The sequence below is a fragment of the Dendropsophus ebraccatus genome, chromosome 15 (genome assembly GCF_027789765.1).
Source record: "Dendropsophus ebraccatus isolate aDenEbr1 chromosome 15, aDenEbr1.pat, whole genome shotgun sequence".
NCBI classification, from domain to species: Eukaryota; Metazoa; Chordata; class Amphibia; order Anura; family Hylidae; genus Dendropsophus; species Dendropsophus ebraccatus.
The window spans coordinates 1,114,352-1,186,440 of NC_091468.1; the positions used below are offsets into that span (position 1 = coordinate 1,114,352).

Genomic DNA, 72,089 nt, shown 5'->3' on the forward strand with positions numbered 1-72,089 from the left:
TTACCTGTATGTATGGATGGCTCAGACTGATGTATAGTTGTATTACCTGTATGTATAGTTGTATTACCTGTATGTATGGATGGCTCAGACTGATGTATAGTTCTATGAGCTGTATATATAGTTGTATTACCTGTATGTATGGATGGCTCAGACTGATGTATAGTTGTATTACCTGTATGTATAGTTGTATTACCTGTATGTATGGATGGCTCAGACTGATGTATAGTTCTATGAGCTGTATGTATAGTTGTATTACCTGTATGTATAGATGGCTCAGACTGATGTAGAGTTCTATGAGCTGTATGTATAGTTGTATTACCTGTATGTATAGATGGCTCAGACTGATGTAGAGTTCTATGAGCTGTATGTATAGTTGTATTACCTGTATGTATGGATGGCTCAGACTGATGTATAGTTCTATGAGCTGTATGTATAGTTGTATTACCTGTATGTATAGATGGCTCAGACTGATGTAGAGTTCTATGAGTTGTATGTATAGTTGTATTACCTGTATGTATGGATGGCTCAGACTGATGTATAGTTCTATGAGCTGTATGTATAGTTGTATTACCTGTATGGATGGATGGCTCAGACTTATGTATAGTTCTATGAGCTGTATGTATAGTTGTATTACCTGTATGTATGGATGGCTCAGACTGATGTATAGTTCTGTTAGCTGTATGTATAGTTGTATTACCTGTATGTATGGATGGCTCAGACTGATGTATAGTTCTATGAGCTGTATGTATAGTTGTATTACCTGTATGTATGGATGGCTCAGACTGATGTAGAGTTCTATGAGCTGTATGTATAGTTGTATTACCTGTATGTATGGATGGCTCAGACTGATGTATAGTTCTATGAGCTGTATGTATAGTTGTATTACCTGTATGTATGGATGGCTCAGACTGATGTATAGTTCTATGAGCTGTATATATAGTTGTATTACCTGTATGTATGGATGGCTCAGACTGATGTAGAGTTCTATGAGCTGTATGTATAGTTGTATTACCTGTATGTATGGATGGCTCAGACTGATGTATAGTTCTATGAGCTGTATGTATAGTTGTATTACCTGTATGTATGGATGGCTCAGACTGATGTATAGTTCTATGAGCTGTATATATAGTTGTATTACCTGTATGTATGGATGGCTCAGACTGATGTAGAGTTCTATGAGCTGTATGTATAGTTGTATTACCTGTATGTATGGATGGCTCAGACTGATGTAGAGTTCTATGAGCTGTATGTATAGTTGTATTACCTGTATGTATAGATGGCTCAGACTGACGTAGAGTTCTATGAGCTGTATGTATAGTTGTATTACCTGTATGTATGGATGGCTCAGACTGATGTATAGTTCTATGAGCTGTATGTATAGTTGTATTACCTGTATGTATAGATGGCTCAGACTGATGTATAGTTCTATGAGCTGTATGTATAGTTGTATTACCTGTATGTATAGATGGCTCAGACTGATGTATAGTTCTATGAGCTGTATGTATAGTTGTATTACCTGTATGGATGGATGGCTCAGACTGATGTATAGTTCTATGAGCTGTATATATAGTTGTATTACCTGTATGTATGGATGGCTCAGACTGATGAATAGTTCTATGAGCTGTATATATAGTTGTATTACCTGTATGTATAGTTGTATTACCTGTATGTATGGATGGCTCAGACTGATGTATAGTTCTATGAGCTGTATGTATAGTTGTATTACCTGTATGTATAGATGGCTCAGACTGATGTAGAGTTCTATGAGCTGTATATATAGTTGTATTACCTGTATGTATGGATGGCTCAGACTGATGTATAGTTCTGTGAGCTGTATGTATAGTTGTATTACCTGTATGTATGGATGGCTCAGACTGATGTATAGTTCTATGAGCTGTATATATAGTTGTATTACCTGTATGTATGGATGGCTCAGACTGATGTATAGTTCTATGAGCTGTATATATAGTTGTATTACCTGTATGTATGGATGGCTCAGACTGATGTATAGTTCTATGAGCTGTATATATAGTTGTATTACCTGTATGTATGGATGGCTCAGACTGATGTATAGTTCTATGAGCTGTATGTATAGTTGTATTACCTGTATGTATGGATGGCTCAGACTGATGTATAGTTCTATGAGCTGTATGTATAGTTGTATTACCTGTATGTATGGATGGCTCAGACTGATGTATAGTTCTATGAGTTGTATGTATAGTTGTATTACCTGTATGTATGGATGGCTCAGACTGATGTATAGTTCTATGAGCTGTATGTATAGTTGTATTACCTGTATGTATGGATGGCTCAGACTGATGTATAGTTCTATGAGTTGTATGTATAGTTGTATTACCTGTATGGATGGATGGCTCAGACTGATGTAGAGTTCTATGAGCTGTATGTTGGGGTTATATGACAGATAAAAAATGTAAAAGTAACCTGCCTGTATTGTGAAAATTTATACATGATATGATCTAAAATGTGATGTACTAAATTGAATCAAATTTTTCAGATTGTAAAGGAAAGTTGACATGTTTTATACTCTCTCTTGCTATAACAGAAATATGTACATGATATTGATGAGATACCTGAGAGCCTTAGACTATTTAGCAATAAGAGTAGAATGACTAGAGACATATAGGAGGACAATAGGTGTTTGTCTTGTTTGTTCTAGAACAGAAATCCTCAGGTGCTGACTGGGCAATGTTACTACAAGAAGGTGTTGGATTGATAAAATTAGAGTGTGACATTTGTTACTGTTGTTTCATTCATGTAATGAAGGGGTGGTGAAGAACAAACACTATAAAGAGATACAAGAGCCACCAAGGACGCTGCAAGTCATGATATTCTGCTCTTGTGTGACTGAGACGGAGTTGCTGAGCCCACCCCATACAGCTTGGATGTTTGTTATCTGCTGTGGTCTGTCTCTAACTCCATCTTCAGAGGAGGTGCAGAGGAGCCTGAAGAGGCGACAACCTGAGACGACTGTCTGCCGAGGTGCCAAGATGATGGAGAAAGATGACCCTCACCCGGCACAGCACTGCCACAGAGAGGGGCTCTAGCGTCTGCACCTCCAGCCATATCTGCACCCCCCTGACCTGAGAGAGAGGAGGGGGAAGGACTGAGACAGACCAATCACCTTGCAAAGACATCTGTAAAGAGAGACATTTACGAACTAAAGAGACATTTTTTCATTGCTGACTGATAATCCAGCACACCAGTCCTTTCATTGCTGACTGATAATCCAGCACACCAGTCCTTTCCAGTTTGGGTTTTTAGTTCAGTCAGTGACGAGGTAATTTCTGTGATAGACAAATAAGAAACAGTGAAATATTGTCCTACAGCAACCTCATGTCCATTATGGCCCAAGGGGTGGGAAGTGTCCTGACTGATATATACTTGTCATGGTCTCAAGTTTAGTTTATTACACAAAGGTTTAGAAACAGGAGGTGAGGTATAAAATGAAGAGAATAGTAAGTGAATAATTACATGTTCAAATGAGGATGATACCAAATCTATGACATCACAAATAATGTTCTGTAACTTCCTTAGATCACATCAATAAGACAAGGGGTGGAGTGCAACCGGATGGGTTTATTTCAGATTGTTAAAGTGTCTTATTCATGTGATAGGAAGGAATGTAGTGTTTTCATGTCTTATTTGTATCCATCCATCCATCCATCTATCTATCTCCTATCTATCTATCTATCTATCTATCTCCTATCTATCTCCTATCTATCTATCCATCTATCTCCTATCTATCCATCTATCTCCTATCTATCTATCTCCTATCTATCTATCTCCTATCTATCTATCTATCTATCTATCTATCTCCTATCTATCTATCTATCTATCTATCTATCTATCTATCTATCTATCTATCTCCTATCTATCTATCTATCTATCCATCTATCTCCTATCTATCTATCTCCTATCTATCTATCTATCTATCTATCTATCTATCTATCTATCTCCTATCTATCTATCTATCTATCTCCTATCTATCTCCTATCTATCTATCTATCTATCTATCTATCTCCTATCTATCTATCTATCTATCTATCTATCTATCTATCTATCTATCTATCTATCTCCTATCTATCTATCTCCTATCTATCTCCTATCTATCTATCTATCTATCTCCTATCTATCTATCTCCTATCTATCCATCTATCTCCTATCTATCTATCTATCTATCTATCTATCTATCTATGTATCTATCTATCTATCTCCTATCTATCTATCTCCTATCTATCTATCTCCTATCTATCTATCTATCTCCTATCTATCTCCTATCTATCCATCTATCTCCTATCTATCTATCTATCTATCTATCTATCTCCTATCTATCTATCTATCTATCTCCTATCTATCTATCTATCTATCTATCTATCTCCTATCTATCTATCTATCTATCTATCTATCTCCTATCTATCTATCTATCTATCTATCTATCTATCTGTCTATCTCCTATCTATCTATCTCCTATCTATCTCCTATCTATCTATCTATCTATCTATCTATCTATCTCCTATCTATCTATCTATCTGTCTATCTATCTCCTATCTATCTATCTCCTATCTATCTCCTATCTATCTCCTATCTATCTATCTATCTATCTATCTATCTATCTATCTATCTATCTATCTATCTATCTATCTATCTATCTATCCATCTATCTATCCATCTATCTTAGCTGGCTGTGTAAGTGGGATTGGTTTGTATTTAGCTATGTGCATGGGAACAGGTAGATGTATTGTTATGTCAGCTGTTCGGCCATAAACCCCCCCAGTAGTGTCACCATTGGAGGACACAGTTGTTATTGCCCAAATGCATGTAGCTGTAATTGAACAACCACATTTTGCTTGATAAACATGTACAAAGCCGGGGAAACTTCCATTCATGGTCATCAGTGGCCTACATAGACATTTCTGGAAGCACATCACCCCCCACCCAAACTTACTATACAGGTCGGGGGTATGTAGCTTCTAGTCAGCCTCAGCTGGGACCATGGATGGAAGGTGCCCAGCACCCTGTCATCGGGCGAGATGGGTGTATATTAGTCCATAATATACAATGGGGCTCCCCATCTCATTGTGGAAGGAACAACCATGCATCTGTACCATCTGTAACTGCAGCTAAGTATAATTCTATGTAATAAATCTCTTATTTTTCTATAAATCTGTGTGGTTATGGCCTTCTCCGACTATTATCAAAAGCAACCGGTTACATATACATATACACTTATATTATTTTGCTCTAAGTTCTTGTCTCTCCTGTTCTGAAGCCTTTACTGTTGAACTTGTCACCTCCGGAAATTGAACCTTTTTTCTCCAGGCGGAGGCAGCGCCTCCTTGTCTCTCCGGGCGGAGGCAGCGCCCCCTTGTCTCTCCGGGCGGAGGCAGCGCCCCCTTGTCTCTCCGGGCGGAGGCAGCGCCCCCTTGTCTCTCCGGGCGGAGGCAGCGCCCCCTTTTCTCTTCGGGCGGAGGCAGCGCCCCCTTGCCTCTCCGGGCGGAGACAGCGCCCCCTTGTCTCTCCGGGCGGAGGCAGCGCCCTCTTGTCTCTCCGGGCGGAGGCAGCGCCCCCTTGTCTCTCCGGGCGGAGGCAGCGCCCCCTTGTCTCTCCGGGCGGAGGCAGCGCCCCCTTTTCTCTTCGGGCGGAGGCAGCGCCCCCTTGCCTCTCCGGGCGGAGACAGCGCCCCCTTGTCTCTCCGGGCGGAGGCAGCGCCCCCTTGTCTCTCCGGGCGAAGGCAGCGCCCCCTTGTCTCTCCGGGCAGAGGCAGCGCCCCCTTGTCTCTCTGGATGGAGGCAGCGCCCCCTTGTCTCTCCGGGCAGAGGCAGTGCCCCCTTGTCTCTCCGGGCGGAGGCAGTGCCCCCTTGTCTCTCCGGGCGGAGGCAGCGCCCCCTTGTCTCTCTGGATGGAGGCAGCGCCCCCTTGTCTCTCCGGGCAGAGGCAGTTCCCCCTTGTCTCTCCGGGCGGAGGCAGCGCCCCCTTGTCTCTCCGGGCGGAGGCAGCGCCCCCTTGTCTCTCCGGGCGGAGGCAGTGCCCCCTTGTCTCTCCGGGTGGAGGCAGCGCCCCCTTGTCTCTCCGGGTGGAGGCAGTGCCCCCTTGTCTCTCCGGGTGGTGGCAGCGCCCCCTTGTCTCTCCAGGCGGAGGCAGCGCCCCCTTGTCTCTCCGGGCAGAGGCAGTTCCCCCTTGTCTCTCCGGGCGGAGGCAGCGCCCCCTTGTCTCTCCGGGCGGAGGCAGCGCCCCCTTGTCTCTCCGGGCGGAGGCAGTGCCCCCTTGTCTCTCCGGGTGGAGGCAGCGCCCCCTTGTCTCTCCGGGTGGAGGCAGTGCCCCCTTGTCTCTCCGGGTGGTGGCAGCGCCCCCTTGTCTCTCCAGGCGGAGGCAGTGCCCTCTTGTCCTTTGAAGGGGTTTTACCTGGAACATCTTTTCCCCATATTTCTTGTAGGGGCCATTTATATATTTAAATAAATTAATCATATCTCCCCTTATCCGTCTCTTCTCCAGACTAAACACATGTAATTCTTTTAATCTCTCCTCATAACTAAGATGCTCCATTCCCCTTATTAGTTTAGTGGCCGTCTTTGTTCCATTGTAACGCCTGGAGTAGTGGATCCACTGGACCGTCACTAGCGATAGCACTAACCTCACCAGGGAGCGGAGTCTAAGGGGCCGCTGGTTTTCACCAGAGCCCGCCGCAAGGCGGGATGGACTTGCTGCGGCAGGCGACCCCCAGGTCGCTACCCCTGGCTTGGTTGCTAGTGACAGCAGGCGAGGCATGGCAGGAGCAGTAGGCAGGAGATAGTGCAGGCAGAGGACTGTAGACGAGATCGCAGGTGGCGGACAGGACTCTGGAACAATGGGAAGGCAGCGGGCAAGGACTAGGGACAAGGACTGAAGACAGGAAACAGGGACAAGGACTAAGGTCAGGAACAACAGGGAGCTGGGCCAAACGCTATGGGAAGCATGTAGAGGCTCCAACACCTGTAGTGGGGCAGGGCTGGAATTTATAGGGAGTGATTGTGTGCATACACCAATAAGGGGCGGACTGGCCCTTTAAATCTGAGACAGCCGGCGCGCGCGCGCCCTAGGAGGCGGGGACGCGCGCGCCGGCCGGCACAGACGGAGACAGGAGCGGGGCGAGGTAAGGCGCCCCCCGGGGCCGAACAGGTAGCAGCGCCGGGTCCCTGCACAAGGACCCCGGCAGCTGCATTGGGCAGAGGGAGGTCGCGGCGGCGGCCCGGAGCACGGGCCGCCGCCGCAGCCGTGACATCCATCTCCAGCTCTAGAACGTCCTTTTTATGAATCAGATTCCAAAACTGGACGGCGACTCCAGATGAGGCCGCACCAAAGCTTTATAGGGGGGTAATATTATATCCCTGTCCCCAGAGTCCAGGCCCGGTATATACATGACAATATCCTGCTGGCCTTAGAAGCAGCTGACTGACATTGTGCTGTTCTGTAGTCTATTATCTACAAGTACAACCAGATCCTTCTCCATCAGCGACTGCACCAGTGTAACCACCCCAGGACATAGGATACTGCAGGTTATTACTCCCCCCAGGACATAGGATGCTGCAGGTTATTACTCCCCCCAGGACATAGGATGCTGCAGGTTATTACTCCCCCCAGGACATAGGATACTGCAGGTTATTACTTCCCCCAGGACATAGGATGCTGCAGGTTATTACTCCCCCCAGGACATAGGATGCTGCAGGTTATTACTCCCCCCAGGACATAGGATGCTGCAGGTTATTACTCCCCCCAGGACATAGGATGCTGCAGGTTATTACTTCCCCCAGGACATAGGATGCTGCAGGTTATTACTCCCCCCAGGACATAGGATGCTGCAGGTTATTACTCCCCCCAGGACATAGGATGCTGCAGGTTATTACTCCCCCCAGGACATAGGATGCTGCAGGTTATTACTCCCCCCAGGACATATGATGCATGCGGGTTATTAGTACCCAGGTGCATAACTTTACATTTATCTACATTGAACCTCATTTTCCAAGTGGCCGCCCAAACACTCAGAGTGTCTAAGTCATCCTGTAACATCTGCACATCCTCCATAGACTGTACTGTACTACAAAGCCTGTAACATCTGCACATCCTCCATAGACTGTACTGTACTACAAAGCCTGTAACATCTGCACATCCTCCATAGACTGTACTGTACTACAAAGCCTGTAACATCTGCACATCCTCCATAGACTGTACTACAAAGCCTGTAACATCTGCACATCCTCCATAGACTGTACTGTACTACACATCCTGTAACATCTGCACATCCTCCATAGACTGTACTACAAAGCCTGTAACATCTGCACATTCTCCATAGACTGTACTGTACTACAAAGCCTGTAACATCTGCACATCCTCCATAGACTGTACTGTACTACAAAGCCTGTAACATCTGCACATCCTCCATAGACTGTACTGTACTACAAAGCCTGTAACATCTGCACATTCTCCATAGACTGTACTGTACTACAAAGCCTGTAACATCTGCACATCCTCCATAGACTGTACTGTACTACAAAGCTTGGTGTCATCTGCAAAGATAGAAACATTGCTGTTAATTCCATTCTCAATATCATTAATAAACAAGTTAAACAGAAGAGGGCCCAGTACTGACCCTTGGGGTACACCACTTATTACCGGGGACCATTCGGAGTAGGAATCATTGACCACCACTCTCTGGGGACCATTATTAAGCCAGTTTTCAATCCAGTTACACATTAAATTTTCCAAACCCATAGACTTTAACTTACCCATCAGACGTCCATGAGGAACTGTGTCACACGCTTCTGCAAAATCCAGGTACACGATATCCACAGCCGCCCCCCCCATCCAGGTACACGATATCCACAGCCGCCCCCCCATCCAGGTACACGATATCCACAGCCGCCCCCCCCCTATCCAGGTACACTATATCCACAGCCGCCCCCCATCCAGGTACACGATATCCACAGCCGCCCCCCCCATCCAGGTACACGATATCCACAGCCGCCCCCCCCATCCAGGTACACGATATCCACAGCCCCCCCCATCCAGGTACACGATATCTACAGCCGCCCCCCCCATCCAGGTACACGATATCCACAGCCGCCCCCCATCCAGGTACACGATATCCACAGCCGCCCCTATCCAGGTACACGATATCCACAGCCGCCCCCCCATCCAGGTACACGATATCCACAGCCGCCCCCCCCATCCAGGTACACGATATCCACAGCCGCCCCCCCCCCTATCCAGGTACACGATATCCACAGCCCCCCCCTATCCAGGTACACGATATCCACAGCCGCCCCCCTATCCAGGTACACGATATCCACAGCCGCCCCCCCCATCCAGGTACACGATATCTACAGCCGCCCCCCTATCCAGGTACACGATATCCACAGCCTCCCCCCCATCCAGGTACACGATATCCACAGCCGCGCCCCCCCATCCAGGTACACGATATCCACAGCCGCCCCCTTATCCAGGTACACTATATCCACAGCCGCCCCCCCATCCAGGTACACGATATCCACAGCCGCGCCCCCCCATCCAGGTACACGATATCCACAGCCGCCCCCCTATCCAGGTACACGATATCCACAGCCGCCCCCCATCCGGGTACACAATATCCACAGCCACCCCCCCCCCCATCCAGATACACTATATCCACAGCCGCCCCCCCATCCAGGTACACAATATCCACAGCCGCTCCCCCCCCCATCCAGGTACACGATATCCACAGCCACCCCCCCCATCCAGGTACATGATATCCACAGCCGCCCCCCTCCCCCCATCCAGGTACACGATATCCACAGCCGCCCCCCCCCATCCAGGTACACGATATCCACAGCCGCCCCCCCATCCAGGTACACGATATCCACAGCCGCGCCCCCATCCAGGTACACGAGATCCACAGCCGCCCCCCCATCCAGGTACACGATATCCACAGCCGCCCCCCCATCCAGGTACACGATATCCACAGCCGCCCCCCTATCCAGGAACACGATATCCACAGCCGCCCCCTATCCAGGTACACGATATCCACAGCCGCCCCCCCCATCCAGGTACACGATATCCACAGCCGCCCCCCCATCCAGGTACACGATATCCACAGCCGCCCCCCCATCCAGGTACACGATATCCACAGCCGCCCCCCCATCCAGGTACACGATATCCACAGCCGCCCCCCTCCCCCCATCCAGGTACACAATATCCACAGCCGCCCCCCTATCCAGGTACACGATATCCACAGCCGCCCCCCATCCAGGTACACGATATCCACAGCCGCCCCCATCCAGGTACACGATATCCACAGCCGCCCCCCATCCAGGTACACGATATCCACAGCCGCCCCCCCATCCAGGTACACGATATCCACAGCCGCCCCCCCATCCAGGTACACGATATCCACAGCCGCCCCCCCATCCAGGTACACGATATCCACAGCCGCCCCCCCCATCCAGGTACACGATATCCACAGCCGCCCCCCCATCCAGGTACACGATATCCACAGCCGCCCCCCTCCCCCCATCCAGGTACACGATATCCACAGCCGCCCCCCATCCAGGTACACGATATCCACAGCCGCCCCCCTCCCCCCATCCAGGTACACGATATCCACAGCCGCCCCCCATCCAGGTACACGATATCCACAGCCGCCCCCCATCCAGGTACACGATATCCACAGCCGCCCCCCCCCCATCCAGGCTTCTACTTACCTCTTCATAGAAACATATTAGGTTGGTTTGACAGCTTCTGTCCTTAGTAAAACCCTGCTGGTTATCACTTATATACCTGGATGTAATCCCTTATATACTATTACCCCTATATATATTCCTGGATGTAGTCCCTTATATACTATTACCCCCTGTATATTCCTGGATGTAGTCCCTTATATACTATTACCCCTATATATTCCTGGATGTAGTCCCCTATATACTATTACCCCCTATATATTCCTGGATGTAGTCTCTTATATACTATTACCCCTATATATTCCTGGATGTAGTCTCTTATATACTATTACCTCCTATATATATTCCTGGATGTAGTCCCTTATATACTATTACCCCTATATATTCCTGGATGTAGTCCCTTATATACTATTAGCCACTACATATTCCTGGATGTAATCCCTTATATACTATTACCCCCTGTATATTCCTGGATGTAGTCACCTATATACTATTACCCCCTATATATTCCTGGATGTAGTCCCTTATATACTGTTACCCCCTATATATTCCTGGATGTAGTCCCTTATATACTATTACCCCTATATATTCCTGGATGTAGTCCCTTATATACTATTACCCCTATATATTCCTGGATGTAGTCCCTTATATACTATTAGCCACTACATATTCCTGGATGTAGTCCCTTATATACTATTACCTCCTATATATATTCCTTGATGTAGTCCCCTATATACTATTACCTCCTATATATATTCCTGGATGTAGTCCCTTATATACACTACTAGAAAATGTACCCGGCGCTGCCCGGGTATAAAGTGTCAGTGTGTTAATTAGATTTGTTCTAAGGTGCCAAGCTAAAGGTATTGTTTCATCTGAGTTAATCAGTGGAATTAGTGTATACCTGTACTGCATAGTTGGAGGGGTTCTGTACACCCACAATGTATAGTTTTTAGGGGTCTTGCATATCTGTAGTGCATAGTTGGGGGGGCTGTATACCTATAGTGTATAGTTGGGGGGTCCTGTATACCTGTAGTGTGTAGTTGGGGGGCTGTATACCTGTAGTGTATAGTTGAGGGAGGTCCTGTATACCTGCAGTGTACAGTTGGTGAAGGTCCTGTATATCTGTACTGTATAGTTCGGGGGTCCTTTATACCTTTAGTATATAGTTGGTGCTGTATACCTGTAATGTATAGTTGGTGGAGGTCTTGTATACCTGTAGTTTATAGTTTGAGGGTCTTGGATACCTGTAGTGTATAATTAATGGAGGTCTTGTATACCTGTAGTATATAGTTCGGGGGTCCTGTATACCTTTAGTGCATAGCTTGAGGGTCTTGTATAACTGTAGTATAGAGTTGGTGGAGGTCCTGTATACCTGTAGTGTATAGTTTGGGGTCCTATATACCTATAGTATATAGTTGGTGGAGTTCCTGTATACCTGTAGTATATAGCTTTGGGGTCCTGTATACCTGTAGTATAGAGTTGCTGAAGGTGCTGTATACCTGTAGTATAGAGTTGGTGTAGGTCCCGTATACCTGTAGTGTATAGTTTTGAGGTCCTGTATACCTGTATTGTATAGTTTGGGGTCCTATATACCTGTAGTATATAGTTGGTGGAGTTCCTGTATACCTGCAGGGTATAGTTTTGGGGTCCTGTATACCTGTAGTGTATAGTTTGGGGTCCTGTATACCTGTAGTATATAGTTGGTGGAGGTCCTGTATACCTGAAGTATATAGTTGGTGGAGGTCCTGTATACCTGTAGTGTATAATTTTGGGGTCCTGTATACCTGTAGTGTAAAGTTTGGGGTCCTGTATACTTGTAGTATATAGTTGGTGGAGGTCCCGTGCACCTGTAGTGTATAGTTTTGGGGCCCTGTATACCTGTAGTGTCCTGTATACCTGCAGGGTCGTATTTACCATTAGGCACCCATGGTCTGGTGCGTAGGGTAACACCTTGCAGAGGGGCAGTACCCTCCCATTCAGACTTGCCAGAAAATCTGGTGTCTTTTCGAGGGGGGTATGGGGGTATTGGTCAGGTCTGGTATAGCAGTGTTATCCAGTCACAGTATGGCGGTATTGGTCAGGTCTGGTATGGCAGTGTTATCCAGTCACAGTATGGCGGTATTGGTCAGGTCTGGTGTGGCGGTGTTATCCATTCACAGTATGGCGGTATTGGTCAGGTCTTATATGACAGTGTTATCCAGTCACAGTATGGCGGTATTGGTCAGGTCTGGGGAGTTCCTGTATACCTGTAGGGTATAGTTTTGGGGTCCTGTATACCTGTAGTGTATAGTTTGGGGTCCTGTATACCTGTAGTATATAGTTGGTGGAGGTCCTGTATACCTGTAGTATATAGTTGGTGGAGGTCCTGTATACCTGAAGTATATAGTTGGTGGAGGTCCTGTATAACTGTAGTGTATAGCTTTGGGGTCCTGTATACCTGTAGTGTAAAGTTTGGGGTCCTGTATACCTGTAGTATATAGTTTTGTGGAGGTCCCGTGCACCTGTAGTGTATAGTTTTGGGGTCCTGTATAGCTGTAGTGTCCTGTATACATGCAGGGTTGTATTTACCCGTATGGCAGTGTTATTCAGTCAGTGTGTCAGTATTGGTCATGTCTGGTATGGCGGTGTTATCCAGTCACAGTATGGCGGTATTGGTCAGGTCTGGTGTGGCGGTGTTATCCAGTCACGGTATGGTGGTATTGGTCAGGTCTGGTATAGCGGTGTTATCCAGTCACAGTATGGCAGTATTGGTCAGGTCTGATATGATGGTGTTATCCAGTCACAGTATGGCGGTATTGGTCAGGTATGGTGTGGCGGTGTTACCCAGTCACAGTTTGCCGGTATTGGTCAGGTCTGGTATGGCAGTGTTATCCAGTCACAGTATGCCGGTATTGATCAGGTCTGGTATGGCGGTGTAATCCAGTCACAGTATGCCGGTATTGGTCAGGTCTGGTATGACAGTGTTATCCAGCACAGTATAGCGGTATTGGTCAGGTCTGGTATGGCAGTGTTATCCAGCACAGTATAGCGGTATTGGTCAGGTCTGGTATGACAGTGTTATCCAGCACAGTATAGCGGTATTGGTCAGGTCTGGTGTGGCAGTGTTATCCATTCACAGTATGGCGGTATTGGTCAGGTCTGATATGACAGTGTTATCCAGTCACAGTATGGCGGTATTGGTCAGGTCTGGTGTGGCAGTGTTACCCAGTCACAGTTTGGTATACCTGTAGTGCCCTGTATATACATGTATTGTATAGATGGAGTAGGGGGCCCTGTATATACATGTACTGTATAGATGGAGGTGGGGGGCCCTGTATATACATGTACTGTATAGATGGAGTAGGGGGTCCTGTATATACATGTACTGTATAGATGGAGTAGGGGGTCCTGTATATACATGTACTGTATAGATGGAGTAGGGGGCCCTGTATATACATGTACTGTATAGATGGAGTAGGGGGCCCTGTATACATGTACTGTATAGATGGAGTAGGGGGCCCTGTATATACATATACTGTATAGATGGAGTAGGGGGTCCTGTATACATGTACTGTATAGATGGAGTAGGGGGTCCTGTATATACATGTACTGTATAGATGGAGTAGGGGGTCCTGTATACATGTACTGTATAGATGGAGTAGGGGGTCCTGTATATACATGTACTGTATAAATGGAGTAGGGGGCCCTGTATACATGTACTGTATAGATGGAGTAGGGGGCCCTGTATACATGTACTGTATAGATAGAGTAGGGGGTCCTGTATATACATGTACTGTATAGATGGAGTAGGGGGTCCTGTATACATGTACTGTATAGATGGAGTAGGGGGTCTACCAGTTATTACTGTGGATGTTGTGAGGCAGCTTCCCTAGCAACCATTGCTCCCTGTGAAAATGAAAGCAGTAATCCTATTGGTTGCTAAGGCTCCAACTTCCGTGTCTGCTGCAGCTAATTATATCACCTGTGTGTGCAGTGAGGAGATTTTCCCATTCATCTCTATGGGGCGCCTCTCTTTCCCCTCCCCCTCCCCTCCTGTGCATCTGGCGGGGACGGGACCTTCGCAATAACCTTCCCGGGCACCCAATGTATCTGTGGGCCAAATTTGGGGTCAAACGGTTCAGGCGTTTGGAAGTCTATAGAGGACGGACAGACGGAAGGACAGACAGACAGACAGACAGAAGGACAGACAGACAGACTTTGATTTTTATGATATAGATTACCCCTATATATTCCTGGATGTAGTCCCTTATATACTATTACCCCTATATATTCCTGGATGTAGTCCCTTATATACTATTACCTCCTATATATATTCCTGGATGTAGTCCCCTATATACTATTACCTCCTATATATATTCCTGGATGTAGTCCCTTATATACTATTACCTCCTATATATATTCCTGGATGTAGTCCCCTATATACTATTACCTCCTATATATATTCCTGGATGTAGTCCCTTATATACACTATTACCCCTATATATTCCTGGATGTAGTCCCTTATATACTATTACCCCCTATATATTCCTGGATGTAGTCCCCTATATACTATTACCCCTATATATTCCTGGATGTAATCCCTTATATACTATTACCCCTATATATTCCTGGATGTAGTCCCTTATATACTATTACCCCCTATATATTCCTGGATGTAGTCCCCTATATACTATTACCCCTATATATTCCTGGATGTAGTCCCTTATATACTATTACCCCTATATATTCCTGGATGTAGTCCCTTATATACTATTACCCCCTGTATATTCCTGGATGTAGTCCCTTATATACTATTACCCCCTGTATATTCCTGGATGTAGTCCCCTATATACTATTACCCCCTGTATATTCCTGGATGTAGTCCCTTATATACTATTACCCCCTGTATATTCCTGGATGTAGTCCCTTATATACTTTTACCCCCTATATATTCCTGGATGTAGTCCCCTATATACTATTACCCCCTGTATATTCCTGGATGTAGTCCCTTATATACTATTACCCCCTATATATTCCTGGATGTAGTCCCCTATATACTATTACCCCCTGTATATTCCTGGATGTAGACCCTTATATACTATTACCCCCTATATATTCCTGGATGTAGTCCCCTATATACTATTACCCCCTATATATTCCTGGATGTAGTCCCTTATATACTATTACCCCCTGTATATTCCTGGATGTAGTCCCTTATATACTATTACCACTATATATTCCTGGATGTAGTCCCTTATATACTATTACCCCCTATATATTCCTGGATATAGCCCCTTATAAGCCCCTCAAATAGTTTCCCCACAATGGACGTTAGGCTTACAGGCCTATAGTTACCTGGGGAAGTCCTAGAGCCCTTTTTGAAGATCGGCACTATATCCATTTGCCTTACGCCAGTCCCTCGGCACAATACCAGTCAGCAAAGAATCACGGAATATTTCATACAAGGGTAGAGAAATTACAGAACTGAGTTCCCTAAGAACTCTGGGGTGCAATCCATCAGGCCCTGGAGCTTTGGTTACATTGAGTTTGTTTAATTTATCTTGGACCCTATCTATAGTAAACCAGTTCAGTACATTACACGTGTTAGCAGCACTGGCCCCGCCCATCTCAGTACTGGCCCCGCCCACCTCAGTACTGGCCCCACCCACCTCAGTACTGGCCCCACCCACCACAGCTCCATCCTCTTCTTTTGTATATACAGAGCTGAAGAAGCCATGAAGTAACTCAGCTTTCTCCTGATCCCCAGTTATTAATTTGATAGTGATACATGCCATATTGAGTATGTCATGGGGTTCAAGGTACCATTGAACTCCATGACATTTGGCTGATGAGCCTTTGACGCATGCGCATAAACTTGATTGCTTTGGATGATATGCCTAGAGCGCATGCATACGTACTCTAGTTTTGCACTAATGATTTTTGTACTGCAGGATGCAGGCGCATCACAGGACTGTGAGTTGTATTTAGGCTATCTCTATGTAATTGCGCCGCACTGCAATTGTGATTATTTACTCGTGAGGGCGCATGTGCACCTGCTGCCTCTCACTACATGTCATGTGATTCTTACCGATCACATGACAAGTGACAACATGGTATTCTGATGACGTACTTCCGGACACCGGCGGCATTATTGGTTGATGTGGCGCAGCTGTATTGCATGTGATGTGGCCGTTGGGATTGGGGAATTTAATGTATAAAATAAGTGAGCCACAGAAAAGTCTGTCCATGTCTTACAAGCTACCTTACTATTGTAATCACTGTAATTGGATTGAAGTCTCTATATGCACTATATATACCAACAATATGACACGGGATACTTACCCCTGATGAAGTCCACGGGACGGAATGCGTGGGGTTAATCTACCTGACCCATCCGTGAGACAGCATTGATGATTTTTCTATTATATTGCTCTGTATTTGTGTTATATTATATTTATTCTTTATAATTTATTGACTTTTCTTTTTCTAGGACACTGTGGCACTTAGTGATAGGGTTAGATAGTTGACATCTTCATTTAAGCACTTTATATCATCATATGTGGGGTGGATCAGTGTCTGGCTGTGCCTTATTGTGGCCAGTGATAGGATAATCTAGGGTTTTAAATAGTTTCTTCTGTGTCTTTTTTTGATTTGACGTAAATAAAGGATACTGATTAGATTACGGAGGTGCAGACCTAATTTTTTCCAGATCATTTTTTGGTGTATATACATGGTTGGTTTGGATCTGGATCTGATTTCAGGTGGTGCCGGCCTATTTGTATATAGTGAAGAAAGTGTGGGGTGAAGGCCAAGTAGTGGCTTTACAGATTGCTTCGATAGAGGCTGCTGTAGCTCTGGTGGAGGGCGCCTGAGGCCTGCAGGGGGATCCTTCCCCATGGCTGAATAGGAAGCACAAATTGCTGCTTTGATCCATCTGGCAATGGAGCTTTTGGCTGCTTTTTTGCTTTTATTGGGACCCTGAAATTGGAGTCGAATTTTGGTTGCTTCAAGGTATTAAAGGATAGACCGTCTCACGTCCAGATGGTGAAAGGATTCTTCTTTTCCATTCTTGGGGTTAGCACAGAAGGACGGTACCTGGGATATCCTGGGATCTGTGGAAATATGTGACCACTTTAGGAAGAAAATCTGGTTTAAGCTCAAAGATTATTCTATCTTCACGGATTGTACATAAGGGGGGCGTGGCTTGCCTATGGCGGAGTGAGCAGCGCGGCTTCTGAGCTCCCGGGCCTCCGCCACCTTCTCACCGCCCTAACTTAGATTCTGGGTACCCTACTCACCTGATTTCATGAGGTGACGTACAGGCAAGACTCAGGCTCCTCTTAATCCTAAAACTCTGGGAATCAAGCAGGAACATTTGCCGAAGCAGCGAGGCAAATGTTCCAGGCGGGGATCCAAGATGGCGACGCGGACCTCGCACACTACCTCACCATGCACTGCTGCCAGCCATCACTCCGTCTCACCGGCTCTGAGCAGGGATGCTGATAGCAGAAACGCCTACCATGATTTAGAGGAGGAGGAGGAGGAGGAATGGAGCCTGAGAGACCTGGGGCGGTTTATCAGAGGAGTTGGTCTACCTAGGTTCTACAAACCTCAGAGCTTACTCATTCTATGAACCAGTGTAGCACAGGGCTTTGGCTCTGTGCTGTTTCACTATTAGCCATGTGTTCTTATGTAGAGATGAGCGACCCTGGAGCAGCTGGAGTCCATCAGAACCCGAGCGTTCGGCATGTGATTAGCGGTGGCTGCTAAAGTTGGATAAAGCCCTAAGGCTAAGTGGAAATCATGGATATAGTCATTGGCTGTATCCATGTTTTCCAGACAACCTTAGAGCTTTATCCAAGTTCAGCAGCCCCAATGTTCGGGTTCGGATGGACTCCAACCTGAACCTGGTTCGCTCATCTCTATTCTTATGTCTTTTTTTTTTACTCTTTTCTGCTCCTTTCCTTCTTCTTCTTCTCTTTACCCCCCCCCCCCTCCCAATTGGGAAAATACAGTCCATCTTGCATAAGATGCGTTTGGTTGATCTATGGCGCAGGCTGCACCCTGGAGGCAGAGACTATAGTTTCTATTCCCCAGTTTACTCTTCCTACAGCAGAATTGATGTGTTGTTGGTGTCCCATGTTTTATTAGACATTTCTCCCACAGCCTCTATTCTGCTCCTATCCTATGGTCGATCATGCTCCGGTTCATGGCTCCCTATCTCTACAGCATGGGGTTCGGAAACCCTTTAGCTGGCGCCTGAATATCTCTTAGATGACGCCCTCTGCGTGGCTGACCTTAGAAAAGCAATAGATGATTTTAAGGGAGTTCATGAATCGGACCACACGGCGGATCCTATAAAATGGGAAGTGGCCACATTGTTGGGTGTATTCATCTCTCACGGCTCTCATCTTAGAAAAGAGAGGGGAGAAGCCATTAAGAAATTAGATCGCCTCCTCAGAAATGAGTCATGAGCGGTCACTTCCACCTGGTACTTATGCGGAACGGACATCAGCTCGCTCTAAACTCTTAAAGATTCTTGATCAACGTTCTGCATGTTTCAGGGCGAAACTACCTGACAAATTTTATGAATTTGGAGACAAAAGTGGCTGCTTACTTTTGAGAGCGCTGCACCCCAGACTGCAGAAGACTTTTGTTTCTTCTATGCGACGTCCATGTTCACTACACAGGCACAGCGCAGAGACCGAATACGTTACCTGCATTATATTGGAGGGAGGCGCCAAACTCGTGCTGCAGCCCCAAACTTCAGGTTGGAGGGGAATCTCCAGCATGACAGACGTGAGGCCGCCAAGGAAGGCAGCACCGGGACCACAAGGATGCTCGAGGGCCGACAGCGACTTGCTCGTCTGCATAAACTCTGGGAGCGCCGTGAGGGTAGCAGAGACCGGAGGCACCCAGAGGAATTACAGACCTCGCCAGACACGGCAGCACCCACAGTCCGAGCGGGGGGAGATCCAGCACCTGGATGGGAGGGGAGCCAGCAGCACCAGACTGCCAGGCGGCTCCCACATCGGAGACTGACGCCACTTGAGTAACTGTGGTGCCCACAGTTCAAATTACCGGCGTCTTTTTCCTGGAGAGAGCAGCGCACCCTCCTCCTTGCTCCAAGACAGGAAACAGAACTGGGGAATGGGGATGCTCCTCCCCATTTTATTCAAAAGGGGATGGACGCTCTCCAAGGGTGCTGTCATAGGGCGAATAGGGAAACCCAGCAGCAGGACCGCTACCTCCGCCTCTGCAAGGAGGACCAGGAGGAGCACTGCCAGAGCCCTACACAATGTCCTCCAGTATCCACAAATCTGCATGTGTCTGCACAAACGGTTAGAAACAAACTCCATGAGGACGGTATGAGGGCCCGACGTCCACAGATGGGGGTCACAGACCAACATCGTGCAGGACACTTGGCATTTCCCAGAGAACACCAGGACTGGCGCCCCCTGTGCTCCTCACAGATGAGAGCAGGTTCACACTGAGCACATGTGACAGACGTGACAGAGTCTGGAGACAGTGTGGAGGGCAATCTGCTGCCTGCAACGTCCTTCAGCATGAGCGGTCTGGCAGGGGGTCAGTAATGGTGTGTGTGGGGTATCTCATTGGGGGGAAACACAGCCCTCCAAGTGCTGCCAGAGGTAGCCTGACTGCCATTAGGTACCGAGACCCTCCGAGCCCTTGTGAGACCATATGCAGGTGCGGTTGGGGTTCCTCCTAATGCAGGACAATGCTAGACCTCATGTGGCTGCAGTGTGTCAGCAGTTCCTACAAGATGGAGGCAGTGAAGCTATGGACTGGCCGCCCATTCCCCAGACCTGAATCCCATTGAGCACATCTGGGACATCATGTCTCGCTCCATCCACCAACGTCACGTTGCAGCACAGACTGTCCAGGAGTTGGGAGCGGCTTTAGTCCAGGTCTGGGAGGAGATCCCTCAGGAGACCAACGGCCACCTCATCAGGAGCATGCCCGGGCCTGTAGGGAGGTCATACAGACACCTCATCAGGAGCATGCCCGGGCCTTGTAGGGAGGTCATACAGACACCTCATCAGGAGCATGCTCGGGCCTTGTAGGGAGGTCATACAGACACCTCATCAGGAGCATGTCCGGGCCTTGTAGGGAGGTCATACAGACACCTCATCAGGAGCATGCTCGGGCCTTGTAGGGAGGTCATACAGCCACCTCATCAGGAGAATTCCGGGCCTTGTAGGGAGGTCATACACCTCATCAGGAGCATGCCCGGGCCCTCTAGGGAGGTCATACAGACACCTCATCAGGAGCATGCCCAGGCCTTGTAGGGAGGTCATACAGCCACCTCATCAGGAGCATGCCCGGGCCTTGTAGGGAGGTCATACAGACACCTCATCAGGAGCATGGCCGGGCCTTGTAGGGAGGTCATACAGACACCTCATCAGGAGCATGCCCGGGCCTTGTAGGGAGGTCATACAGCCACCTCATCAGGAGCATGCCCGGGCCTTGTAGGGAGGTCATACACCTCATCAGGAGCATGCCCGGGCCTTGTAGGGAGGTCATACAGACACCTCATCAGGAGCATGCCCGGGCCTTGTAGGGAGGTCATACACCTCATCAGGAGCATGCCCGGGCCTTGTAGGGAGGTCATACAGCCACCTCATCAGGAGCATGCCCGGGCCTTGTAGGGAGGTCATACACCTCATCAGGAGCATGCCCGGGCCTTGTAGGGAGGTCATACAGACACCTCATCAGGAGCATGCCCGGGCCTTGTAGGGAGGTCATACAGACACCTCATCAGGAGCATGCCCGGGCCTTGTAGGGAGGTCATACACCTCATCAGGAGCATGCCCGGGCCTTGTAGGGAGGTCATACAGACACCTCATCAGGAGCATGCCCGGGCCTTGTAGGGAGGTCGTACACCTCATCAGGAGCATGCCCGGGCCTTGTAGGGAGGTCATACAGACACCTCATCAGGAGCATGCCCGGGCCTTGTAGGGAGGTCATACACCTCATCAGGAGCATGCCCGGGCCTTGTAGGGAGGTCATACAGACACCTCATCAGGAGCATGCCCGGGCCTTGTAGGGAGGTCATACAGACACCTCATCAGGAGCATGCCCGGGCCTTGTAGGGAGGTCATACACCTCATCAGGAGCATGCTCGGGCCTTGTAGGGAGGTCATACACATTACACACACATATATATATATATATATATATATATATATATATTATATATATACACTCTCACAATGGAGCGCACTCCTAGTTTTTTGTGCTGGAGTGCCAGGCAATGGAGATTGAATCCACGTCTACAACTCAATATAATCAAAGAATTGCGGCACATCCATAAAGTGAAAAATCTTCAGTGTCTTTATTTTATAACAAGTTTAGCCAGTGCAACGTTTCAGTCTGATCTGGAGACCTTTCTCAGAACTCGCAAACAAACGGGACTCACATCCTTTTATAATGTGCAAAACAACTGGAGATTTATCGCCGATATTTTCCTGGGGAGTGAAGAGGAACTCATGGAGGAAAGCATCAAATTCACACTGACACACACTTCTGTTATCGATAATTGCATATAGACTAACATGTATAGAAAACCTACCGATGTGAACATGTGCTTACATTACAACAGTTGCCACCTGCGATCAATGGTACGCAGATAATCTTTTATCCAAATGTTTAGGGCCAAGAGGACTACCGATTCACCAGGAAGATTAAACATGACATTAAATACCTGACCAGTGAATTTGCCAAAAGAGGGTACCCACGTGAACTCTTGGGGTCACACATGACTAAGTTACTGAGTGACGAGAATGATAGAAGGGGCTATGGACAGGAGCAAATAGTAAGTATATCATTGGTATCCACATACTGCGATCTATCCCCTAAAATTACTGATGTACTTAGATGATATTGGGGTGTCATCAGTGATCGCTTTCACATGAACCCTGATTTACAAGCCCCCCCGCTGATGTCTTACCGCAGGGGGAGGAATTTATAAGATCAACTAGTGAGAAGTGATGTGAGCACAAGAAGTGATAAGACAGGGCAAACATTTCTTATGATTAGGAACAAAGGTAGGTACATGCATAAGGGCACAAACCTTACACATCCCAGCACTAACAAAGTATACAATATCAACCTTTATTTAAAGGACAACTCCGGCGAAAACATTTTTTGGCTTATTTAACACACATTACAAAGTTATATAACTTTGTAATGTGGTTAAATACCCGGTCTGGCCCCCTTCCCCCACTTTCCGACCCCCGACCCCCCACCCCGGAAGTTAAAGAATGTATACATTACTGCAGTGATTTTCAACCTTTTTTGAGCCGCGGCACACTTTTTATACTTAAAAAATCCCGGGGCACACCACCAACCAAAATGGCACAAAATGACACTAAAACAGTACATATTATACATATAGTTCACGGAGTTCACTCTTGGGGGTTTTAAATCAGCTTCTTATCACCACAAGAGCTGCTTTTTAAGCCCTCAAGAGTGACATATGCCGGGCAGAGATCCTTTCAATAAATTATTCATTTTAAAAAAGTGAAATAAAAAAGGATAACCCCCTCATATATACAATCCCATGTAACCTCATACATACAGTGCCATGTATTCCCATATATATATATATATATATATATATATATATATAACAGTCCCATGAAAACTCATACATACAGTCCCACGTATATGAGCACATAATTATCAGCACCATATACTGTGGTGATGTGCACTGTATAGCCACAGTATATGGTGCTGATAATTATGTGGCTCATATAACTGCAGTATAAAGGGGTACAATGAGACGTACTATGGCCATGAGGCCAGAGTACAAGTGCCCCCTGCTTTGCCCTCATACAGTAATAATGCCCCCTGCAGTATGCCCCATATAATAATAATGCCCCCTGCAGTATGCCCCCATATAATAATAATAATGCCCCCTGCAGTATGCCCCATATAATAATAATGCCCCCTGCAGTATGCCCCCATATATTAATAATGCCCTCTGCAGTATGCCCCCATATATTAATGCCCCCTGCAGTATGCCCCATATAATGCCCCCTGCAGTATGCCCCCATATATTAATGCCCCCTGCAGTATGCCCCCATATATTAATGCCCCCTGCAGTATGCCCCCATATATTAATGTCCCCTGCAGTATGCCCCCATATAATGCCCCTTGCAGTATGCCCCCCATATAATGCCCCCTGCAGTATGCCCCAATATAATGCCCCCTGCAGTATGAGAATATGCACCAATAGGTTTAAAAAAAACAAAACAACAAACCATCATACTCACCTAATCGGCGCTGTGTGTTCTCCCTCCTCTTCAGGCTCCGTCCTGTGAGCCGCGGCGACTGAACCTCCGGCAGGCGTGATGACGTCACATCATCACGCCTGCCGGAGAGGTCACGTCCCGGCCTCCCATAGGCTGCTGGCATGAAGTGCCGCGGCCTATGGGAGTCAATGTCAGAGCAGGACGCTGACAGGTCCTGCTCTGACATTGTGCGCGATTGAATGTTTCGCCCGCTCACTGTGTGAGCGGGCGGAACATCAATCCATCGGCATATCCCTAGAAGCTGCGCGGCCGCAGCTTCTAGGGATATTAAAGGGACAGTTTCTAATTTCCGACCGGGATCCCGCGGCACAGCTGGCGGGTTCTCACGGCACACCAGTGTGCCGCGGCACCCCGGTTGGGAAACGCTGCATTACTGAGAGGAATGAGTTAATCCATCCAAAGTTTGAAGGAAGATATAACAGGATAAAATAGAAGAAAAATAAATTCTTTTCTCATGAACTTTCCTACATGACTGAATCCTGTTCAAGGACATACAGCTGGTCCACCGTCTGTTCCCAGCAGATAATAAATGTTATTTTAGAATTCACATTCTCGTAAGCAGATAACAAATGTTTTTTAGCATCCTTGTGTATGTATCAACATCCTTATGTAAACAATTTTAATTGAACATTTAATCTTATTGTATATCCATATCTGTCAAAATATATCCGTAGTTATTCGTTCTTTTGAAGTTGATGACGTGCATAGTGTATGACTTTGCATTTTACATTCATATCCATTGGTTTTTCCTGTATAAATAAAGGTGGGTTCTCAGAGATGGGGGAACACACCAGACTTGTTTGCAAGATACGTAGTCTGTGTCCTCATTCTAAGTGCATGGTGTGGGAGAGGGGATCCGGACCCATTCTCCAACTCAATTAGGAAACAGCCAACAACAGTAGGCCTTCTTTGGGAAGGCACCTCGACAATTACCTATTACGGTCGTCACGGTCCTCTTCTCTGGTGTTGGGTGACGTCAGAGCTGGGGGGCGGTCCGGGTCTTCTTCCTCTTCGGCGTCTTCATTGAGAGTGAATGGGAGAGAAAAGGCTGCTGGTGCACATGCGCACCAGCAGCCTTTTCATTGGCTGGAGCGCATCACATGGCTTCCAGCTTGCTCAGCCCTGATTGGCTGAGCTTGCTGGAAGCCATGTGATGCGCTCCAGCCAATGAAAAAGCTGCCGGTGCGCAAGTGCACTGGCAGCCTTTTCTCTCTCATGGACCCGGAAGCAAGAGACATCGCTGGACGGCGGATGCAGGTGACGGTGAGGCGGACGGCGGGCGAATGGAGTGGCGATCGTCACCGGAGGGATGGTGAGTATGGTGTCTGTGGTTTTTTTTTTTTGGGGGGGGGGGGTCCCGCCGGAGTTGTCCTTTAACATGCACTTCTAGCTGGGTTATATATGTACTTTGGTGTCTTTGCATGCTCCTATATGTAGGAGACACGTGGGACATGAGAACTAGACTTAATCAACATCGACACTCCATTCGGGTTGACTTACCGCTATCCAAGCACTTTCTAGGCCACTGTGAAAAGGAATGAAAATTTATGATTATTGACCATATACCGCCACCATTGACTTTACTCAAGAAACGTGAATTACTTTGGATCTACAAATTAGATACACTGCAACCAAAGGGGCCTAATGTTGAATTCAAAATAACCCCTAAGATGTATAAATAAGTAGTAGTTTGTCCCTCAGCACTTGGAGGACTTGCCGGACTCCGGTTCTTCTATATATGACTAATATCTTTCCTCTCTTTACGAGTCACTGCTGGTTGGATCTGATCTGGTTACGGTCTATGCATTTATAAACAGTCTGGGAAACATAAGGGTCTTAGTTGAATAGAGGGTTTGGGCGACTGGGGACCCTGGGTTCACTTTGTGGATTTCGATGTGACCCCTAGTTAATAGATTGCTGTGCCCCTCGGGATACGGGACAGCACGACGATCTGCCGGATAACCCACATGGGAAGGAGTTCCTTACTTTACCCCGCCCGACTCTATGACTGTGTTCAGACGTCCACAACAGACCGAGTGGTTGTGTACCTGAATGACGTTGTTCAGACGCATCTGACCGTTCCAGCGGTTTTACAAGAAAGACGCTTCAACCAAGGATGGTCGCACCAGCGTCTCCAATACCTGACGTGTACTTACTGTATACTGTATACTGCGGACTAGCCATGAACCTTACACACACTATGTCCTAAGCAGCCAAGGATGGTCGCACCAGCGTCTCCAATACCGGACGTGTACTTACTGTATACTGCGGACTAGCCATGAACCTTACACACACTATGTCCTAAGCAGCCAAGGATGGTCGCACCAGCGTCTCCAATACCGGACATGTACTTACTGTATACTGCGGACTAGCCATGAACCTTACACACACTATGTCCTAAGCAGCCAAGGATGGTCGCACCAGCGTCTCCAATACCGGACGTGTACTTACTGTATACTGCGGACTAGCCATGAACCTTACACACACTATGTCCTAAGCAGCCAAGGATGGTCGCACCAGCGTCTCCAATACCGGACGTGTACTTACTGTATACTGCGGACTAGCCATGAACCTTACACACACTATGTCCTAAGCAGCCAAGGATGGTCGCACCAGCGTCTCCAATACCGGACGTGTACTTACTGTATACTGCGGACTAGCCATGAACCTTACACACACTATGTCCTAAGCAGCCAAGGATGGTCGCACCAGCGTCTCCAATACCGGACGTGTACTTACTGTATACTGCGGACTAGCCATGAACCTTACACACACTATGTCCTAAGCAGCCAAGGATGGTCGCACCAGCGTCTCCAATACCGGACATGTACTTACTGTATACTGCGGACTAGCCATGAACCTTACACACACTATGTCCTAAGCAGCCAAGGATGGTCGCACCAGCGTCTCCAATACCGGACGTGTACTTACTGTATACTGCGGACTAGCCATGAACCTTACACACACTATGTCCTAAGCAGCCAAGGATGGTCGCACCAGCGTCTCCAATACCGGACGTGTACTTACTGTATACTGCGGACTAGCCATGAACCTTACACACACTATGTCCTAAGCAGCCAAGGATGGTCGCACCAGCGTCTCCAATACCGGACGTGTACTTACTGTATACTGCGGACTAGCCATGAACCTTACACACACTATGTCCTAAGCAGCCAAGGATGGTCGCACCAGCGTCTCCAATACCGGACGTGTACTTACTGTATACTGCGGACTAGCCATGAACCTTACACACACTATGTCCTAAGCAGCCAAGGATGGTCGCACCAGCGTCTCCAATACCGGACGTGTACTTACTGTATACTGCGGACTAGCCATGAACCTTACACACACTATGTCCTAAGCAGCCAAGGATGGTCGCACCAGCGTCTCCAATACCTGACGTGTACTTACTGTATACTGTATACTGCGGACTAGCCATGAACCTTACACACACTATGTCCTAAGCAGCCAAGGATGGTCGCACCAGCGTCTCCAATACCGGACGTGTACTTACTGTATACTGCGGACTAGCCATGAACCTTACACACACTATGTCCTAAGCAGCCAAGGATGGTCGCACCAGCGTCTCCAATACCGGACGTGTACTTACTGTATACTGCGGACTAGCCATGAACCTTACACACACTATGTCCTAAGCAGCCAAGGATGGTCGCACCAGCGTCTCCAATACCGGACGTGTACTTACTGTATACTGTATACTGCGGACTAGCCATGAACCTTACACACACTATGTCCTAAGCAGCCAAGGATGGTCGCACCAGCGTCTCCAATACCGGACGTGTACTTACTGTATACTGTGGACTAGCCATGAACCTTACACACACTATGTCCTAAGCAGCCAAGGATGGTCGCACCAGCGTCTCCAATACCGGACGTGTACTAACTGTATACTGTATACTGCGGACTAGCCATGAACCTTACACACACTATGTCCTTTGAACATTTGGGAGCTAGTTCAGATATATACAAATGTTTCTTGTTTAGGGTGCGTTTACACAGAAAAATTTATCTGACAGATTTTGGAAGCCAAAGCCAGGAATGGATTTAAAAGGGGAGACATTCCAGTCTTTACTTTATGACCTGATACCTATTTATAGTCTGTTCCTGGTTTTGGCTTCAAAGATCTGTCACATAAATCTGTCTGTGTAAACGCACCATTAGACTTTAGCAGTGACGATAAATCGCTGACTCCGCCTACTAATTAACAATTTGTATCATTTTATATCACTTTGTATGATCACCATGTATTGTGTATCACACAAACATATATGTATTGCCGCTGGATTTCCTGTAGGGAATCAGAAGTAATCTAACACTTCAAGTTCTTTTCCCATTTGTATCACTTTAATTGATGATTGAGTATATTGTTCTGCACATTATACAAGGATATGAGTCCCGTCTGTTTGCGAGGCCTGAGAAAACTCTCCACATCAGACGCAACTTCTTAGGAAATAAAGACTGAACATTTCACTTTACGGATGTGCCGCAATTCTTAGATTATATATATATATATATATATATATATATATATATATATATACATATACATGAGGACATTACAGCAGAGGGGGATGAGGACATTACAGCAGAGGGGGGTGACGCCACCTTCAGGCTGCCATTGGGTAATACAGACACCACATATATATACACTACCCCATGTATATCCACCAGTATACACCTCACCCCCCACACACATTATATACATATATATATATATACACACACACACACACACACACACACACACACACATATACTGTATGTATATATATATATATATATATATATACTACCCCATGTATATCCACCAGTATACACCTCACCCCACACACACACACATATATATATACTACCCCATGTATATCCATCAGTATACACCTCACCCCCCACACACATTATATACATATATATATATACACACACACACACACACATATACTAACTGTATATATATATATATATATATATATATATATATATATACTACCCCATGTATATACACCAGTATACACCTCACCCCACACACATATATATATATACTACCCCATGTATATCCACCAGTATACACCTCACCCCACACACACACATATATATATATATATATATATATATATATATATATATATATATACTACCCCATGTATATACACCTCACCCCACACACACACATATACATATATATATATATATACATACATACACTACCCCATGTATATACACCAGTATACACCTCACCACACACACACACACATTGTGTATGTATGTATATATATATATATATATATATATATATATATATATATATATATATATATATATATATACTACCCCATGTATATCCACCAGTATACACCTCACCCCACACATATATACACTAACCGGCCACTTTATTAGGTACACCTGTCCAACTGCACGTTACCACTTAATTTCTAATCAGCCAATCACATGGCGGCAACTCAGTGCATTTAGGCATGTAGACATGGTCAAGACAATCTCCTGCAGTTCAAACCGAGCATCAGTATGGGGAAGAAAGGTGATGTGAGGCCTTTGAACGTGGCATGGTTGTTGGTGCCAGAAGGGCTGGTCTGAGTATTTCAGAAACTGCTGATCTACTGGGATTTTCACGCACAACCATCTCTAGGGTTTACAGAGAATGGTCCGAAAAAGAAAAACCATCCAGTTAGCGGCCGTTCTGTGGGCGGAAATGCCTTGTTGATGCCAGAGGTCAGAGGAGAATGGGCAGACTGGTTCCAGCTGATAGAAAGGCAACAGTGACTCAAATAGCCAACCGTTACACCCAAGGTAGGCAGAAGAGCATCTCTGAGCGCACAGTACGGCCAACTCTGAGGCAGATGGGCTACAGCAGCAGAAGACCACACCGGGGGCCACTCCGCTCAGCTAAGAACAGGAAACTGAGGCTACAATTTGCACAAGCTCATCGAAATTGGACAGTAGAAGATTGGAAAAACGTTGCCTGGTCTGATGAGTCTCGATTTCTGCTGCGACATTCGGATGGTAGGGTCAGAATTTGGCGCCAACAACATGAAAGCATGGATCCATCCTGCCTTGTATCAACGGTTCAGGCTGGTGGTGGTGGTGTCATGGTGTGGGGAATATTTTCTTGGCACTCTTTGGGCCCCTTGGTACCAATTGAGCATGGTTGTAACGCCACAGCCTACCTGAGTATTGTTGCTGACCATGTCCATCCCTTTATGACCACAATGGACCCAACATCTGATGGCGACTTTCAGCAGGATAATGCGCCATGTCATAAAGCTAGAATCATCTCAGACTGGTTTCTTGAACATGACAATGAGGTCACTGTACTCCAATGGCCTCCACAGTCACCAGATCTCAATCCAATAGAGCATCTTTGGGATGTGGTGGAACGGGAGATTGGCATCATGGATGTGCAGCCGACAAATCTGCGGCAACTGTGTGATGTCATCATGTCACTATGGACCAAAATCTCTGAGGAAGCTTCCAGCACCTTGTTGTATCTATGCCACCAAGAATTGGGGCAGTTCTGAGGGCAAAAGGGGGTCCAACCCGTTACTAGCATGGTGTACCTAATAAAGTGGCCGGTGAGTGTATGTATGTATATCCACCAGTATACACCTCAACCCCCCCCCCCCCACACACACACACATATATATATATATATATATATATATATATATATATATATATATATATATATAAACTACCCCATGTATATACACCAGTATACACCTCACCACACACACACATTGTGTATGTGTATATATATATATATATATATATACTACCCCATTGATATCCACCAGTATACACCTCACATCCCAGGATTGATCGCTGTGGGCGGTTTTTCCTCTCTCCCAGGATGCACCGCGATCTTCACTTCCGGTTTTGCCTGCAGTAGACATGGCGGCGGAGCGCGCGCAGCCTAATGACGTCACGGCGTGGTCTCGCGGAAGGACACGCCTCCGGTTGCAGTCGCAGAGGATTGTGGGAGAAGGAGATCGGGCCGGGAGCCATTGAGAACGTCGCCGAGATGTGCTGAGAAGGGGACGGAGCCGCCATGAGCCCGAGCGCCGCCCTCTACCTGCTGCTAACCGGTGAGGAGTCGGGGGAACCGGGGACCGGGAGGGGGAACTGTGGAGAGGAGGAGGACGGGGACCGGGAGGGGGGACTGTGGAGAGGAGGAGGATGGGGACCGGGAGGGGGGACTGTGGAGAGGAGGAGGATGGGGACCGGGAGGGGGAACTGTGGAGAGGAGGAGGATGGGGACTGGGAGGGGGAACTGTGGAGAGGAGGAGGATGGGGACTTGGAGGGGGAACTGTGGAGAGGAGGAGGACGGGGACCGGGAGGGGGAACTGTGGAGAGGAGGAGGATGGGGACCGGGAGGGGGAACTGTGGAGAGGAGGAGGATGGGGACTGGGAGGGGGAACTGTGGAGAGGAGGAGGATGGGGACTTGGAGGGGGAACTGTGGAGAGGAGGAGGACGGGGACCGGGAGGGGGAACTGTGGAGAGGAGGAGGACGGGGACCGGGAGGGGGAACTGTGGAGAGGAGGAGGACGGGGACCAGGAGGGGGAACTGTGGAGAGGAGGAGGAGGAGGACGGGGACCGGGAGGGGGGACTGTGGAGAGGAGGAGGATGGGGACCGGGAGGGGGGACTGTGGAGAGGAGGAGGATGGGGACTGGGGACCAGGAGGGGGGACTGTGGAGAGGAGGAGGATGGGGACCGGGAGGGGGGACTGTGGAGAGGAGGAGGATGGGGACTGGGGACCAGGAGGGGGAACTGTGGAGAGGAGGAGGACGGGGACCGGGAGGGGGACCTGTGGAGAGGAGGAGGATGGGGACCAGGAGGGGGAACTGTGGAGAGGAGGAGGACGGGGACCGGGAGGGGGGACTGTGGAGAGGAGGAGGATGGGGACCGGGAGGGGGGACTGTGGAGAGGAGGAGGATGGGGACTGGGGACCAGGAGGGGGAACTGTGGAGAGGAGGAGGACGGGGACCGGGAGGGGGGACTGTGGAGAGGAGGAGGATGGGGACCGGGAGGGGGGACTGTGGAGAGGAGGAGGATGGGGACTGGGGACCAGGAGGGGGAACTGTGGAGAGGAGGAGGACGGGGGGAGAGGGACTGGAGGAGGAGAATGGGAAGTTTGGATAGGTGGAGTGTGGCGGAAAGAGACCAGGAGAGGAGGGGGATGGATAGAAGGAAGATGGGGACCAGGGAGGAGAGAGGAAGATGGGGACCAGGGGAGAGGAGGAGGAGGAGGAGGACAGGACCTGGGAGAGATAAGGAGGAGGACCAGGGGAGAGGAGGAGGAGGACAGGAACTGGGGGAGAGGAGGAGGAGGAGGAGGAGGACAGGAACTGGGAGAGATAAGGAGGAGGAGGAGGACAGGAACTGGGGGAGAGATAAGGAGGAGGAGGACAGGAACTGGGAGAGATAAGGAGGAGGAGGACAGGAACTGGGAGAGAGGAGGAGGAGGAGGACAGGAACTGGGAGAGAGGAGGAGGAGGAGGACAGGAACTGGGAGAGAGGAGGAGGAGGAGGAGGACAGGAACTGGGAGAGAGGAGGAGGAGGAGGAGGACAGGAACTGGGGGAGAGGAGGAGGACAGGAACTGGGGGAGAGGAGGAGGACAGGAACTGGGGGAGAGGAGGAGGACAGGAACTGGGGGAGAGGAGGAGGACAGGAACTGGGAGAGATGAGGAGGACAGGAACTGGGAGAGATGAGGAGGACAGGAACTGGGAGAGATGAGGAGGACAGGAACTGGGAGAGATGAGGAGGACAGGAACTGGGAGAGATGAGGAGGACAGGAACTGGGAGAGATGAGGAGGAAGAGGAGGACAGGGAGTGAAGGGGGTGAAACTAGGGAGTGTGTGTATGGGAGGGGGGGGGAAAGACAGGGGACTGGGCTGAAGAGGATGCAAAAAGGGACCAAGGGATGGTCTGGAGGAGCCGAGAGAGAATGGGACAAGAAACTAAGAGAGGAGGACAATAAATGGGGGGTGTATTTGTCTTTTCTGCATTAAGTGATGAGGGGGATGAGTAGAAGAGACGGGGGATGGTGATGGAGGAGGAGGAGAAGAGACTGGGGATGGTGATGGAGGAGGAGGAGGAGAAGAGACTGGGGATGGTGATGGAGGAGAAGAGACTGGGGATGGTGATGGAGGAGGAGAAGAGACTGGGGATGGTGATGGAGGAGGAGGAGGAGGAGAAGAGACTGGGGATGGTGATGGAGGAGGAGGAGGAGAAGAGACTGGGGATGGTGATGGAGGAGGAGGAGAAGAGACTGGGGATGGTGATGGAGGAGGAGGAGAAGAAGAGACTGGGGATGGTGATGGAGGAGGAGGAGGAGAAGAGACTGGGGATGATGATGGAGGAGGAGAAGAGACTGGGGATGGTGATGGAGGAGGAGGAGGAGAAGAGACTGGGGATGGTGATGGAGGAGGAGGAGGAGAAGAGACTGGGGATGGAGGAGGATGAGGAGAAGAGACTGGTGATGGAGGAGGAGAAGAGACTGGGGATGGTGATGGAGGAGGAGAAGAGACTGGGGATGGTGATGGAGGAGGAGAAGAGACTGGGGATGGTGATGGAGGAGGAGAAGAGACTGGGGATGGTGATGGAGGAGGAGAAGAGACTGGGGATGGTGATGGAGGAGGAGAAGAGACTGGGGATGGTGATGGAGGAGGAGAAGAGACTGGGGATGGTGATGGAGGAGGAGAAGAGACTGGGGATGGTGATGGAGGAGGAGAAGAGACTGGGGATGGTGATGGAGGAGGAGAAGAGACTGGGGATGGTGATGGAGGAGGAGAAGAGACTGGGGATGGTGATGGAGGAGGAGAAGAGACTGGGGATGGTGATGGAGGAGGAGAAGAGACTGGGGATGGTGATGGAGGAGGAGAAGAGACTGGGGATGGTGATGGAGGAGGAGAAGAGACTGGGGATGGTGCTGGAGGAGGAGAAGAGACTGGGGATGGTGATGGAGGAGGAGAAGAGACTGGGGATGGTGATGGAGGAGGAGAAGAGACTGGGGATGGTGATGGAGGAGGAGAAGAGACTGGGGATGGTGATGGAGGAGGAGAAGAGACTGGGGATGGTGATGGAGGAGGAGAAGAGACTGGGGATGGTGATGGAGGAGGAGAAGAGACTGGGGATGGTGATGGAGGAGGAGAAGAGACTGGGGATGGTGATGGAGGAGGAGAAGAGACTGGGGATGGTGATGGAGGAGGAGAAGAGACTGGGGATGGTGATGGAGGAGGAGAAGAGACTGGGGATGGTGATGGAGGAGGAGAAGAGACTGGGGATGGTGATGGAGGAGGAGAAGAGACTGGGGATGGTGATGGAGGAGGAGAAGAGACTGGGGATGGTGATGGAGGAGGAGAAGAGACTGGGGATGGTGATGGAGGAGGAGAAGAGACTGGGGATGGTGATGGAGGAGGAGAAGAGACTGGGGATGGTGATGGAGGAGGAGAAGAGACTGGGATGGTGATGGAGGAGGAGAAGAGACTGGGGATGGTGATGGAGGAGGAGAGGAGACTGGGGATGGTGATGGAGGAGGAGAGGAGACTGGGGATGGTGATGGAGGAGGAGAGGAGACTGGGGATGGTGATGGAGGAGGAGAGGAGACTGGGGATGGTGATGGAGGAGGAGAGGAGACTGGGGATGGTGATGGAGGAGGAGAAGAGACTGGGGATGGTGATGGAGGAGGAGAAGAGACTGGGGATGGTGATGGAGGAGGAGAAGAGACTGGGGATGGTGATGGAGGAGGAGAAGAGACTGGGGATGGTGATGGAGGAGGAGAAGAGACTGGGGATGGTGATGGAGGAGGAGAAGAGACTGGGATGGTGATGGAGGAGGAGAAGAGACTGGGGATGGTGATGGAGGAGGAGAAGAGACTGGGGATGGTGATGGAGGAGGAGAGGAGACTGGGGATGGTGATGGAGGAGGAGAGGAGACTGGGGATGGTGATGGAGGAGGAGAAGAGACTGGGGATGGTGATGGAGGAGGAGAAGAGACTGGGGATGGTGATGGAGGAGGAGAAGAGACTGGGGATGGTGATGGAGGAGGAGAAGAGACTGGGGATGGTGATGGAGGAGGAGAAGAGACTGGGGATGGTGATGGAGGAGGAGAAGAGACTGGGGATGGTGATGGAGGAGGAGAAGAGACTGGGGATGGTGATGGAGGAGGAGAAGAGACTGGGGATGGTGATGGAGGAGGAGACGAGACTGGGGATGGTGATGGAGGAGGAGAAGAGACTGGGGATGGTGATGGAGGAGGAGAAGAGACTGGGGATGGTGATGGAGGAGGAGAAGAGACTGGGGATGGTGATGGAGGAGGAGAAGAGACTGGGGATGGTGATGGAGGAGGAGAAGAGACTGGGGATGGTGATGGAGGAGGAGAAGAGACTGGGGATGGTGATGGAGGAGGAGAAGAGACTGGGGATGGTGATGGAGGAGGAGAAGAGACTGGGGATGGTGATGGAGGAGGAGAAGAGACTGGGGATGGTGATGGAGGAGGAGAAGAGACTGGGGATGGTGATGGAGGAGGAGAAGAGACTGGGGATGGTGATGGAGGAGGAGAAGAGACTGGGGATGGTGATGGAGGAGGAGAAGAGACTGGGGATGGTGATGGAGGAGGAGAAGAGACTGGGGATGGTGATGGAGGAGGAGAAGAGACTGGGGATGGTGATGGAGGAGGAGAAGAGACTGGGGATGGTGATGGAGGAGGAGAAGAGACTGGGGATGGTGATGGAGGAGGAGAAGAGACTGGGGATGGTGATGGAGGAGGAGAAGAGACTGGGGATGGTGATGGAGGAGGAGAAGAGACTGGGGATGGTGATGGAGGAGGAGAAGAGACTGGGGATGGTGATGGAGGAGGAGAAGAGACTGGGGATGGTGATGGAGGAGGAGAAGAGACTGGGGATGGTGATGGAGGAGGAGAAGAGACTGGGGATGGTGATGGAGGAGGAGAAGAGACTGGGGATGGTGATGGAGGAGGAGAAGAGACTGGGGATGGTGATGGAGGAGGAGAAGAGACTGGGGATGGTGATGGAGGAGGAGAAGAGACTGGGGATGGTGATGGAGGAGGAGAAGAGACTGGGGATGGTGATGGAGGAGGAGAGGAGACTGGGGATGGTGATGGAGGAGGAGAAGAGACTGGGGATGGTGATGGAGGAGGAGAAGAGACTGGGGATGGTGATGGAGGAGGAGAAGAGACTGGGGATGGTGATGGAGGAGGAGAAGAGACTGGGGATGGTGATGGAGGAGGAGAAGAGACTGGGGATGGTGATGGAGGAGGAGAAGAGACTGGGGATGGTGATGGAGGAGGAGAAGAGACTGGGGATGGTGATGGAGGAGGAGAAGAGACTGGGGATGGTGATGGAGGAGGAGAGGAGACTGGGGATGGTGATGGAGGAGGAGAAGAGACTGGGGATGGTGATGGAGGAGGAGAAGAGACTGGGGATGGTGATGGAGGAGGAGAAGAGACTGGGGATGGTGATGGAGGAGGAGAAGAGACTGGGGATGGTGATGGAGGAGGAGAAGAGACTGGGGATGGTGATGGAGGAGGAGAAGAGACTGGGGATGGTGATGGAGGAAGAGAAGAGACTGGGGATGGTGATGGAGGAGGAGAGATTGGGGATGGTGATGGAGGAGGAGAGACTGGGGATGGTGATGGAGGAGAAGAGACTGGGGATGGTGATGGAGGAGAAGAGACTGGGGATGTGATGGAGCAGGAGGAGAAGAGACTGGGGATGTGATGGAGCAGGAGGAGAAGAGACTGGGGATGTGATGGAGCAGGAGGAGAAGAGACTGGGGATGTGATGGAGCAGGAGGAGAAGAGACTGGGGATGTGATGGAGCAGGAGGAGAAGAGACTGGGGATGTGATGGAGCAGGAGGAGAAGAGACTGGGGATGGTGATGGAGCAGGAGGAGAAGAGACTGGGGATGGTGATGGAGCAGGAGAAGAGACTGGGGATGGTGATGGAGGAGGAGAAGAGACTGGGGATGGTGATGGAGGAGGAGGAGGACACACCACCTATATATATACAATATCACACACACCACCTATATATATAATGTCACACACATACCACCTATATATATATATATAATGTCACACACACACCACCTATATATATATATAATGTCACACACATACCACCTATATATATATATAATGTCACACACACACCACCTATATATATATATATCACACACATACCACCTATATATATATAATGTCACACACATATCACCTATATATATATATATATCACACACACACCACCTATATATATATATATATATATCACACATACCACCTATATATATATAATGTCACACACATACCACCTATATATATATATATAATGTCACACACACACACCACCTATATATATATAATGTCACATACCACATACCACCTATATATATATATATATATATATAATGTCACACACACACCACCTATATATATATATATCACACACATACCACCTATATATATATAATGTCACACACATACCACCTATATATATATATATATAATGTCACATACCACATACCACCTATATATATATATATATATATAATGTCACACACACACCACCTATATATATATATATATCACACACATACCACCTATATATATATAATGTCACACACATACCACCTATGTATATATATAATGTCACACACACACCACCTATATATATATATATATATAATGTCACACACATACCACCTATATATATATATATAACGTCACACACACACACCACCTATATATATATATAATGTCACACACATACCACCTATATATATATATATATATATATATATCACACACATATCACCTATATATATATATATATAATGTCACACACATACCACCTATATATATATATAATGTCACACACATATCACCTATATATATATATATATATCACACACATACCACCTATATATATATAATGTCACACACATATCACCTATATATATATATATCACACACATACCACCTATATATATATATATAATGTCACACACACACCACCTATATATATATATATCACACACATACCACCTATATATATATCACACACATACCACCTATATATATATAATGTCACACACATATCACCTATATATATATAATGTCACACACACACCACCTATATATATATATATCACACACATACCACCTATATATATATAATGTCACACACATACCACCTATATATATATATATAATGTCACACACATACCACCTATATATATATATAATGTCACACACATACCACCTATATATATATATATATATAATGTCACATACCACATACACTGCTGGCCAAAGTATTGTCCCTCCTTCAATCCTGTCAGATAATCCTCAGTCTCTTCCAGAAATTGATTGCAATCACAGATACTTTGGTATTAAAGGGGTAGTGCGGCGACAGTTATTGCTCAGCCAATCACGGCTGAGCAGCTGATGACGCAGCAGAGGGGGGCCGGCATGAGGGAGGGCTGGAGAGGTTCGGCTGGCCTCCCGAAGATGGTGCCGTCGACACAAGATGGCGGCCGGGGTCGACAGTGAAGACCTAAGTATAATGCACCAACACTTCTGGAGTGGGGGGGGGGGGGGGTTAGGGGGCCATTCATTTAAATAACACACATTACAAAGTTGTATAATATGTGTGTTATTTAGTGAATAAAAGTTAAACGTCGCACTACCCCTTTAATCTCTGCATTTAATTTGTCTTCAATGGAAAACCATAAAAATAATTGTCAAAAAGCCAAATTGGATATAATTCCACACCAAACATAGAAAGGGGGTGGACAAAAGTATTGGCACCCCTAGAAAACCCCTGTGCTGCCTCTGTAATGTGTGCAATCCCCGGCAGCTGTTACTTCCCTGCGGCACATACCAGGTGGTGGCAATAACTAATCCCACTCGCTGCCACCTCTGTCCTTGTGTGACCACATGGAGAGAAGAGAGAAGCCAAAGAGCTGAGGAGCAATCTCACTGCTACACGTCCATCTCCAAAGAGCTGAGGAGCAATCTCACCGCTACACATCCATCTCCAAAGAGCTGAGGAGCAATCTCACCGCTACACGTCCATCTCCAAAGAGCTGAGGAGCAATCTCACCGCTACACGTCCATCTCCAAGGAGCTGAGGAGCAATCTCACCGCTACACGTCCATCTCCAAGGAGCTGAGGAGCAATCTCACCGCTACACGTCCATCTCCAAGGAGCTGAGGAGCAATCTCACCGCTACACGTCCATCTCCAAAGAGCTGAGGAGCAATCTCACCGCTACACGTCCATCTCCAAAGAGCTGAGGAGCAATCTCACTGCTACACGTCCATCTCCAAAGAGCTGAGGAGCAATCTCACTGCTACACGTCCATCTCCAAAGAGCTGAGGAGCAATCTCACCGCTACACGTCCATCTCCAAAGAGCTGAGGAGCAATCTCACTGCTACACGTCCATCTCCAAAGAGCTGAGGAGCAATCTCACTGCTACACGTCCATCTCCAAAGAGCTGAGGAGCAATCTCACCGTTACACGTCCATCTCCAAAGAGCTGAGGAGCAATCTCACCGCTACACGTCCATCTCCAAAGAGCTGAGGAGCAATCTCACTGCTACACGTCCATCTCCAAAGAGCTGAGGAGCAATCTCACCGTTACACGTCCATCTCCAAAGAGCTGAGGAGCAATCTCACCGTTACACGTCCATCTCCAAAGAGCTGAGGAGCAATCTCACCGCTACACGTCCATCTCCAAAGAGCTGAGGAGCAATCTCACCGCTACATGCCATCTCCAAAGAGCTGAGGAGCAATCTCACCGCTACACGTCCATCTCCAAGGAGCTGAGGAGCAATCTCACTGCTACACGTCCATCTCCAAAGAGCTGAGGAGCAATCTCACCGCTACACGTCCATCTCCAAAGAGCTGAGGAGCAATCTCACCGCTAAACGTCCATCTCCAAAGAGCTGAGGAGCAATCTCACCGCTACACGTCCATCTCCAAAGAGCTGAGGAGCAATCTCACCGCTACACGTCCATCTCCAAAGAGCTGAGGAGCAATCTCACCGCTACACGTCCATCTCCAAAGAGCTGAGGAGCAATCTCACTGCTACACGTCCATCTCCAAAGAGCTGAGGAGCAATCTCACCGCTACACGTCCATCTCCAAAGAGCTGAGGAGCAATCTCACTGCTACACGTCCATCTCCAAAGAGCTGAGGAGCAATCTCACCGCTACACGTCCATCTCCAAGGAGCTGAGGAGCAATCTCACTGCTACACGTCCATCTCCAAGGAGCTGAGGAGCAATCTCACCGCTACATCTCCAAAGAGCTGAGGAGCAATCTCACCGCTACACGTCCATCTCCAAAGAGCTGAGGAGCAATCTCACCGTTACACGTCCATCTCCAAAGAGCTGAGGAGCAATCTCACCGCTACACGTCCATCTCCAAAGAGCTGAGGAGCAATCTCACTGCTACACGTCCATCTCCAAAGAGCTGAGGAGCAATCTCACCGTTACACGTCCATCTCCAAAGAGCTGAGGAGCAATCTCACCGTTACACGTCCATCTCCAAAGAGCTGAGGAGCAATCTCACCGCTACACGTCCATCTCCAAAGAGCTGAGGAGCAATCTCACCGCTACATGCCATCTCCAAAGAGCTGAGGAGCAATCTCACCGCTACACGTCCATCTCCAAGGAGCTGAGGAGCAATCTCACTGCTACACGTCCATCTCCAAAGAGCTGAGGAGCAATCTCACCGCTACACGTCCATCTCCAAAGAGCTGAGGAGCAATCTCACCGCTACACGTCCATCTCCAAAGAGCTGAGGAGCAATCTCACCGCTACACGTCCATCTCCAAAGAGCTGAGGAGCAATCTCACCGCTACACGTCCATCTCCAAAGAGCTGAGGAGCAATCTCCCCGCTACACGTCCATCTCCAAAGAGCTGAGGAGCAATCTCACTGCTACACGTCCATCTCCAAAGAGCTGAGGAGCAATCTCACCGCTACACGTCCATCTCCAAAGAGCTGAGGAGCAATCTCACTGCTACACGTCCATCTCCAAAGAGCTGAGGAGCAATCTCACCGCTACACGTCCATCTCCAAAGAGCTGAGGAGCAATCTCACCGCTACACGTCCATCTCCAAGGAGCTGAGGAGCAATCTCACTGCTACACGTCCATCTCCAAGGAGCTGAGGAGCAATCTCACCGCTACATCTCCAAAGAGCTGAGGAGCAATCTCACCGCTACACGTCCATCTCCAAAGAGCTGAGGAGCAATCTCACCGCTACACGTCCATCTCCAAAGAGCTGAGGAGCAATCTCACCGCTACACGTCCATCTCCAAAGAGCTGAGGAGCAATCTCACGGCTACACGTCCATCTCTGACACTACACTGTGTCTACTGTGCGCAGTGTCATCAAGAAGTGTAAAGCCCATGGCACTGCGGCTAACCTCCCGAGATGTGGGCACTGCGGCTAACCTCCCGAGATGTGGTCACTGCCCTATAACCTCCCGAGATGTGGGCACTGCCCTATAACCTCCCGAGATGTGGACCGATAAGAAACATTGATGAGAGATTTCAAGAGTTTGCCAAAACTTACCTGAGAAGAATGTTCGGCATCGACGTAGAATTTACAGGGGGAAAAAATGAGGCCTTCAAAGAAAAGAACCCGGTCCCTACAGTCAGACATGGCGGCGGGTCCCTGATGGTTTGGGGTTGCTTTGCTGCCTCAGTGGTCAGGGGTCTCCCTCCCTCAGTGGTCAGGGGTCTCCCTCCCTCAGGGGTCAGGGGTCTCCCTCCCTCAGGGGTCTCCCTCCCTCAGGGGTCTCCCTCCCTCAGGGGTCTCCCTCCCTCAGGGGTCTCCCTCCCTCAGGGGTCTCCCTCCCTCAGGGGTCAGGGGTCTCCCTCCCTCAGGGGTCAGGGGTCTCCCTCCCTCAGGGGTCAGGGGTCTCCCTCCCTCAGGGGTCTCCCTCCCTCAGGGGTCAGGGGTCTCCCTCCCTCAGGGGTCAGGGGTCTCCCATCAGGACAATGACCCAAAACAAACTTCAAAAATCCCTAGAAAATGGTGGTGAGATAAAGCTCTGGAGACGTGTAAAGTGGCAGCAATGAGTCCAGAGCTGAATCCCATAGACACCTGTGGAGAGATCCCACAATGGCCGCTTGGAGAAGGTCCTTCACATTCCAGGGACCGCCAGCAATGCGCCAAAGAGGAACGAGCTAAAATCCCAGCCGAGGATTGTAAGAGACTCATTGCTGGTTCCCCGGTATTGTCTCTATAGGTTGTGCTGCCAAGTATCAGGCTGAGGGCGCCAATACTTCTGTCCGGACCATTTATGGAGTTTTGTGTAAAATGATCAATGATTTGACTTTTTTTTTATTCTCTTTTGTGTTTTTTCATTGCAAGCAAAATAAATGAAGATATTATTATCAAAGCATCTGTGATTGCAATCATTTTCTGGAAGAGACTGAGGATTATCTGACAGGATTGCAGGGGGCCAATACTTTTGGCCAGCACTGTATGTTACAGGAGGAAGAAGAGAAAGGGATGCGTATGTGGAAAGCCCCCGGGGTTATGGACGCTATAATACTGTATATTTTTCTGATATGATGATATGGTCTATATCTGTCTCCCGTTTGGCGAGTTCCATTCTCGTTCTCTATTCTCTTCCTACTTGGTCTCCTCGGCTTTCTGTACACGCGGTGCTGTTGTTTTCTATCTCTTTGTCTCCTCGGCCGTCGGTACACGCGGTGCTAGTGTTTTCCTTTGTCTCCTCGGCTTTCTGTACACGCGGTGCTATTGTTTTCCTTGGTCTCCTCGGCTGTCGGTACACGCGGTGCTATTGTTATCTATCTCTTTGTCTCCTCGGCTGTCGGTACACGCGGTGCTGTTGTTTTCCTTGGTCTCCTCGGCTGTCGGTACACGCGGTGCTAGTGTTTTCCTTTGTCTCCTCGGCTTTCTGTACACGCGGTGCTATTGTTTTCCTTGGTCTCCTCGGCTGTCGGTACACGTGATGCTATTGTTTTCCTTTGTCTCCTCGGCTGTCGGTACACGTGATGCTATTGTTTTCCTTGGTCTCCTCGGCCGTTGGTACACGTGATGCTGTTGTTTTCCTTGGTCTCCTCGGCTGTCGGTACACGTGGTGCTATTGTTTTCCTTGGTCTCCTCGGCTGTCGGTACACGCGGTGCTGTTGTTTTCCTTTGTCTCCTCGGCTGTCGGTACACGCGGTGCTGTTGTTTTCCTTGGTCTCCTCGGCTGTCGGTACACGCGGTGCTAGTGTTTTCCTTTGTCTCCTCGGCTTTCTGTACACGCGGTGCTGTTGTTTTTTATCTCTTTGTCTCCTCGGCTGTCGGTACACGTGATGCTGTTGTTTTCCTTGGTCTCCTCGGCTGTCGGTACACGTGGTGCTATTGTTTTCCTTGGTCTCCTCGGCTGTCGGTACACGCGGTGCTGTTGTTTTCCTTTGTCTCCTCGGCTGTCGGTACACGCGGTGCTGTTGTTTTCCTTGGTCTCCTCGGCTGTCGGTACACGCGGTGCTAGTGTTTTCCTTTGTCTCCTCGGCTTTCTGTACACGCGGTGCTATTGTTTTCCTTGGTCTCCTCGGCCGTTGGTACACGTGATGCTATTGTTTTCCTTGGTCTCCTCGGCCGTTGGTACACGTGATGCTGTTGTTTTCCTTTGTCTCCTCGGCTGTCGGTACACGCGGTGCTAGTGTTTTCCATCTTTGTCTCCTCAGCTGTCGGTACACGCGGTGCTATTGTTTTCCTTGGTCTCCTCGGCTGTCGGTACACGTGGTGCTGTTGTTTTCCTTGGTCTCCTCGGCTGTCGGTACACGCGGTGCTGTTGTTTTCCTTTGTCTCCTCGGCTGTCGGTACACGCGGTGCTAGTGTTTTCCATCTTTGTCTCCTCAGCTGTCGGTACACGTGATGCTGTTGTTTTCCTTGGTCTCCTCGGCTGTCGGTACACGCGGTGCTGTTGTTTTCCTTTGTCTCCTCGGCTGTCGGTACACGCGGTGCTGTTGTTTTCCTTTGTCTCCTCGGCTGTCGGTACACGCGGTGCTAGTGTTTTCTATCTTTGTCTCCTCAGCTGTCGGTACATGTGGTGCTATTGTTTTCACCAAGCAGCCATCTTCCCAGGATGCTTTGCACGGCCGAAGTGCCTTCCTGCGCTGTGAGGTGGAGGATCCTGCCCAGGTGGAGTTTGGTTGGTTACAGGATGGGGTCCCGGTGACGGACACAGAGCGGCGTTTCCAGGAGGGGGGCAGTCTGACCATTACCGCTGTGGACCGGCGGTTGGACGCAGGAAACTTCCAGTGTGTGGCGAGAAATCCGAGCACCGGCGAGGAGGAGAGGAGCGCCAATGCATCATTCAACATAAAGTGTAAGGGCAGAAGCAGGCGGTCAGCGGGAGGAAGAGGCAGTCAGTGGGAGAGTGAGGGAGGAGGCAGTCAGCGGGGGAGGAGCCAGTCAGCAGGGAAGGAGACAGCGGGAGAGGGGAGGAGGCAGTCAGCGGGAGAGGGGAGAAGGCAGTCAGCAGGAGAGGGGAGAAGGCAGTCAGCAGGGGAGTGAGGGAGGAGACAGTCAGCGGGGGGGTGGGTAGACAGTGGGAGGGGGAAGAGGCAGTCAGCGGGAGAGGGGAGGAGGCAGTCAGCAGGAGAGGGGAGGAGGCAGTCAGCGGGGGAGTGAGGGAGGAGACAGTCAGCGGGGGGGTGGGTAGACAGTGGGAGGGGGAAGAGGCAGTCAGCGGGAGAGGGGAGGAGGCAGTCAGCAGGAGAGGGGAGGAGGCAGTCAGCGGGGGGTAGACAGTCAGCGGGAGAGGGGTGGAGGCAGTCAGCGGGAGAGGGGAGGAGGCAGTCAGCAGGAGAGGGGAGGAGGCAGTCAGCGGGAGAGGGGAGGAGGCAGTCAGCGGACGTTAGTGTTGCACTCTTCTCATGTCCTTACGTTGCAGGGATAGAGAGCGGTCCGGTGTCTCTTCAGAGTCCTGGCAGCGTGGGTGACATCCAGAGTCAGTCGGTGGTGGTGCTGCGCTGTCACATCGATGGGCATCCGCGGTAAGTTGTCTGCCGTCTGGGACACATCATGTCGCCCCTCTGCGCCCCTCTAACCTCTGCTTCTCTCCAGGCCGATCTGTCAGTGGTTCAGAGATGGCGGCTCGCTGGCGGAGATGGGGGGGCAGATGTACTCCATCAATAACAAGGAGCGGACACTGAGCATGCGGAGTGCCGGGCCGGAGCACAGCGGTCACTACTACTGCTGCGGCCACAACGCTGCCGGAAGCATCTGCAGCAACCGCAACTTCACCCTCAGCATCATCGGTGAGAGACCAAGATTAGAGAGCCCCCCCCCCCCCCCCCCCCCCCGACACAGACACACAGGGAGGACCCCCCCCCCCCCCCGACACACACACAGGGAGGACACCCCCCCGACACACACACAGGGAGGACAGCCATCACCCCCCGACACACACACAGGGAGGACCCCCCCCCCCCCCCCCCGACACAGACACACAGGGAGGACCCCCCCCCCCCCCCCCCGACACACACACAGGGAAGACAGCCATCCCCTCCCCCGACACACACACAGGGAGGACAGCCATCACCCCCCGACACACACACAGGGAGGACCCCCCCCCCCGACACACACACACAGGGAGGACCCCCCCCCCCCCCCCCGACACAGACACACAGGGAGGACAGCCATCCCCCCCCGACACACACACAGGGAGGACAGCCATCCCCCCCCGACACACACACAGGGAGGACAGCCATCCCCCCCCGACACACACACAGGGAGGACAGCCATCCCCCCCCGACACACACACAGGGAGGACAGCCATCACCCCCCGACACACACACAGGGAGGACCCCCCCCCCCCCCCCCCGACACAGACACACAGGGAGGACCCCCCCCCCCCCCCCCCCCGACACACACACAGGGAAGACAGCCATCCCCTCCCCCGACACACACACAGGGAGGACAGCCATCACCCCCCGACACACACACAGGGAGGACCCCCCCCCCCCCGACACAGACACACAGGGAGGACCCCCCCCCCCGACACAGACACACAGGGAGGACCCCCCCCCCGACACACACACAGGGAGGACAGCCATCCCCCCCCCGACACACACACAGGGAGGACAGCCATCCCCCCCCGACACACACACAGGGAGGACAGCCATCCCCCCCCGACACACACACAGGGAGGACAGCCATCACCCCCCGACACACACACAGGGAGGACCCCCCCCCGACACAGACACACAGGGAGGACCCCCCCCCGACACACACACAGGGAAGACAGCCATCCCCTCCCCCGACACACACACAGGGAGGACAGCCATCACCCCCCCGACACACACACAGGGAGGACCCCCCCCCCCCCCCCCCCCCGACACAGACACACAGGGAGGACCTCCCCCCCCCGACACAGACACACAGGGAGGACCCCCCCCCCCGACACACACACAGGGAGGACAGCCATACCCCCCACCCCACCCCCCGACACACACTAAGGGAGGACCCCCCCCCGACACACACACAGGGAGGACAGCCATCACCCCCACCCCCACCCCCCGACACACACACAGGGAGGACCCCCCCGCCCCCGACACACACACAGGGAGGACAGCCATCCCCCCCACCCCCACGGACACACACACAGGGAGGACACCCCCACGGACACACACACAGGGAGGACCCCCCCACACACACACAGGGAGGACCCCCACACACACACACAGGGAGGACCCCCCACGGACACACACACAGGGAGGACCCCCACACACACACACACAGGGAGGACCCCCCACGGACACACACACAGGGAGGACCCCCACACACACACAGGGAGGACCCCCCACACACACAGGGAGGACCCCCACACACACACACAGGGAGGACCCCCCACACACACAGGGAGGACCCCCCCACACACACAGGGAGGACCCCCACACACACACACAGGGAGGACCCCCCCACACACACACAGGGAGGACCCCCACACACACACACAGGGAGGACCCCCACACACACACACAGGGAGGACCCCCACACACACACAGGGAGGACCCCCCACACACACAGGGAGGACCCCCACACACACACACAGGGAGGACCCCCCACACACACAGGGAGGACCCCCCCACACACACAGGGAGGACCCCCACACACACACAGGGAGGACCCCCCACACACACAGGGAGGACCCCCACACACACACACAGGGAGGACCCCCCACACACACAGGGAGGACCCCCCCCACACACACAGGGAGGACCCCCACACACACACACAGGGAGGACCCCCCCACACACACACAGGGAGGACCCCCACACACACACACAGGGAGGACCCCCACACACACACAGGGAGGACCCACACACACACACACACAGGGAGGACCCCCACACACACACAGGGAGGACCCCCACACACACACACAGGGAGGACCCCCACACACACACACAGGGAGGACCCCCACACACACACACAGGGAGGACCCCCACACACACAGGGAGGACCCCCACACACACAGGGAGGACCCCCACACACACACACAGGGAGGACAGCCATCCCCCCCGACACACACACAGGGAGGACCCCCACACACACACACAGGGAGGACCCCCACACACACACAGGGAGGACCCCCCCCTACACACACGGAGGACACCCATCCCCCCACCCCACAGGGAGGACCCCCCCTACACACACGGAGGACCCCCATCCCCCCACACACACACGGGTTGGACAACCCCGCCCCCTCCCCACACACACACAGGGAGGACCCCCAGCTGTTGTCCTCTGGAATCAGCCGCCTCCTCTCTCCCGGTAGATGAGAGTTTCCCGCAGGCGGAGGTCTCCCCTGAGGATCAGATTGTGAATGAGAATGAGGACGCCATCTTTCACTGCCGATTCACCGCTGTGCCACCCCCGACACTTGAGTGGATGTTCAAAGATGCGTCCCTGACTAACAAGTCTAGGTGAGCGGGGGTTGGGGGGGGTGTAGGGAAGGGGGCGCAGTGGGGTCGGACTCCCCCCTTACACATATTTGCTTCCTTCCTGCAGGATCACAGTTTTCCAGAATGGCTCGCTACTGATCTCCTCGGTGCGTCCGCGCAGTGCTGGCATCTACCGCTGTGTGGGGAGGGGGGCGCGCGGGCAGCAGGTGGAGCTCCGGGCTGCACTCCAGCTGGCAGGTGAGTGTGAGTGTGAGCTGTGCCGCACTTGTCCTGAGCGACGCTCTAACACCCACATTTCCCTCAGAGATAGAAGAGATGCGGGCGATCCCACCGCGCGTCCTGATCGCAGACACCGTGCAGCGCATCACCTGTGAGCAGCCCCGAGGACAGCCGCCACCCACCATTGTGTGGTTACGAGGGACCGAGCCTATCCCGCTACAGGGCCGGGTGCATCAGGACGCCAACCAGCTGGTCTTCAGTCCCATCATGGAGGAGGACGCCGGAACATACAGCTGCCTGGCCTCCAACACCGCCGGGAAGCGCAAGCAGGACGTGAAGGTTACCGTGGCCAGTAAGTGTCACATGACCCACTGCCGGCCTCCACATCATTTACTCTAGCCTCTGCCCTGGCCTTCTCTCTCTCTCTCTCTCTCTCTCTCTCTCTCTCTCTCTCTCTCTCTCTCTCTCTCTCTCTCTCTCTCTCTCTCTCTCTGTCTCTGTCTCTGTCTCTCTCTGTCTCTCTCTCCCCCTCTCTCCCCCTCTCTCCCTCTCCGGGCCTCCCTCTCTCTCTCTCTCTCTCTCGCACTCCTCCTCCGGGCCTCCCTCTCTCTCTCTCTCTCTCTCTCTCTCTCGCACTCCTCCTCCGGGCCTCCCTCCCTCTCTCTCTCTCTCTCGCACTCCTCCTCCGGGCCTCCCTCTCTCTCTCTCTCTCGCACTCCTCCTCCGGGCCTCCCTCCCTCTCTCTCTCCTCCTCCGGGCCTCCCTCTCTCTCTCTCTCTCTCTCGCACTCCTCCTCCGGGCCTCCCTCCCTCTCTCTCTCTCGCACTCCTCCTCCGGGCCTCCCTCCCTCTCTCTCTCTCGCACTCCTCCTCCGGGCCTCCCTCCCTCTCTCTCTCTCGCACTCCTCCTCCGGGCCTCCCTCCCTCTCTCTCTCTCGCACTCCCTTCTCCGGGCCTCCCTCCCTCCTCCTCCGGGCCTCCCTCCCTCTCTCTCTCTCTCGCACTCCCTCCTCCGGGCCTCCCTCTCTCTCTCTCTCTCTCTCGCACTCCTCCTCCGGGCCTCCCTCCCTCCTCCTCCGGGCCTCTCTCCCTCTCTCTCTCCTCCTCCGGGCCTCCCTCTCTCTCTCTCTCTCTCTCGCACTCCTCCTCCGGGCCTCCCTCCCTCCTCCTCCGGGCCTCTCTCCCTCTCTCTCTCCTCCTCCGGGCCTCCCTCTCTCTCTCTCTCTCTCTCGCACTCCTCCTCCGGGCCTCCCTCCCTCTCTCTCTCTCGCACTCCTCCTCCGGGCCTCCCTCCCTCTCTCTCTCTCGCACTCCTCCTCCGGGCCTCCCTCCCTCTCTCTCTCTCTCTCGCACTCCCTTCTCCGGGCCTCCCTCCCTCCTCCTCCGGGCCTCCCTCCCTCTCTCTCTCTCTCGCACTCCTCCTCCGGGCCTCCCTCCCTCCTCCTCCGGGCCTCTCTCTCTCTCTCGCACTCCTCCTCCGGGCCTCCCTCTCTCTCTCTCTCTCTCTCTCGCACTCCTCCTCCGGGCCTCCCTCCCTCCTCCTCCGGGCCTCCCTCTCTCTCTCTCTCTCGCACTCCTCCTCCGGGCCTCCCTCCCTCCTCCTCCGGGCCTCTCTCTCTCTCTCTCTCGCACTCCTCCTCCGGGCCTCCCTCTCTCTCTCTCGCACTCCTCCTCCGGGCCTCCCTCCCTCTCTCTCTCTCTCTCTCGCACTCCCTTCTCCGGGCCTCCCTCCCTCCTCCTCCGGGCCTCCCTCTCTCTCTCTCGCACTCCTCCTCCGGGCCTCCCTCTCTCTCTCTCTCGCACTCCTCCTCCGGGCCTCCCTCCCTCCTCCTCCGGGCCTCCCTCTCTCTCTCTCTCTCGCACTCCTCCTCCGGGCCTCCCTCCCTCCTCCTCCGGGCCTCTCTCTCTCTCTCTCTCTCTCTCTCTCGCACTCCTCCTCCGGGCCTCCCTCGCACTCCTCCTCCGGGCCTCCCTCCCTCTCTCTCACACTCCTCATTCTCATGGCCGCCTCTTCCTCCTCCTTGTGTAGCGCCCCCAGTGTGGGTGGAGAAGCCTCAGGACACCGGCATGGATGAGGGGAGGTCGGGATTTCTTCACTGCCTGAGTCGCGCTTCTCTGGAGCCGAGTGTCTTGTGGTACCGCAATGGGAACCCCATCGCCAAGGAGGTGAGTGTGGTGGACCTGGCGGGTGCTGACTATTCTGGCGGGACCCCTGGACCTGGCGGGTGCTGACTATTCTGGCGGAACCCCCGGACTCCTTGACTCTTCCTCCTTTTCACAGGACTCGCGGTTTGAGATCTTCCGGAACGGGACCCTGAGGATTGTGAGTGTGGAGGTGTATGACGGCACAGTGTACACATGTGTGAGCAGCACGCCGGCCGGCAGCATTGAGGCGCAGGCGCGGGTCCTGGTGCAGGGTGAGCGGGGGGGGGGGGTCTGTGCATCCTCGGGGGTGGCCATCATGCTGGAGGGGGGCTCATCCCATCTTCTGTCTCATTGCAGAGAATTTAAAGTTCACCCCTCCCCCGCAGTCCCAGCAGTGTCTGGAGCTGGAGAAGGAGGCCACAGTGCAGTGCTCCGCCACTGGCCGCCAGAGGCCCACCATAGAGTGGCGGAAGGGAGGTAAGTGTCCTGGCGTGGCTCGCGCCGTACAGCCCCCTCCCCAGCATGGCTCGTGCCCTACAGACCACTACTCCCACCCCCCGGCGTGGCTCGCGCCCTACCGCCGCCGCCCGTCCCCGACCCCCCCCCCCCCCCCCCCCCCCCCCCGTGCCCCCCCCCCCCCCCCCCTGCAGTGTAAGCCGTGTTTCACATGTTTTGATTCGGATTCTCGTCAGATGGGGGCGCTCTTCCTTCTCACGTGGACTCTGAGGCCGGCCACTTGCACTTTTCCCGGGTGAGTCGCAGCGATGCTGGAAATTACACGTGTATTGCTTCTAACAGCCAGCAGGGGGAGATAAAGGCATCAGTGAGCCTCATTGTAGCAGGTGGGTACAGGGGAGGGACACTGACACCCAGAGGGTTGTAACTCGGGGTCTCGGCCACCTGTAACCACCATGTCCCATCATCCAGTCTACATCAGCTTCAAGGTGGTCCCCGAGAACACTACCGTCTACCAGGGCCACACAGCGGCGCTGCACTGCCAGGCTGTGGGGGACCCCACCCCTCATGTACAGTGGAGAGGACGGGAAGGCATGCTGAACCCCACCAGTACTCCCAGCCGGTAAGCCCCGCCTCCTCGAAGGGATCGCTCGGTTATCAGAGTCACCAGCACATGGCGCCTTCTCTCACAGTCTCTTTCTTCTTAGTGTCCAGATTATGCCAAACGGATCTCTGGTGATCTATCACGTCTCCAGCGAGGATTCTGGGAAATACACGTGTATAGCTGGAAATGCGTGCAACATCAAGCACCGCGACACCTTTCTCTATGTTGTAGGTGAGTTTGGGGGTGGAGGCATCATATAAAGGGTTCCATCATGAGAGATTATTTCTATTGATCAGCTATGAGGAGGGATCCTGTATGAATCGATCAGCTATGAGGAGGGATCCTGTATGAATCGATCAGCTATGAGGAGGGATCCTGTATGAATCGATCAGCTATGCTGGATCCATTAGATGATTGGCTGCTGATGTTGATGTCTCGTCGTTGCAGATATGCCCAGTAGTAATCGTGTTGATCCCGATACCAGCGCTCCCTACAAGATGATCCAGACCATCGGGCTATCGGTGGGGGCGGCAGTGGCGTACATCATCATTGTGCTGGGACTCATGTTCTACTGCAAGAAACGTCGGAAAGCAAAAAGGTTGGGCAAGAACGAGGGGGATGAGCCGGAGATGGAGTGTCTGAACGGTGAGAATCAGGCCCAGGTCTCTGGCTTACTCCTTAGTCTTACACAGTGCTGATAGTGTCTCGCTCTCCAGGGGGCGCTAACTTGCAGAATGGACAGAGCACTGCTGAGATCCAGGAGGAGGTTCCTCTCACCACCCTGGGGAACAAGAGGATAAGCTCTGGAGACAAGGTGACCTTTCCCCGCAGCAGCCTGCACCCTATCACCACGCTGGGTAAGTGACGGGACTGCCCCTCCCCCAGTGCGTGTGATCTGCACAATATTGAGTGCCTCTTCTCCCCCTGTAGGTCGTGGTGAATTCGGGGAGGTTTTCTTGGCAAAGGCTCAGGGCATTGACTCTGGCTCCAAGGACGCAGTGGTGGTGGTGAAGGCGCTGCAGAGCCGCGATGAGCAGCTGCACATGGACTTCCGGCGGGAGCTTGACATGTTTTCCAAACTCAATCACCACAATGTTGTGCGACTGCTCGGCCAGTGCCGCGAGGTGGAACCACACTATATGATCCTGGAATATGTGGACCTGGTGAGGGAATGGGGGGGGGCTGCCCATTTGGGTTCCGGATGTCAGCCACTATATGGACAACAGTATACCTGCACCAGGTCACTCACACATCCTCTTCTCTGATACAGGGAGACCTGAAACAGTTCCTAAGGATCTCTAAGAGCAAAGACGAGAAGATGAAACCTCTAAGCACCAAACAGAAGGTGAGGCTCTGAGGGCGAGGCCGCGGGAGCCGTGGGGAAAGGGGCGCAGGAGGGCGAGGCCGCGGGAGCCGTGGGGAAAGGGGCGCAGGAGGGTGAGGCCGCGGGAGCCGTGGGGAAAGGGGCGCAGGAGGGCGAGTTCGCGGGAGCCATGGGGAAAGGGGCGCGGGAGGGCGAGGCCGCGGGAGCCGTGGGGAAAGGGGCGCGGGAGCCGTGGGGAAAGGGGCGCAGGAGGGCGAGGCCGCGGGAGCCGTGGGGAAAGGGGCGCAGGAGGGCGAGGCCGCGGGAGCCGTGGGGAAAGGGGCGCAGGAGGGCGAGGCCGTGGGGAAAGAGGCGCAGGAGGGCGAGGCCGCGGGAGCCGTGGGGAAAGGGGTGCAGGAGGGCGAGGCAGCCGTGGGGAAAGGGGTGCAGGAGGGCGAGGCAGCCGTGGGAGCCGTGGGGAAAGGGGCGCAGGAGGGCGAGGCCGCGGGAGCCGTGGGGAAAGGGGCGCAGGAGGGCGAGGCCGTGGGGAAAGGGGCGCAGGAGGGCGAGGCCGCGGGAGCCGTGGGGAAAGGGGCGCAGGAGGGCGAGGCCGCGGGAGCCGTGGGGAAAGGGGCGCAGGAGGGCGAGGCCGCGGGAGCCGTGGGGAAAGGGGCGCAGGAGGGCGAGGCCGAGGGAGCCGTGGGGAAAGGGGCGCAGGAGGGCGAGGCCGAGGGAGCCGTGGGGAAAGGGGCGCAGGAGGGCGAGGCCGAGGGAGCCGTGGGGAAAGGGGCGCAGGAGGGCGAGGCCGCGGGAGCCGTGGGGAAAGGGGCGCAGGAGGGCGAGGCCGCGGGGAAAGGGGCGTAGGAGGGCAAGGCCGCGGGAGCCGTGGGGAAAGGGGCGCAGGAGGGCGAGGCCGCGGGGAAAGGGTTGCAGGAGGGCGGGGCCACGGGGAAAGGGGCGCAGGAGGGCGGGGAAAGGGTTATGGGGGCGCGGGAGGGCGAGGCCGCGGGGGCAGGGTTATGGGGGCGCGGGAGGGCGTGGCCGCGGGGGCAGGGTTATGGGGGCGCGGGAGGGCGTGGCCGCGGGGGCAGGGTTATGGGGGCGTGTGAGGGCGAGGCCGCGGGGAAAGGGTTATGGGGGCGCGGGAGGGCGAGCCCATGGAAGCCCGAGGGGAAGGGTGAGGCCCGGGTAAAGATTTAGTTGTTTCGGGATGTTGGCTCTTAGGTGGCTTGGGCTGTGGGGGTGATTCTGGGTTGGCTGCATGTGGCCGTCATATCTGTATATAATAGCGGCTTGTTGTGCCCCTGGTGGTCATTTCTCTCTCTCCAGGTGGCCCTGTGCTCTCAGGTGGCTCTGGGCATGGAGCATCTCTCCAACCATCGCTTTGTGCATAAAGACCTGGCAGCACGGAACTGTCTGGTGAGCGCTCATCGTATGGTGAAGGTGTCTGCCCTGGGGCTGAACAAGGACGTCTACAACAGGTGCGCCTGACCGGACTGACGTCACTGATGTTGCTTCATGGCAGCTGAGTGACAACCTCTCTGCTTGTCTTCCAGTGAATATTACCACCTGCGCCAAGCCTGGGTACCGCTGCGCTGGATGCCGCCCGAGGCCGTGCAGGATGATGACTTCTCCACCAAATCTGATGTCTGGTCCTTTGGGGTCCTAATGTGGGAGGTGTTCACCCTAGGAGAGATGCCGTACACGGACATGGCAGACGACGAGGTTCTTGCTGGTAGGTTGGTTTTACCCACCCACGTATGGGGCATACAGGACAGAGCAGCCACCAGCCTTGGTGGTCACCATTGTTTCTCTTTGGTTGCAGGTTTACAGGGTGGATCCCTGAAGCCATCTGCTCCCGAGAACTGCTCCTCGCGTTATTACAAGCTGATGCAGCGCTGCTGGGCCTCCAGCCCCAAAGATCGCCCTTCCTTCAGCGACATCGCCAACACTCTAGGTGATCATCATGCCAACAGCAAGATGTGAGCCTATAGGGCGAGGGTGGGCACCCGGGACAAGCACAGAATCTGCCTCAGGGAGGGTGAGCCCCGGCCGGACTTTGTACACTACAGCAGCCCAGTGTGGTTGTCTCTGGTGCTGACACTATGGACCTCTGGGGAGGGGCTATCCTCCCTAACAAAGCACAACGCCATCCTCCGCTCATCGTCCTCCATGTATGTACATACGGCGCTCACTAATGTTACACGTTTCTTAGGAACATATTTATTCACAGATAATGTATAACCTCACGAGTCGGTACGAGTTGAAGCCACCTCAGGGGGCTGGGTGCTAGTTCACTGTCATGTGACCCTTTATCCTGGGCCCAAGATGGTGGCGCTATCAGTATTTCATGTATTAGCTGCATTAGGCTGCAGAATCAAGTGCCTAAGGAGCTCATGATGTGAATGGTCACATTGTAGCACAGGAGCTCTATACCATGTGACTCCCATTAGTGCAGCCTGGGTGCGCATCCAGTTGATCATACTACAATGGTGGACGTATTCAACAAAGGAAGATGTGTAGCGAACTAAACGCTAAGGTGACTGGGTTGCATCCAGGCCTGGTCAGTGTTGAGGGAGCACCAGTGCTGGGTCCATGCGTATGCTAAGGGACCATCAGCGCTAAGTCTATGCGTATGCTAAGGGACCACCACCCAGGGAACTAAGGGGTCAAAATTCCTGAATTCACGCCTCTTCTGAGGGCCTGCCGTTCTGGGGGACTAAGTCAGTGGTGAGGAACTGCCTGTCCTAGATCCGTGTCATTAATGTGGTGGTCCTTCTGGCCCTGTTGCACCCTGAGGTGGGCTTTCTTGTAGTTTTGTTGCCTGTTTTGTTGTAGCGCCCCTTCCCCCTGGCACCGTGTCTTCCATGTAACCCCTGCACCTCACACTAAGTGCCTGTGTAATGAAGGATTCCCGGCGATCAGACGTCTGCCGTACTCTCCGCGCAGGACCCGCTCGCTCTTTGAGGATTTTTTTTACAGATTTGTTTTTTATATGTTTGGTTATAACTTGTAGATTTGTTTTTACTGTTTTTGGGCTGTTTTATCGCTCAATCTGCTGGTTATTTTTTTTAATTTGAAGTTTTTCCTAAACCGATGCACCTGAGAAGATGATAATAATAAAGGCCTTTTTATATGAGATCTCCGTACCTAACCTCCCTCCAGGGGCAAAGTGACATTTACTTCATGCAAATTTTAAGCAGCAGAATAGAGGGACCGGCCGGGTCCATATGGGGTGTAAAGGGGTTTTCCAAGATAGAAACATGGCCACCCATGTCTGGAGAAAGGAGGGTGTTGTGTAAAGAAGGGGGGGGGGGGGAGTATAATGGAGGGAAATGTCCGTGTCTGGAGAAAGGAGGGGGCCTGGGAGAGTGTCATGTAATGGGGGGGGGGGGGGGGGGGTGCTGCCCGTGGCTGGGGGGTGTTGTGTAATGAAGAGGCTGCGCGTGTCTGGAAAAGGGGGTGGTATATAACGGAGGAGCCGCCGATGTCTAGAGAAGGTGGGGGAAGTATTACAGAGGGGCCACCCATGTCTGGAGAAGGTGGGTGGGATATAACGAAGGGGCCGCTTGTGTCTGGAGAAGAGGGGTGGGATATAACGAAGGGGCCGCTTGTGTCTGGAGAAGAGGGGTGGGATATAACGAAGGGGCCGCCCATGTCTGGAGAAGGTGGGTGGGATATAACGGAGGAGCCGCCCTTGTCTGGAGAAGAGGGGTGGGATATAACGAAGGGGGCCGCCCTTGTCTGGAGAAGAGGGGTGGGATTTAACGAAGGGGGCCGCCCTTGTCTGGAGAAGAGGGGTGGGATTTAACGAAGGGGGCCGCCCTTGTCTGGAGAGGGGGGATGGAGTATAATGAAAGAGCCCGTGTCTGGAGAAAGTGTGTGTGTATGGGGAGGGTGGGGGGGTGGGGAGGTTGGGATATAGCGGAGGAGCCACCCGTGTCTAGTGAAAGGGGGTAGAGTATAACAAAGCAGCCCATGTCTGGATAGTTTACAAGGAAACCGGGAGCTGTAAGGTGATGTTGGGGGATCATGGTTAGTAATCGGGTGATGCCATTTATTGTCACACTACTATATTTTCTCTTATAACATCATAATGACAACCAAAACCATCCAAATGGCCAGGATCTGAAGTTCCCATCACCTGTGACCGGGCGGCCTGTAATCTGTGACCGCCTCCCCTGTAATCTGTGACCACTTCCCCTGTGACCGGGCGGCCTGTAATCTGTGACCGCTTCCCCTGTGACCGGGCGGCCTGTAATCTGTGACCGGGCGGCCTGTAATCTGTGACCGCCTCCCCTGTGACCGGGCGGCCTGTAATCTGTGACCGCCTCCCCTGTGACCGGGCGGCCTGTAATCTGTGACCGCCTCCCCTGTGACCGGGCGGCCTGTAATCTGTGACCGCTTCCCCTGTGACCTGGCGGCCTGTAATCTGTGACCGCCTCCCCTGTGACCGGGCGGCCTGTAATCTGTGACCGCCTCCCCTGTGACCGGGCGGCCTGTAATCTGTGACCGCCTCCCCTGTGACCGGGCGGCCTGTAATCTGTGACCGCTTCCCCTGTGACCGGGCGGCCTGTAATCTGTGACCGCTTCCCCTGTGACCGGGCGGCCTGTACTCTGTGACCGCCTCCCCTGTGACCGGGCGGCCTGTACTCTGTGACCGCCTCCCCTGTAACCGGGCGGTCTGTAATCTGTGACCGCCTCCCCTGTGACCGGGCGGCCTGTAATCTGTGACCGGGCGGCCTGTAATCTGTGACCACCTCCCCTGTGACCGGGCGGCCTGTAATCTGTGACCGGGCAGCCTGTAATCTGTGACCACCTCCCCTGGGACCGGGCGGCCTGTAATCTGCATAATAGCTGAGGAGGTTTCTAGGATCCAGACAGACTCTTTCTGTCTTTCATACAAACACTGATGATTTGATGATGTGACCGGGCGGCCTGTAATCTGTGACCGCCTCCCCTGTGACCGGGCGGCCTGTAATCTGTGACCGCCTCCCCTGTGACCGGGCGGCCTGTAATCTGTGACCGCCTCCCCTGTGACCGGGCGGCCTGTAATCTGTGACCGCCTCCCCTGTGACCGGGCGGCCTGTAATCTGTGACCGCCTCCCCTGTGACCGGGCGGCCTGTAATCTGTGACCGGGCGGCCTGTAATCTGTGACCGCTTCCCCTGTGACCGGGCGGCCTGTAATCTGTGACCGCCTCCCCTGTGACCGGGCGGCCTGTAATCTGTGACCGCCTCCCCTGTGACCGGGCGGCCTGTAATCTGTGACCGTCTCCCCTGTGACCGGGCGGCCTGTAATCTGTGACCGCCTCCCCTGTGACCGGGCGGCCTGTAATCTGTGACCGCCTCCCCTGTGACCGGGCGGCCTGTAATCTGTGACCGCCTCCCCTGTGACCGGGCGGTCTGTAATCTGTGACCGCCTCCCCTGTGACCGGGCGGCCTGTAATCTGTGACCACCTCCCCTGGGACCGGGCGCCTGTAATCTGTGACCACCTCCCCTGTGACCGGGAGGTCTGTAATCTGTGCATAATAGTTGAGGAGGTTTCTAGGATCCAGACAGACTCTTTCTGTCTTTCATACAAACACTGATGATTCCAGATTGTGAGTCATGGAGAACCAATCTACAAGAAAAACAACAAGGTATGAAATGAACGGAGGATTCTGGTCCTCAGGATCCAAACTGGGATTAACAAATGGAAATCAGGAGCTCTGTACAATCCACAGTCACACCGACCAACAAAAATATCAGGAACTCTGTACAATCCACAGTCAGAGACCAACAAAACTATCAGGAGCTCTGTACAATCCACAGTCAGGAGACAAACAAAACTATGAGGAGCTCTGTACAATCCACAGTCACACCGACCAACAAATATCAGGAGCTCTGTACAATCCACAGTCACACCGACCAACAAAACTATCAGGAGCTCTGTACAATCCACAGTCACACCGACCAACAAATATCAGGGACTCTGTACAATCCACAGTCACACCGACCAACAAAACTATCAGGAGCTCTGTACAATCCACAGTCACACCGACCAACAAATATCAGGAGCTCTGTACAATCCACAGTCAGAGACCAACAAAAATATCAGGAGCTCTGTACAATCCACAGTCACACCGACCAACAAAAATATCAGGGGCTCTGTACAATCCACAGTCAGGAGACCAACAAAAATATCAGGGGCTCTGTACAATCCACAGTCACACCGACCAACAAAAATATCAGGGGCTCTGTACAATCCACAGTCACACCCACCAACAAAATATCAGGAGCTCTGTACAATCCACAGTCACACCGACCAACAAAAATATCAGGAGCTCTGTACAATCCACAGTCAGGAGACCAACAAAAATATCAGGAGCTCTGTACAATCCACAGTCACACCGACCAACAAAAATATCAGGAGCTCTGTACAATCTACAGTCACAGAGACCAACAAATATCAGGAGCTCTGTACAATCCACAGTCACACCGACCAACAAAAATATCAGGAGCTCTGTACAATCCACAGTCAGGAGACCAACAAAAATATCAGGAGCTCTGTACAATCCACAGTCACACCGACCAACAAAACTATGAGGAGCTCTGTACAATCCACAGTCACACCGACCAACAAAATATCACAACAGCCAGGAAAATAGTTCAGGATGCAAAAAAACACAAACATCAGGAGAGATACAAGACTCTCTGAAAACTAGCGCTGCGGCTTCTTCAGGATAGACAATAAGGAGGCACAAAGAGGCCGGCATGGTGGAGTCTCCAGAAGCAGCCATTACGTAAATACCACAAAGTATCTCACCTACAATACACCACGTACACTACCGTTCAAAAGTTTGGGGTCACATTGAAATGTCCTTATTTTTGAAGGAAAAGCGCTGTACTTCTCAATGAAGATAACTTTACACCAATCCACTCTATACATTGCTAATGTGGTAAATGATATTCTAGCTGCAAATGTCGGGTGTTTGGGGCAATATCTACATAGGTGTATAGAGGCCCATTTCCAGCAACTATCACTCCAGTCTTCTAATGGTACAATGTGTTTGCTCATTGGCTCAGAAGGATAATTGATGATTAGAAAACCCTTGTGCAATCATGTTCACACATCTGAAAACAGTCTAGCTGGTTACAGAAGCTACAAAACTGACCTTCCTTTGAGCAGATTGTGTTTCTGGAGCATCACATTTGTGGGGTCAATTAAACGCTCAAAATGGCCAGAAAAAGAGAACTTTCATCTGAAACTCGACAGTCTATTCTTGTTCTTAGAAATGGAGGCTATTCCATGCCAGAAATTGCTAAGAAATTGAAGATATCCTACAACGGTGTGTACTACTTCCTTCAGAGGACAGCACAAGCAGGCTCTAACCAGAGTAGAAAAAGAAGTGGGAGGCTGCGTTGCACAACTAAGCAAGAAGATAAGCACATTGGAGTCTCTAGTTTGAGAAACAGACGCCTCACAGGTCCCCAACTGGCATCTTCATTACATAGGACCCGCAAAACCCCAGTGTCACCATCTACAGGGAAGAGGCGGCTGCCGGATTTTGGGCTTCAGGGCAGAGTGGCAAAGAAAAAGCCATATCTGAGACTGGCCAATAAAAGAAAAAGAGTAAGATGGGCAAAAGAACACAGACATTGGGCAGAGGAAGACGGGAAAAAAGTGTTGTGGACGGATGAATCCAAGTTTGAGGTGTTTGGATGACAAAGAAGAAGGTTTGTGAGACGCAGAAGAAATGAGAAGATGCTGGAAGAATGCCTGACGCCATCTGTTAGCATGGTGGAGGTCATGTGATGGTCTGGGGTTGGTGCTGGTAAGGTGGGAGATTTGTACAGGGTAAAAGGGATTGTGAATAAGGAAGGCTATCACTCTGCACCGCCATGCCATACCCAGTGGGCAGCGCTTGGTTGGAGCCAATTTCATCCTACAACAGGACAATGACCCGAAACACCTCCAAATTGTGCAAGAACTATTTCCAGCAGAAGCGGCAGCTGGTATTCTATCATAGGGAATGGAGTGGCCAGCGCAGTCACCAGATCACCACCCCATTGTGGGAGCAGCTGGACCGTATGGTACGCCAGAAGTGCCCATCCAACCAATCCAACTTGTGGGAGCTGCTTCTAGAAGCGTGGGGGGCAATTTCTCCAGCTTACCCCAACAGATTAATAGCTAGAATGCCAAAGGTGTGCAATGCTGGAATTGCTGCACAAGGAGGATTCTGGGACGGAAGCAAAGTGTGATGGAAGAACAATGTTATTTCACCTACAAATCAGTATTTCTAACCTTGTCAATGTCTTGTCTCTATTTTCTATTCATTTCACAACGTGCGATGGTGAAGAAGTGCGACTATTCATGGAAAACACTAAATTGGTTGGGTGACCCCACACTTTTGAACGGTAGTGTATGTTACAGGAGGGAAGAAGGGAAAGGAAGGACATGATGGAAACCTTTATATATGTTACAGGAGGAAGAAGGGAAAGGGAGGACATGATGGAAGCCTTTATATATGTTACAGGAGGAGGAAGGGAAAGGGAGGACATGATGGAAACCTTTATATATGTTACAGGAGGAGGAAGGGAAAGGGAGGACATGATGGAAGCCTTTATATACAGTATGTTACAGGAGGAAGAAGGGAAAGGGAGGACATGATGGAAGCCTTTATATATGTTACAGGAGGAAGAAGGGAAAGGGGGGGACATGATGGAAACCTTTATATATGTTACAGGAGGAAGAAGGGAAAGGGAGGACATGATGGAAACCTTTATATATGTTACAGGAGGAAGAAGGGAAAGGGAGGACATGATGGAAACCTTTATATATGTTACAGGAGGAAGAAGGGAAAGGGAGGACATGATGGAAACCTTTATATATGTTACAGGAGGAAGAAGGGAAAGGGGGGGACATGATGGAAACCTTATATATGTTACAGGAGGAAGAAGGGAAAGGGGGGGACATGATGGAAACCTTTATTTCTATTCGTCCTACGGCAGCACAGGAAAACAATTGGGTTATCATGAGTTTCATCCTACTAGGCAGAAGAAACAAACAATTAAAGCTGGAACAGGTGATCCTACTTCCCTGATTACCATGCTATAAGAGGACTGCAGTAACCACACCACACAAGTTTTTTGTTTCTTCTGCAGGGCAGAAGGATTAATTTTGTTCTAATACCTTGTTTTTAATTATTTCTCTCTTGTTTCTTTTCTTAGGGTGGGCTCTCAGCATGTGTGTCATGCTCATCCCAGATACATAGCTGTATACTCTTGGTATATAGCTAGTTATGGAGCTCTGACCAGGAGAAGTCTGGTCATCTTCTATTATGAGGAAAAGCTCTGGTCTTGTTTTGTCCTGACTATCTTTCTTGCATCTAGGTGGCTCTATACTAAACCCTAGTATATCCCCTTTACGATTCCTCGGAGTTAAAGTACATCTTACCGGGATCTGTGACGCCGTCAGGTCTCTAATCAGGACGAACGGAGTCATGCCCGGGTGAGCACCACCTTATCATGGAAGCAGCAAGACGGAGTAAGTCTTCTATCTTGCTGCTTGTATTCCTGTTCCCGTCTTCTGGGTTTCCTATGAGGGCGGCTTGTAGCTCCGGGATCTCTCAGGTGAGCGGCACTGACAAGCAGGTCCTTCTCTCAGCAGAGTGTGCCGCGCGTCTGCGGCGGCAGAGAGCTTCTCACTTCCGGGATCTGTGACGTCAGCGGCGCAGGCGCAGTAGACTCTAGACGCCGGCGCATGCGCTCCGGTCTCTGCCTGTCCGGTGTCTATTTAACTGTGATTCACCTTACAGGAGGTTACAGCTCTCTGTCTGGAGCACCTCCGGTGATCACAGAAGGTATATAGGCTCTTCCTAGAGTTTTCAAGCCTTGCATTATAAACGCTCATTATCCCTTCCTTCTTTTTTAGATGGCAGATGAGAATCGCTCCAGGAAACGCTCTAGGAAAGAGAGACATAGGTTATGCTCCAAATGCTCTCAACCTCTACCGGACAACTGCCACGGTGATATGTGCGCTTACTGTTCCTCGCATAGAGGTTCTGGACTTCAGGAGGAGGCCAAAGAATTTTTCGGCTGGTTCAAAGGTCAACTATCCTCAGCCTTTGCCGAAGTGACCTCTAATTTGCTACCATCAAAAAAATCCAAAAACGTCTGTATGGATCTCTCTTCTTCTGAGGAACCAGAGTCTAACTCAGTTTCTTCTGATTACGAATCAGACTACTATGAGGGGAAATCATATGGAACAGTCTCGGAGGAATTGTACCTCTTTAATAAAGATAAAGTGTCGCCTTTCATTGATAGTGTCAAGGACACCGTAGAGATGGAACCATCTTCCTCTAAGTTACCCAAAAATGAGGCATTATTCTGTTTTCCGAAAACAGTTGATACTGTGTTTCCTGTTCATTCTCTACTTATAGATCATATGCAATCTGACTGGAAGAGACCAGATAAGAAATTGGATCCTGGATCCCATTTCAGAGCCATGTACAGGTTAGATCCGAAAATATCAGAAGAATGGGAAAATCCGCCGGTGGTGGACCAGCCGGTGGCCCGACTGTCTAAGAAGTCGGTATATCCAGCTGAAGACTCTTCCCTACTAACCGACGCAATGGATAAAAAGGCAGATTCTGCATTAAAAAGAGTTTATGCATCAGCCGCTACATTCTGCAAAGCTTCCATTGCCACAGTACCTGTTGCAAGGGCTTTACGCCTTTGGTTAAGCCAGTTGTCCAGAGACCTGTCTCAGGGCGTACCCAGAGAAGATATATTAAAGTCCCTTCCTGACATGAAGAGAGCAGCTGATTTTTTGTCGGATTTTCCGGTTGATTCCATCAGGTTCAACTCCAAGATCATGTCAACCTCTACAGTGGCTAGACGGGCCCTGTGGCTCAAGCAGTGGGGTGGTGATGTTCCAGCTAAAAGTCATTTCTGCTCACTCCCCTTTCAACCTGCAAGTCTTTTTGGGCCACAGTTGGAGAAAATATTAGAGTCTCTCAGCTCATCTAAGGGGGTTGCTTTTCCACGCCCCCTGAAAAAGAAGGGGTTTCGCCCTTTTCAGAAACAGCAGAGAAGATCTCCTCAGTTTCGTAGAAACCGACAGCAGGGAAGGCAGTCGAGGTACAGCAACCGAAACTCTAATCAGTCATCCTTCCAGAAGAAGAAGCCCTTTCCGAATAAGGACAAAGAACAATGACGCCAGAAGCGACATTCCGGTAGGGGCAAGGCTGCTTCACTTCGCCTCTGCCTGGGAGGAAACCACATCAGATGTCTGGGTCAAATCAGTGGTCTCCAGAGGCTACTCCATAGACTTTGCAAGCCTTCCTCCAAACTATTACTGCACAAACTTAGGGAAGCCCCTGATCCTAAGTTTGGTACAAGAATACATCAACAAGAAAGCATTGGAAAGAGTACCTTTCCATCAGCAGCGTTCAGGGGTGTACTCGAAGATTTTTGCCGTGCCCAAAAAAGAAGGAACATGGCGCTTGGTCATAGACTTGTCTTTTCTCAACAGGTACATCCGGGCGAAGCACTTCAGGATGGAGACAATCAAATCAGTGACCTCCTTCCTTCAAGAGAACGATTGGGCTGCAACATTGGACTTAAAGGACGCCTATTTGCACATCCCGATCCTGAGGGCCCATCGCAAATATCTCAGAATTGCCATCTGGCAGGGGAACATAGTCCATCACTTTCAATTCACATGCCTGCCCTTCGGCATCTCATCAGCCCCGAGGGTTTTCACCAAGGTGGTAGTGACCTTAGCAGCACACCTGAGGCTTCTAGGAGTATTTCTCGTTCCCTACTTAGACGACTGGCTTATCAAAGCCCAGTCAGAAGATCTTCTTCGCCAGCATATCAACCTGACCATTTCAGTCCTGCAACATCACGGATTCATCCTCAACTTCCAGAAGTCCAATCTTCAACCGTCCAAAGTTTGCAGGTTTCTGGGGTTTCGACTGGATTCGGTGAACATGAAGATCTTCCTGTCTACAGAAAGAGAGAACAACCTGTTCATAGGTGTCAATCATCTTCTTACCACGGATCACCCCTCAATACGGTTGGGGATGAAAATCTTGGGCCTTATGACGTCATCTCTGGAAGCAGTATCCTGGTCGAGGGCTCACATGAGACTTCTTCAGCAAGACCTGCTCTCTCAGTGGGATCGTCTCCAGTCTTCTCTGGACAACCCCTTTCTCCTTTCTCCAGCAACTCGGAAAGATCTGGAATGGTGGTTGCGGGCAGACAAGATCTCATGCGGGAAGAATCTGTCCAGGGTTTCCCAGCTGATACTGACCACAGATGCTTCCAAGTCAGGCTGGGGAGCTCATGTTGCGGATGTCTGGATTCAGGGGCAATGGTCCTTAGAGGAGTCCAGGTGTTCGTCCAACCTGAGAGAGCTGAGAGCGATCCACAGAGCTCTAACCCGCCTGTCTCATGTTGTGTCCAACCGCAGTATTCTGGTTCAGTCGGACAATCTTGCTGCAGTTTACTATGTAAACAAGCAAGGAGGGACGAGATCTGCTCTACTCATGAAGGAGTGTCAAGACCTGATGTGCTGGGCAGAGAATCACCTGTTGGACATCCGTGCGGTCCATATCAGGGGATCATCCAATGTCACCGCAGACTGGCTCAGCAGACATCAAATTCAGCAAGCAGAGTGGAGTCTCCATCAAGAAGCGTTCACTTGGATAGTGGAGAACTTTGGTCGCCCAGAGATGGACGTCATGGCAACGGCGAGCAACAAGAAATTACCAACCTTTGCCTCTCTCAACAGGATGGATTCTCCAAATGTTCTGGACGGTCTCTCCTTCAGCTGGACCAACCGCTTTCTGTACATCTTTCCTCCCCTTCCCCTGGTATCAACAGTACTGAGGAAGATTCAGGAGGATCAAGCCCACGCAATAGTAATCCTCCCCTTCTGGCCCAGGAGGGCTTGGTTTCAGCGCGCATGGGAACTTTCGAAAGGAAGATACAAGGAGATTCCAATACGCAGGGACCTACTCAGCCAGAAAGGCCTTCTACATCCGGCTCTGGAAAATTTACGGCTTACGGCCTGGGAGATGATAGGCAGACCCTGAGAGATAAGGGTTTGGCAGAGGATGTTGTTAATATTCTACTATCCTCCAGAAAACCTTCCACCATCAAGGTGTACGACAGGATTGCAGGCATCTTCCTGTCTTGGTGTTCTCAAAAGAATATCACTACTCCCTTAGTTCCAGATGTCCTAAAGTTCTTGCAAGAAGGCTTTGAAAGAGACTTGAAGTATAACACCTTAAAGGTACACTTCTCAGCGATTAATTCTTTGTTCGAAGGTCAATTTTCTAATCAGCCCTTGATAAAGAGATTCTTCAAGGCAGTAAAGAACTTACGTCCGGTAGTAAAGAAACCTATTGCTGCCTGGGATCTTTCCCTGGTTCTGGACGCACTTACCCTGAGCCCGTTTGAACCCATAGAAGAATCCAACATCAAACTTCTTTCATGGAAAGCTTTATTTCTGGTGGCTATCTCCACGGCAAAAAGGATTGGAGAAATACAAGCCTTCTCTTGCAAACCCCCATATCTAAGAGTCAGCCAAGATTGCCTTATTCTCAGAACTGTCCAAGGATTTATTCCTAAGGTACCGTCAGCTGCTAATATCTCACAAGAGGTATTTTTACCATCTTTATGTGAAGATCCTCAAAATCCGGAGGAAGAAAGGTTGCATTGCCTCGATGTTAAAAGAATGGTTTTGTTCTATCTCCAGAAGACTCAGCAATTCAGACTTTCGGACTCCTTATTTGTCCAATTCCAGGGTCCGAATAGAGGTAAAGCCGCCTCAAAAGCGTCTCTGGCTAGATGGGTTAAGGATGTCATCTCTTTCTGCTACTCCACCCAGGATCTCCAACCTCCTGAGGGCATCAAAGCTCACTCAACCAGGTCCACAGCCACCTCCTGGGCTCATCTAGCACAGATATCATTGGACGACATCTGTAGAGCAGCCTCATGGGCTACGCCTAACACCTTCATTAAGCATTACAAGTTGGATGTGATCACCAACAAGGAGGCGTCCTTTGGCAAAAGAGTGCTGGAAGTAGCTGCTTCTTCTTGACCCTACCCATTCTAGAAATTGCTTTATAATCCCAATTGTTTTCCTGTGCTGCCGTAGGACGAATAGAAAGTTTAAATTTACTCACCGAAATTTCTTCTTTCTATGAGTCCGTAGGCAGCACAGCATCCCACCCTATTAAAAATTTTTTGTTATTGCTGCATTATGAACTTGTGTGGTGTGGTTACTGCAGTCCTCTTATAGCATGGTAATCAGGGAAGTAGGATCACCTGTTCCAGCTTTAATTGTTTGTTTCTTCTGCCTAGTAGGATGAAACTCATGATAACCCAATTGTTTTCCTGTGCTGCCTACGGACTCATAGAAAGAAGAAATTTCGGTGAGTAAATTTAAACTATATGTTACAGGAGGAAGAAGGGAAAGGGAGGACATGATGGAAACCTTTATATATGTTACAGGAGGAAGAAGGGAAAGGGAGGACATGATGGAAACCTTTATATATGTTACAGGAGGAAGAAGGGAAAGGGAGGACATGATGGAACCTTTATATATGTTACAGGAGGAAGAAGGGAAAGGGAGGACATGATGGAAACCTTTATATATGTTACAGGAGGAAGAAGGGAAAGGGAGGACATGATGGAACCTTTATATATGTTACAGGAGGAAGAAGGGAAAAGGGAGACATGATGGAAACCTTTATATATGTTACAGGAGGAAGAAGGGAAAGGGAGGACATGATGGAAACCTTTATATATGTGACCGGAGGAAGAAGGGAAAGGAGGGACATGAGGAGACAGCTCTACCAGGGTGCGGCCTATTCTGTGGGTCACTGAACGCCCACATGAAGAATGTGAATCCTGGGATAGTGCCCCTGCTGTAGCGTATGGCCTGTGTGTGGGTGCAGGGGCATCAGACACTAGAGCGGGTGGTCTGGCGCACAGCATCGGCCCCCACAGACAGCAGAGCGGGTGGTCTGGCGCACAGCATCGGACCCCACAGACAGCAGAGCGGGTGGTCTGGCGCACAGCATCAGACCCCACAGACAGAGCGGGTGGTCTGGCGCACAGCATCAGACCCCACAGACAGCAGAGCGGGTGGTCTGGCGCACAGCATCAGACCCCACAGACAGAGCGGGTGGTCGGGCGCACAGCATCAGACCCCACAGACAGCAGAGCGGGTGGTCTGGCGCACAGCATCAGACCCCACAGACAGAGCGGGTGGTCGGGCGCACAGCATCAGACCCCACAGACAGCAGAGCGGGTGGTCTGGCGCACAGCATCAGACCCCACAGACAGCAGAGCGGGTGGTCTGGCGCACAGCATCAGACCCCACAGACAGCAGAGCGGGTGGTCTGGCACACAGCATCGGACCCCACAGACAGCAGAGCGGGTGGTCTGGCGCACAGCATCGGACCCCAGTGACAGTAGAGCGGGTGGTCGGGCGCACAGCATCAGACACAGGAGACCGCAGAGTGGGTGGTCGGGCGCACAGCATCAGACCCCACAGACAGCAGAGCGGGTGGTCTGGCGCACAGCATCAGACACAGGAGACCGCAGAGTGGGTGGTCGGGCGCACAGCATCAGACACAGGAGACCGCAGAGTGGGTGGTCGGGCGCACAGCATCGGACACCAGAGACAGAAATGTGCACAAAATGATACATTTATTTACTGAAAGTTTTTTTTGTTTTTTGGGTTTTGTATAAAAGGATTATTCTCGATATCGTATGTACACAGTACTGTGTTTTACTCCACAAACTTCTCCCGGGAAACAACCCAGAAAATTCCAATAAAAATAAACTGCACACAAGCACAACAAAAAGAGAAAACCAGCTAATAAGTGAGAAGCCGGAGAAGTGAAGCACGAGGTCCCGTCTCCCTGAGGAGATCTGCAGCCACCACATACATGTCCTGGGGATGGGCGGGTATAACCTATGGCCCCACGGCTTTCTCATCCATCACACCCCATCTGCACCATGGAAGGACTCCGGCTACGGGCCCCTGGGTTCCTATGACCGTGTAGAGATCCTGAAGGAAGGGCCCCCCACAGACGTGGCACAAGGGGCCCTACGCCATCCGAGCAACAACATTGGCCAGCTCCACACTACAGATGACCCCGCCCCCAGGTTGTAGCTGATTGGCCGACTCCTCACACCTGACCCACCAGCTGCAGTTCTAGTACGGACCTGAGTTCTATGTATTCAGAAATCAACCAGATAAAGGACAACAGAACTAAACTGGGCCCCAGCAGAGTGATGTGTATAGCAACCCTACAGCTGTGGCTCCAGCCCAGGAACCAACACAAGAGCCACCCCATAGTGCCTGCAGGGGGAGCAATGACCTCTGGGCCCCTAACTCCCTATCCTCGATGGATGTTGGCTCCATATACCGTCCGCAGATCTCTGGCATCGGCGCCCGCAGAGCCCTGGGGCTGGGGGGATGGTGAAGCCTCCTTGGCCTGGAACGTGGGAATAAGGCCGAGGAGTCAGCACTCCCCTAAATGACAACTCAGGCTGCAGCTTTCATGAATCACATGGTGTATGCGTTGGGGGCCCCAGCAGAGGAGGGTTCATGGAGTGGGGGTCCACTGCCTGATAGCAGGGGTGACCTGCACCAAGCCTGTGGGAAGGAGCTGACTGAGGCCCCCAGCTGGTGGTGCCCAGAATTACAGTACAATCAGAAAGGCTAGAAATACTGACGGGTGCTAGAACACAACTCCTGTGGTGCCACAACCTCAGAACTAAGGGTTAACCCTTCCTGGCTCCACCTTCTTGGCACATAGCTTTATGCAGCTTCTGGCCAGCAAAGGGTTAAAGGGAGCCTGTCACTCTGGGAGAGCAGGCGAACCCCCCAGGATAGAGACCCCCATATTCCCTCCAGTGATTTCCTATAAGCATCGAACTCATCTCTGCTCATCTGCATAATCAGCTTTAGGAGGGGGTAAGTATGAGCGGGTAAGTATGAGGGGCTCGATGGGTTTGGCCGGCTCTCCCAGGGTGACAGGTTCCCTTTTAGTGATCACTGATCACATTTTTTTGTCTTCTGTTGTAAAAGCAGATAAAAATGATCCATCTCCCCCCCCCCCCCCTCCCCCAACCGGCACGTCCCAGGACCCCACTATGTGGCCGCACACACCCCACCCCCTGGGACCCACGCTGCCCCCTCCCGCCATAAATACTGAGGATTCTCACTTACAAAAATAAAAGGCTTTCTCTGCTTTCCTTTAATAAAACTATCCCCCCCCCCCCCCTGCCGTATAACAGTACAGAGCGATCCGGTGCTCCCCTCACATTCAGTGCAAATCTCATCCAAAGGGCCACACCAAGATCCGGGGGCCCCAGGAGCCAGGAAAAGAGCGTCTCTTTGGGTGGGACGAAGAAAGCCACACTGTAACCCCGCCTCCTGCGCACAAGCAAAAGACGTCCGCGGGGGAAAAAAAGTGAAAAGGCATCAATAATAAATAAGTGGCACAGTCCGTTGTGCGGCGGCCGTCGTCAGTCGTTCTTGCTGTTGTGTGACGTCTCTAGATTAACCACTTGTAGCTCGGTCAAGTTACTGCTGCTGCCGGATTGCTGCCCGATCACCGCCATCTGCAGGACAGAACACAAACTACAGGTGAGAGGCAGCACCGAGCTGCGGGGCCTCTAGGGGGCGGCACAAGTACCAACCTGGTGGAGCTGAACCGCTGACACCGGGATCTGAACAGTGCCGGACGGCGCCGTGAGGAAAACCTGCTGCACTCCACCTGCGGAGGGAAGAGACGGGAGTCATGGAAATCCTTCATCGCGGCTGCACTGCAGAGCCAGGGAGCGAACACTCAGCCTTACCCTGATCCTGAGAGTGCGACACCTGCATCGGGGGCCCCGAGGAGAAGGCATTGAGCACGGCCAGGCTCCCGTCTGCCAAACCCTGAGTGGGAGCGTACATGACGGCATGGGGGCTGGGGTACATCATGTGACCACTCACTGTGGTGGGCACAGAGGAGGTCATGATGGCAGCCGGGAGGGTGACTGCAGGGAGAGATGGAGGAGATCAGAGGGTGAAACTCAGGAACACACTCACACACACACACACACACACACACACAGCGCGCTCACACACACACACAGCGCGCTCACACACACACACAGCGCGCTCACACACACACACACAGCGCGCTCACACACACACACACAGCGCGCTCACACACACACACAGCGCGCTCACACACACACACAGCGCGCTCACACACACACACACACAGCGCGCTCACACACACACACACACAGCGCGCTCACACACACACACACACAGCGCGCTCACACACACACACACAGCGCGCTCACACACACACACACACAGCGCGCTCACACACACACACACAGCGCGCTCACACACACACACACAGCGCGCTCACACACACACACACAGCGCGCTCACACACACACACACAGCGCGCTCACACACACACACACAGCGCGCTCACACACACACACACAGCGCGCTCACACACACACACACAGCGCGCTCACACACACACACACAGCGCGCTCACACACACACACAGCGCGCTCACACACACACACAGCGCGCTCACACACACACACAGCGCGCTCACACACACACAGCTCGCTCACACACACACAGCGCGCTCACACACACACAGCGCGCTCACACACACACAGCGCGCTCACACACACACAGCGCGCTCACACACACACAGCGCGCTCACACACACACAGCGCGCTCACACACACACAGCGCGCTCACACACACACAGCGCGCTCACACACACACAGCGCGCTCACACACACACAGCGCGCTCACACACACACAGCGCGCTCACACACACACAGCGCGCTCACACACACACACAGCGCGCGCTCACACACACACAGCGCGCTCACACACACACAGCGCGCTCCACACACACACAGCGCGCTCACACACACACAGCGCGCTCACAACACACACAGCGCGCTCACACACACACAGCGCGCTCACACACACACAGCGCGCTCACACACACAACAGCGCGCTCACACACACACAGCGCGCTCACACACACACAGCGCGCTCACACACACACAGCGCGCTCACACACACACAGCGCGCTCACACACACACAGCGCGCTCACACACACACACAGCGCGCTCACACACACACAGCGCGCTCACACAAACACAGCGCGCTCACACACACACAGCGCGCTCACACACACACAGCGCGCTCACACACACACAGCGCGCTCACCTGTTCCGCTGGATGACGTCTGCACCAGGTCAGAGCTGCTATCACTGGACGGGGATG

General features: G+C 51.5%; 2 protein-coding genes and 1 long non-coding RNA gene across 5 annotated transcripts in view; 1 reads left to right on the forward strand and 2 right to left on the reverse strand.

Annotated features, from left to right (window-relative positions):
* Window positions 1–17,666: 17,666 nt before the first annotated feature.
* On the reverse strand, window positions 17,667–30,946 carry LOC138774078 (uncharacterized). Its single transcript, XR_011360248.1, has 3 exons — window positions 30,860–30,946; window positions 25,526–25,550; window positions 17,667–17,800 (listed from the first exon to the last, which is right to left on the reverse strand). It is a non-coding gene; the product is annotated as an uncharacterized lncRNA (long non-coding RNA).
* A 53-nt stretch (window positions 30,947–30,999) lies between these two features.
* On the forward strand, window positions 31,000–55,894 carry PTK7 (protein tyrosine kinase 7 (inactive)). The gene is made up of 20 exons (XM_069954636.1): window positions 31,000–31,143; window positions 44,151–44,444; window positions 45,012–45,114; window positions 45,185–45,378; window positions 47,901–48,048; window positions 48,134–48,264; window positions 48,332–48,598; window positions 50,275–50,411; window positions 50,527–50,662; window positions 50,748–50,867; window positions 51,083–51,232; window positions 51,318–51,468; window positions 51,554–51,681; window positions 51,898–52,095; window positions 52,167–52,307; window positions 52,381–52,613; window positions 52,721–52,795; window positions 54,083–54,234; window positions 54,310–54,488; window positions 54,579–55,894. The coding sequence occupies exons 1-20, from the start codon at window positions 31,107–31,109 to the stop codon at window positions 54,737–54,739; spliced, it is 3,135 nt and encodes a 1,044-aa protein (XP_069810737.1). The 5' UTR covers window positions 31,000–31,106; the 3' UTR covers window positions 54,740–55,894.
* Window positions 55,895–70,017: 14,123 nt separating this feature from the next.
* The window catches only part of SRF (serum response factor), a 23,177-nt gene continuing 21,105 nt past the window's right edge, over window positions 70,018–72,089 (reverse strand). For 2 of the 3 annotated variants that reach the window (XM_069954341.1, XM_069954340.1), the window contains exons 4-7: window positions 72,033–72,089; window positions 70,627–70,809; window positions 70,468–70,544; window positions 70,019–70,389 (exon numbers count right to left, since the gene is read on the reverse strand). The exon at window positions 72,033–72,089 is cut by the window's right edge. In XM_069954341.1, coding sequence (XP_069810442.1) covers window positions 70,294–70,389; window positions 70,468–70,544; window positions 70,627–70,809; window positions 72,033–72,089 — 413 coding nt within the window. In that variant the 3' untranslated portion in view covers window positions 70,019–70,293. Of the gene's footprint in view, window positions 70,390–70,467; window positions 70,545–70,626; window positions 70,810–72,032 lie in introns of all 3 variants that reach the window. The other variant, XM_069954339.1, reaches the window with a different exon arrangement.

Excerpts from the sequence above, each read along its gene's own strand:
- PTK7 (XM_069954636.1), top strand. The coding sequence starts at position 31,107 with ATGAGCCCGAGCGCCGCCCTCTACCTGCTGCTAACCG. Across the intron at positions 51,233-51,317 it reads AGTGAGCCTCATTGTAGCAG|TCTACATCAGCTTCAAGGTG; the intron begins GTGGGTACAGGG and ends CCCATCATCCAG. Across the intron at positions 52,614-52,720 it reads TCCTGGAATATGTGGACCTG|GGAGACCTGAAACAGTTCCT; the intron begins GTGAGGGAATGG and ends TCTCTGATACAG.